Source organism: Brassica napus, chromosome C1 (assembly GCF_020379485.1).
Source record: "Brassica napus cultivar Da-Ae chromosome C1, Da-Ae, whole genome shotgun sequence".
In the NCBI taxonomy this organism is placed as follows: Eukaryota; Viridiplantae; Streptophyta; class Magnoliopsida; order Brassicales; family Brassicaceae; genus Brassica; species Brassica napus.
The window spans coordinates 39574110-39645872 of NC_063444.1; the positions used below are offsets into that span (position 1 = coordinate 39574110).

The window sequence follows — 71763 nt, forward strand, 5'->3', positions numbered from 1 at the left end:
AGCATTGGAAGCCGTGTATTGAACAAATACATAAGCTGCCTTCTCCCTTCGAATGTCAGAGCACTGATTTGCGCAAGAAATTGGCTAAGAGGATTTGAGTCTTTAGACTGTAAGTTCTTGATCATTAGTCTCTGGTTATATCCTTAGATTTGTCTCTGGTCTTATACTTGAAACTGATAATTGAATTTTCTTAGGTGATGAAGTGGATTTTGAACCCTTGGAGTTGGAGGAAGTTGGAGAAGAAGTTAATGAAACATGTCAAGTCTGAGTTCATGGGTAAGACTTGAGTCTGCTTGCTACTTATGCTTTCACATTGCTATCTTGTGTTGTGTATGTTTGAGTCTGCTTATACGTTTGAGACTTGAATCTGCTTATACGTTTGAGACTTTGAGTGATATGGGTGATGGGTTTACTTATACGTTTGTGACTTGAGTCTGCTTATACGTTTGAGACTTTGAGTGATATGGGTAATGGGTTTGCTTGAGTATTTTTGAGTCTGCTTGCTATCTTGTGTATGTTTGAGACTTTGAGTGATGTGTATGTGTGAGAACGTATTAGTCGACTCTCGCATGGCTAATTAATAACATTATTTCTTGATTTGGTGCAGGCAAGTGACATGTATGAAGTTGAGCACTTATGGAGTTTGAACTTTGAAGTTATATCTTTAAGTATTTATGATGCTATTTATGAAAATATTTAAGTGTTTATAAACTAATGCTATGTACTTATGCTATTTGTGTGATCTTTGAACTTATGTATTGTTGCACTTATGAATTTATGGATGAATTTTAATCTTATGAATTTATATTTGAATTTTTAGGCTTATAGATTGAAATTCAAAATATTCTTATATGGTTCTTAATGGACCCCATGGCAACCCATATAAATATGGGTGTTAGTGGATCTGGACCTTAATGAACATGGTCCTTAATGGTAATGGTCACTCTTTGTCCACAAATAATAAATTGACAAACGGATATGGGCTAATGGACATGGACTCGCCCAGTTTACAGCTCTATTGAAATGTGTGTACGTTGTGTAGTCGAGTTTTCATCACTTTTTTGGCTCTCTCTCCATCCACTTCTCTCTAAGTGGGTGAGGGTATTTCTAAGGGATAAAAAAAATACGTAACTTAGATTGTGGGAACTGTTTTTTAGTATTTAGGCTGAGTTCGTATAGCCTTAGTAAATTGCAACGTGCGTTTTGACACAACTATTTAGCCATGACGCGTCATATATGTCGAGGGAGGATAAATTATGTGGCAGAAACGAAGGTATTTATACATATAAGTGCATTGAATCCATGGTCGACTGTGTATGAAAACTGTATTGACTACTATGACTGAACTGAAAGTTCGAGAGCTTGAATTCCCGAGACCAAAGCGTTACCCACCCGTCAGGGCTGTAAATTGTGGTTGTTATTAGAGTCCGATGCTCTAGAGTCTAGACAAAGCTTTGTTGGAAAAATCGTTTGGAAAATTGGAATGCCGAATACCATTTGTTTATGTTTTGACGTAATTATCAGGACTTTATAACCAAAGAATACTTACAGCTCCTCGAAATTGTTTACAATCAAACCCTTAATTAGTTTCTATCATTGTTATATGTCAGATGTCTGTAGCTCGTTATTCTTATGTATTTTTGCATATTGATGTAGTTCGGTTTTACTGTTTTTCTAAAGAAAAACTTTTGTTCACCAACAAATTAAAGATGGCTTATATTTAATTCAAAACATAAGAAAAATTTACAAAGGGAAAGTGGCTGAAGTTTTTCTTTACTTTTTTTCCAGAAAGAGTATAGGAAGTTAGGAACTATCCTTATAAATAAAGAAAATCAGAGTTGATACAATCCCAAACTTGAGCACTGGAGGCATCATAAGAGATGATCACTCGGGGCGGGGAAGGGCTAGCCTGATCAATCTATGACTGGTGCATGCAATGGAGATCTGTTCAATGCTCCAGCTTTCCAAAGAGGTAAGGAGGCTTGTGATGTTTGCAATTAGTAAGTGCTGAAATATAGAGTAGGTGTGGATGAAGACTTGCTTCTCATCAAAGATCATTAGCTCAAATAGAAAGGATTTTGGTCATTGTGTCAGAGGTCCCCAGAGTGACCGTTGTGACAAACTAATATTAATGTTGTGGTTTCGGTTCTGGGGGATCACGGAACTCGGCCCCGAACCTCCTCATATCAAAAAAAAAGACTTACCCCCTCTAACTTGATCGACAAGTTACAAAAGCCTGGCAATACAATGAAAGCAAGAAGTCTAGACAAGTTAGAGCAGTGGAACCTACCCAATTTCTCATGTATTTTGTCTTAACGAATGAAAGTATTTTGTCTTATAAATGTTTTTTTTGTAACTTACCTTATAAATGTTTGTGTAAGGATATTTACTTATCTTGCAAACGTTCAAATTAAGTTTGGAATATTTATCCACGATTTTCAAAAAAAAAATTAAAATATATTGGCTTGTTGAGATCACTGTTATAAAAGATATACAGTTACTATCCTAACCACTTTATTTCAAACTACAGTTTGTCAACTCAAGATATATCTCTTTTGATCCAGCACATACTTAGTTCCCTTCTCTGTCCCAATCGTCAATATATATTGTTATGAGATTCAAGGCCATCATAAGCTCAGGGCGCGCAATATAATGACAGCCTGTAAATGAAAATATGAAAAAAGTAGTGGAAGTTCTGTTATTACATCAGAAAAAGGAAAGAAAAATTTACATCAAGAAATACTTTTTGTCTTTTTCTTTCTCCTTTTACATTTACACATACTTTGAACTGTTCAAGTACTTTCTTCTTCCAAAATACCTAAAAAACCTTTAATCTAAACATAACCAAACAATGCATCTTCTCTCTGCAATCACTCCCTCCATCTCTTTCCCCTCCCTTCTTTCCTTCACTCTCTCCAACTTATCTGCTGTTAACAATGTCTTTTCTTCTTCTTTTTTTCTCTCCCCTCTTTACTCATTATATATCTCTTTGTTCAGAGACTCGTGAAACTTAAACATTGATTCTATTTCCATGGTTAAGAAGAAGCAAAGGTGTCTCATGTTTCTATAAACGTGGCGGCGAAAATTGGATGATATGGATAAAATTGAAATCAAAAACATAGGTGACCAAGAAAAAAATAGCGAAAATTAACATACAGTCATTTGCTTCACCTCACAAACATCACTTTCAGGGAAGGAGTAGTCTTGCACCTATGACCATATGAACACTGACCCTAACCACATCTCACCAACAACCATTTATCATCAAGCCAAGTTTCACCGACCGACGTGTCACCCAACCACTTTTCACTCAACCATACTTCTCCCGACCACGAAACGCAAGAACCACCACTACGAATATGGCGGAGATGGTGTCCAAGCCGGCGTAATTGGTCACCGATAATTGCTCTAATCCGCCGTAGTTGCTCACCAGCAGTTGCAGCCACGACTCCACCGAACACAATTCCCGCAGCCACAACGACTCTGACCATATTTTCCATGACCAAAACAAATCTACCCACACAATTCTCTTTAAAGATGTTGTATATGGGTCCTATGACGATGGATCAAGATCAGTGACAACATAGATTTTTGTTAAGTCAGATGAAGTAAATATAGAAAAATCTAAAAAGAGAAGGCAAACTTAGAAGATTTGGGAGGAAATCGAGGGTGAAGGGAACGAGAATTTAAGTCTGGATTTTGAAGTAAATATAAATCTCCATGAAATGGTTCTGAATTTTAAGAAGAAGAAAAAGACAGGAAGGAAAATTAAAGACGGAGGAAGAAACCATGAAACCACCAGATTTAATATTCTCTCTCTCTTCTGTATCTCCTTTTTATTTTTATTCTTAACAGGGGCATTTTTGGATCAGAAAATTCAAAAGGCAGACTTAAATACTCTTCCAACAGAAAGTACATAAAGATGTTATAGACCCAACACAAAGTAACATTTAGTGTAATGCTCTCAAAAGGAAAAGACCCTGCCGACTAATAACACTTCTTGAGTTTTCATTAAAATTTTAGGGTTAAAGATCGTCTTTCCAACGACATAATCCCACTATTAAAATTTTAGACTTATACGACGACTTAACATTCTTGTAATTACCGAACTTAGTTCTTTTAATACTCCTTTTAAACCCACTATTTAAATTCTGAATGTTGTTGTTAGAGTTCAACAAATCTTGTATTTCTTACATTTATTTATACGTATTCTCCTCTTTCCTTATTTCTTCAACCCACTTCCCTGTAAAAATATATATGGTGTACATTTTCTCTAATTTATAAATACGAACAGCCTTTGTGCTTCTATTGTAAGATAGGTTTGAATGTGTATATTATTGATAACGTGATAGCTTATTTATACATGATATACAAGATCTTTGATAAGATCAAATCTATAGATAAGTACTAGCGTATTATCTACGATCATTATCTTCAGTATGGATATACACTAATACGCCCCCTCAAGATGGACGAGTCGTAGACAGTCCAATCTTGACAAATATATCATGAAACCGTGCCCGCGGAAGAGGTTTGGTGAGTGCATCAGCGAGTTGGTCTGTGGTGCTGATGTGTGACACACGAAGAAACTTGCGTTGTACCAGCTCCCGAACAAAGTGATAGTCCAGTGCTAGATGTTTCATTCGTGAGTGGAAGACCAGGTTTGCTGCCAAGTAGGTTGCTCCTATGTTGTCACAAAACAGAGTTGGTGTGGTCTTCAAGGGCACTCGGAGTTCTTGGAGGAGGTGAGTGATCCATAGGACTTCTGCTGCTGCTCCAGTAAGGCTTCTGTACTTGGCTTCTGTGCTGGAGCGAGCAACTCCTTTCATTTTGCGTGAGCTCCAAGAGATAGGTTGCTTGCCAATATAGACGATGTATGCTCCTGTGGACGTGTAGTCATCGTGATCTCCTGCCCAGTCTGCGTCTGAGTAGGCATGGAGTGTGAGTGGCGTGTTGCGAGAGAAGAATAGTCCTTTTGTTGCAGTGCCCGCAAGGTATCGAAGTACGCGCTTTGCTGCTTCGAGGTGGAGTGTTGTAGGGTGGTGCATGAACTGAGACAATCTGTTGACTGCAAAGGCTATGTCAGGCCTTGTAAGACAGAGATACTGCAGGCTACCAACAATTGCACGGAACGATAGTGGATCACTGAGAGAGACACCGCCTTTCTGGGTCAGTACTTGCGTAGAGCACATAGGAGTGGTGACAGCTTTAGCTTCAGTCATCTTTGTTTTAGCGAGAAGATCAGTGATGTATTTGGTTTGTGTGAGGTGGAGTCCTGAAGTAGTTCGATGAGCCTCCATGCCGAGGAAGTAGGAGAGATCACCGAGATCCTTAAGGGAGAAGCGTGATGACAAGTATTTGATGAACTTGGTGACTTCCAGTAGACTGTACCGGTCACAATGATGTCATCTACATATATTAGGATGTACATGAGCAGACTGCCGGAGCTGAACACAAACAGTGATGCATCAGCCATGGAGTTGACAAATCCAACACTGGTGAGTGCGTCTCGGAGAGCATTATACCATGCTCTAGGAGCTTGTTTTAGGCCGTAGATAGCCTTGCGTAGTCGACAGACATGGTCGGGTTTGTCCTTATCAATGAATCCGGGCGGCTGAGTCATATAGACTTCTTCATCGAGATCCCCTTGGAGGAATGCGTTGTTGACATCTAGCTGCTTGAGAGCCCAGTTCTGTGCTACTGCTAGTCCAATGACCAGACGTATAGAGGCATGTTTAATGACAAGACTGAATGTCTCATGAAAGTCGATTCCCGGTCGTTGGTGAAAGCCCTTTGCGACGAGACGCGACTTGTTGCCTTTGACTGTACCATCCGGGTTGTATTTGATGCGATGAAGCCATCTGCAGCCAACAATGTTCGTGGCCATTGATCGTGGAACAAGGTCAAATGTTCTGTTCCTGACTATTGCATTGTACTCGTCGCTCATGGACATTCTCCATCGTTTGTCTTTCAGGGCTTGAGCAAGATTGGCTGGTTCTAGTTCAGCAAGTGTGGCCGCCAGACCATACTTTTGGTTTGGTTTGGTGATGTTGTTCTTAGACCGTGTTGTCATGGAGTGAGTGTTGGTTGTCTCAGTCGTAGTTGCTGAAGGTTGAGGTAATGAGGTCGAGGTAGTGACCGTTGCTGTTGTTGACGTTGTCTCAGGAGGTGATGATGATGTCGGTGTCGTTGTTGGTGAAGTTCCTGAGACCGGAGTTGACACTGTCGCCGTAGGCGCCAAAGGCACTACAGATGACTGACTGAATATAGGAACAAAAGAAGCTGAATTTGAAGAGTTAGAAATATTAAGAGTCTCAGATGCAGTGGAGGCTTTTAAAAGAGATGCAAATGGAAAGATGGACTCATGAAAGATGACGTGACGTGAAACAAAAACGCGAGAGTTAGAGACATCAAGACATAGGAAAGCACTTTGAGTAAGAGAGTAACCCATGAAGACGCAGGGGTCGAGCGAGGTGTGAATTTGTTGGTGCCATAGGGTCGTATCCAGGGGTAGCAGAGACATCCAAAGGTTCGGAGTTTGCTGTAGTTTGGTGGTGTCTGGAACAAGGCTTGAAATGGAGATGAGTTCGCCAGTACTGGAGTTGTCATGCGATTTATGAGATATACGGCTGCTGCAAATGAGTAGCTCCAGTATGTGTTTGGAATGCCTGCGTGTTGGAGAAGAGTGAGGCCTGTCTCCACAATGTGCCTGTGCTTTCGTTCAGACACTCCGTTGTGCTCTGGCGTATGCGGTGGACTCGTGTGATGAGCTATGCCGTGTTGAGCAAGATACGACCTTAGGCCAACGTACTCGCCCCCATTGTCTGAGTATAGGGTTGTAATTTTCGATTTAAAACGATTCTCCACTAGCATCTTGAACGCTGGAAAGATTTGAGAGACTTGTGACTTGGTTTTCATTGGATACATCCAAGTGTACCTTGTGAAATGATCAACAAATAGCACAAAGTATTTATAGCCATCAATAGAGTGAATAGGTGAAGTCCAAACATCAGAAAAGATAATATCAAGAGGGCGAGAAGAAGAGAGTGTGGTGTTTGAAAATGGGAGTTTATGTGTTTTATTGCTATGACAAGAATTGCAGGGTAAAGACGATAAAGAAGAGACTGGTAAATGAAAACTAGAAATCATGTGACCAAGAGTTTGAGAATTCGGGTGGCCTAAACGAGAGTGCCAGCCCGATCTCGAGGTTTTAAAACTAGAAAACACCAAAACATTGTTAAGAACAGAGGAAGATTCAGTCGGCCACTCGTAGACACCTTTACTGGCCTTGCCGTTGACCAGTGTTTCCCCCGTTCTGAGGTCCTTCACCTGAAATTCATAAGGACACATTTGAACCATGACATTGTTAGTCTTGCAGAGTTTATTGACTGAGATAAGGTTTCTCTTCATTGATGGAACACAAAGAATATTATTGAGTGTTAAAGGGCGAGAAGAGAGAGGGAGTTTAGTTGAACCAGTATGAGTGATAGGCAGTCCGGTTCCATTGCCAATCATGACATCATCACCTCCTTGATAGGGTGCGTGGAGAGACAGGTTGTGAAGGTCTGAAGCAATGTGATGTGAGGCTCCACTGTCTAGTAACCATGGAGACACAGACATATCAGACGTGCTTGCAGTTGTGTAATGAGCCTGAGGGTTCCATTGCGGATGAGTCATCTGTGGAGAAGCATGCCATTGCGGTGTCTGCAGTAGTGGTGCTCCTGGGCGATATTGAATTTGATGTTGAGGAGAAGCAGAGGAGTAGTGTGGACATCTGCGTGCGCTATGTCCTTGTGTCCCACATATCTGACACTTACCAAGGTGGCCACGACCTCTACCTTGATAGCCTCCACGAGTTGATGATTGTCCTCTGTATTGTGGTCGTTGAGTTTGTTGAGGTTGCTGGAATTGACGAGTTTGAGCTGTGTTTGCAGTTACTGGAACTGAGGAGCCATTGATCTCTTCTGTTGTTGTGAGAGAGTTTTCTCGAATCAGAAGCTTTTCATGAAGTTCCTCAAGAGTAATTGGAACATCACGACCATTTACCATCTCAACTATGGCTTTGTAGTCTTCACTAAGTCCCTCTATGATGTAGTCGAGTAGATCTTCATGGTCAAGAGCCGCTCCAAGTAGTGCTAGTTGGTCGGCTTTGGCCATGATGCCGCGCATATACTCTGTTATGGATTGTGTTCCTTTACTGCTCTTTTTCAGACTTTGTTTGATTTGTTTGACATGTGCCCTTGATGGTTTCCCGTAGGTGTTGTGTAGTAGTGTCCAGATCTCTCGAGTTGTGGTTGCTCTAGCAACAACTGGTTGAACGTTGAGTGAGAGAGTTCCAAGGATAGAGCTGTACAGAAGACGATCTTGTCGCTTCCATACTGCTGCATTTGGATTGGGTGTGACTGCTCCATCTGCATCGGTGACTGTCGCCTCTGGTGTCTGATCTGTGTCTGATATGAAGACATGAAGTTCATGCGCTTCAAGTAGAGCTTGAACTTGAAGTCTCCACGTGATGAAGTTGGCGGAGGTTAGTTTTGTGATCCCGTTCATGTTGAGCGAGATGATGGACGATTTCATGTCCGAGGGGTTGAAGACAAGAGCCATCTCGGCTGAGGCATTGCCTGAGTTTGACATTTAGATTGCGGTAGGAAGAAGGAAAAAAAAAAAAAAAAATTAGGTCAGAGGTTAATCGTTTGCTCTGATACCATGTAAGATAGGTTTGAATGTGTATATTATTGATAACGTGATAGCTTATTTATACATGATATACAAGATCTTTGATAAGATCAAATCTATAGATAAGTACTAGCGTATTATCTACGATCATTATCTTCAGTATGGATATACACTAATATCTAACACAGTGTATACTAAGTTTAAAAGCCAAAAAACTTTATTATATTAGAAACTGAAAATGCTGTGACGCTATATAGTCGTAACATAACTAATGTTAAATATTTGAAAGAGAAAAAACGCATGAAGCGAAAGACTTATCCTGTGGTGCTATATAGTCGTAACCTAATTAAAAACACATGCATAAAGCTGTGGAAGTGAAAACCCCTAAGTTTCAGTTTGAAATGACAATGATCACTGTTATTTTGAGGGATTTTGTAGAGGAGATACTCTCTAGGCTACCAAAAAGTCTCTAGGACTTAGGAGGGGTGAGATCCACTTGTAAATGATGGGAAGCTTTATCCCAAAGATTTTATGTAAAGCAAGATATCAGTTTCTCGGGTAGTGAAGAAGTATAGGCTTTGTTCAATGAGATTCGATCTCCATGGAGTCTTCAACGAAGAAGGTGAAGAAGAATTCATTGATCCATCTAAAAGAAGGTAGATGTTCCATTTGATCAAGTCGAGATAACTAAAGTCTTTCATTACGATGGTTTATTGTTATGTGTAATCAAAGAGGATACATAACGAGGCTCGTGGTTTGAAATCCATATTTGGGACAAACCAAATGCCATCTTAAGATTCCACATACTTGACATGTATGCTCTCAGTTACATCAACAGCAGCAAGAACTGTATCTCCACACAATGTTGAGGTTTTTGGAGGACTATATATTCACTCTCGGTTCACACAACTTTCACGAATATGAATTTAAGATTTTAGCATTAGTTCATGGAAGGTTCTTGATATCACTTCCTACTGGCATATAGGGTATATTACCAACGAGGCGTGTGTATTACTTACTTTTTTTGCCAAAAGAGTAGAGGTATAGATGACAGGAAACTCCCATTATTATTTAATGGAGTTTTATTGATAAAATCCTTAAACTACTTTTGAATCAAAAAAATCTTTACAAATAATATTTTAACGTTTTATCCCCCAACTTACAATACCGTCTATTTTAGATGGAAAATTTGAAAATATAGTTGAAGAGTTTTATTACTGAAAATAGATAAGATTTTATAAAATAATTTATAAGAACTTGTAAGATCATTTAAATTTTTATAAGCTTAAATGATTAAAAGGTTTTAAATATAATATTATAAACAATGTGAAACACTTATTGTTTATTTAAAAAACTCTTATAACTGATTATATTATGTTTTATAAGTGATTAGCAAGGCTTTAAAACGATTTTATATGTATTTATAATATCTTATATATTGCTTATGAAAATGTATAACCAAATTTACAAGATTTTATAAATATGTTTTTAATTTTCATTCATTTTAGTGATTTTATAAAAAAGATCCAGTATTTACGAACTTTTATAAATTATTTTACAAGCTTTTAGTGGTAAAATCCATTAACTACATATTTTAACTATTGCCCATCCAAAATAAACAGTATTGTAGATAGAAGAAGACTTGATGCAACCTTATTCAGCAGGCAAAAAGAAATAAAATGAAGGCTTGGCTTATGGGTATGTGTGTGGACAATTTGGGTTGAATATTATGGTTTTGATTTGTGTTTTGATCAGGAAAAAAGTCTTAGAGATTATACATCAAAGACAATCCAATTTTATGAAGTTAAAAGTCCTTGAAGAATCAAAATCAAGTGGTTTATTTGCTATCCAAGAAGTGTGGCGAAAATCAGTGAATTAAATATAAAGAAATCTTCTCTCTTTTGCATGCACATAATGACTGGAGTTTTGTATTTTCCTAGTTTGTCTTCTACATTTTCCTAGGTTGTCATGCTAGAGCTTGTAATGTTTTATTAAGTTCGTAATATGTTTCATTTCAAATCATTCAACTTTTTTATTACAATCATGCATATTTTATATTGTTGAATTCTTTGTTCATATTTTAACATCGTAATGTTAGGCGAGTGATCCCGAAGACAACACCCTCTGAACTACCTTGTGAGTTGATGCTCATGGTTCTAGAGGTTATCCTCACTTTGGACTTCCTGCATCCCTTCGTGAAAATCATCGTTTATCCTTTGATCGATCCTTTCAATACAAATTATATCTTTTTCACCAACCTTCGGATGCATTTCTTGGAGGTTTTCATCAGGATTGGTCTCACTTATTTGTAAGTTGAAGATCGAAAATGTTAAATATTTATTGAATTGTTTGCTTTCAATTAAAAATAATTGAAAGGTTTTGTCACTAAAAATTTCTTTTCAATATGTTTTGATTTTACAAGAGAGAGATTTTGACAGTTTTTTTCTTTGCCATTTAAGCACTACTCCCTCCGTTTCGATTTAATTGTCGTTGTAGGAAAACAATTTCGTTTCAAAATAAGTATCGTTCAGAGTTTCAATGCAAAATTTATTAATAAGATTTTCCACTTTATTTTTCTATTGGTTGAAATATGGTTAGGTGTATAGGTAATTTTGTTTTATTTTGAAAATATACAAAATCATATGTTTTCTTAATCTATGTACATAAACCTAGAACGACAATTAAAATGAAACGGAGAGAGTATAATTTAATATATAGGGACTTTGTTTTTCCTTAGAGACGAAAAAGAATACATCTGAGATAACCACACATGGATAGTCTACCAATAGGCAAATTTCGGTATGCTAGGCGATCTAGATTCAAATTAATTCCACGATGTTGAACATGTGTGGTCAAACAACATGGGTCCCTAATTTCTATTGCGAGAAACTGGGTCTGTTTACGGGTCAATCTGACGCAGGTAAAACATACCCAAAAAAATTAGTCAATTATATCTCATTCCACCGGATACCCTGTGTTATATATAAAAAGTTACATCTAAGATAAAGATTTAATTTGGATCAGAACTAAGATTGAACCTAATCTACTAATAATAGTAATCCCAATTAATTCCAAAGGTCGTGAATATCACTTATGCTGAAAGGTTGTGTCTTTTCAACAATTAAAAGTTGTGTCTTTTTATTTAAAAATAATTATTTATACTGAAAGAATGTGACCATTTATATTGAAAAATTGTGACTTTTCAGATAAATATTATTACAAAAGACACAACCTTTTAATTCAAAAAATGTGACTCTTCAAACAAAATTTTGAAAATCTATAAATAATCCAATGCCCATGCCTTCTCAAAGAATAATTTTCACTAATCAAATAAAATGGTGAAGAAAAAAAAACAATTAATAATAGCAAACCCAAACAATGTTGAAAAGTTGTGTGTTTTATAGGAATTTTATTTCTTGTTAAAAGTTGTGTCTTTTCATTATATATAAAGATATGTCGTTTCATTATTTGTTTCAATAATTGTGTATTAGTTAGTATTTAAATTAAAAAGATGTAATTATTTAAATGAAAAATTTTGACTATTCATACATGTATCATTTCAAAATAACTACCTTTAAATTGAAAAGATATGACTATTTAAATTGAAAATTTGTGAATATTCATATAAGTATCATTTCAAAATAACCACCTTTAAACTGGAAAAATGTGACTATTCATCTATATGAAAGTTGCAACTCTTAATTTTTTATATGAAAAGTTGTATTTATTAGTATTGAGATCAAAAATTATGTCCTTTTGTTTTTATTTTGCTCATATCTATTTATTAATATTTCATAAATATTTGCAATTGTTTTATTTCTAAAAATCAGTGTATTGATTAGTATGAAAATTTGAATCTCTTAAGTTTTATACATAAAAGTTGCATCTCTTAAATGTTTTACATGAAAAACTCAAACAATGTTCAAAAGTTGTGTATTTTTATAGGAATTTTATTTCTTATTAAAGTTGTGTCTTTTCGTTATTTGTTTCAAGAGTTATGCATTGGTTAGAATTTAATTTTAAAATATGTAATTATTTAAATGAAAAATTGTGACTATTCATATTTCTATCATTTCAAAATAATTACATTTAAATTTGAAAAGATGTGACTATTTAAATTGAAAAGTTGTGACTATTCATATAAGTATCATTTCAAAATAACCACTTAAATTGAAAGATATGACTATTCATATATATGAATAAAGTAAAAACAAAAATACATATATTTTCATTTCAATACTAATAAAAATAACTTTTCATAATAAAAACTTAAGAGACACAATTTTCATATTAACAATGATTAAAAAATGATAAATATTTACGTGGTGTTATCAATGAAGAGGTACAAATATGTTGTGATTTAAGAGATATGAACGCATCATAATCTAAAAGGTATGAACGTGTGATCCAAGAGGTACAAACATATCATGATCTAAGGAGTATGAATGTTTTGTGACTGAAAGGATGTGAATGTATTTTGACTGAAAATATACAAAACGGCCGTGACCGAAAGGCTGCCAATGATCATAAACGAAAAAGTGCGAATGGATCTTGACCGAAAGGATGTGAAATTAATCTTGACTGAAAGGGTGGAAACGGATCTTGACCGTGACCAAAATGGTGCAAATGGGTTATGATCGAAAGGGTGCAAATGATCGTGACCGAAAGGTTGCGAATGGATCATGACCGAAAAATTGCAAACAGGTCATGACCAAAGGGTGCAAATGGTCGTGATTGAAAGGTTGTGAATAGGTTGTGACCGAAAAAGTGTAAACGGGTCAGACCAAAAAAGGGTGTGAACGGATCGTAACCGAAAGGGTGTGAACGATTTGTTACTGAAAGAGTGTGAATGGGTCTTGACTGAAAGGGTGCGAACGAGTCGTAACCAAAGGTGTGTCACTGTCAATGGATCATGACCAAAGAAGTAAGAATGGATCGTAACTGAAAATGTGCGAACGAAACATCACCGCAAAAATGCTAAAGGTCAACCATGATGTTGGTGATATAAGAGTATGATCTTTTCTGGCCAACATAAAAAGTCTATTTAAAACAACTACAAATATTTATGAAGTATCAATATATAGATATGAGTAAATTAAAAACAAAAAGACATAAATTTTCATCTCAATACTAATAAATACAAAAAAAAATTCATATAAGTTTACTTTTCATATTAACACTGATTAAAAATTATAAATATTTATATAGTGTCATCAACAGAGAGGTATAAATGTGTTGTAATTTAAGAAATATGAACGCGTCATAATCTAAGAGGTACAAACATGCTATGATCCAAGAGGTACAAACGTATCATGATCGAAGGGGTGCAAAAGTGTTGTGACTGAAAGGGTGTGAATGTATTATGACCGAAAATGTACAAAAAGATCGTGACCGAAAGGCTGTGAACTGTCATAACCGAAAGGGTGCGAACGGTTCTTGATCGAAAGGATGTGAAATTAATCCTGACCAAAAGGATGCTAATGGATCTTGACCATGACAAAAAGGGTACAAATGGGTTATGACCGAAAGCGTGCAAATGAGTTATGACCGAAAGCGTGCAAATGGGTTATGATCGAAAGGGTGCAAATGGTCGTGTTTGAAAGATTGAAAATGGTCGTGACTAAAAGGTTGCAAATGGATCGTGACCGAAAAATGGCAAACGGGTCGTGACCAAAGGGTGCAAATGGTCGTGACCGAAAGATTGCAAATGGGTTGTGACAAAAAAATGCAAACGTGTCGTGACCAAAAGGAGTAAACAGATCTTAACTGAAAGAACGTGAATGGATCGTGAATGAAAGGGTGCAAACGAGTCGTATCCAAAGGAGTGCCAATGAATCATGACCGAAGAGGTAAGAATGGATCGTGACTGAAAAAGTCTGAACGAGACATCACTGAGAGAATGTTAAAGTTCAACCATGGTGTTGGTGATATAAGAGTATGACTTTTTCTCGATAACATAAAAAGTCTATCTAAATTAGAATATATCATTTTCTTAATATATCTTAGATTTTGCATGTTTTTACCCATCTGGAAACTTTTTTTGTGTTATGGTCAACCATGGTGCTGGTGATATAAGAGTATGACATTTTCTCGACAACATAAAAAGTATATCCAAATTAGAATATATCATTTTCTTAATATTTCTTAAACTTTGCATGTTCTTACCCATCCGGAAACTTTTTTATCTTATGGATCCCAATTTCAATTTACACCATTTCGTTCACGCCATTTACACTTTTTCTGTCATGACACATTCATACCTTTGGTCAAGGCACATTCGTCCACCCCTTGGAACAAGTTCATACCTCTTGAATCACATCATGTTTGTATCCCTTAGTTTACGACGTGTTCGTACCTCTTAGGTTATGAGTCGTTCGTGCGTTTTCGTTGACGACACAACCGTCTAACGTAAACTATATATTTTTTATTTAAAAATATTTTTATGTTTAATAAGAGATTTTATTTATTTATTATAAATAGATATAATTTAAGATTTTAGAGTAACTTACCGAAAATAATAAAAAATGTATAATTTTATTAGTATTGATGTATTTGTATTTTAGTTGTAATTTAAAATTATAGAATATACATTTTTAATATCTATATATATAAAAATATGTTTGCTTCACTCATGGGGTATCCACGTCACCGTCATAAAGTCATGCTCTCTGGTGTCGACACATGTCCATAAACTAAAACACAACTTCTCATTAATGTTCTTTTTCTAAATAAAATATTTCATTAATATTTTCCCTTTGAAAACGAAACATCAGAACAAAGACGTTTCCTGTAAATCGGAGAAACTTTAGATCCTAGGTTACAAAGAGAAGCTTAACAAAATCTAACAACAATGAACGACTCAGAACAAAGAGAGAACAAATTGGGGGAGGAAAAGAAGACAAAAGGGCACTACTACCCGCTCCGATTGAACACTAGTAGAATCCAAATCCGCAACCGCCGTAGCCGGGTGTCCAAAACCAGCAGAACGGTTCGTTGACGGTGTATCTTCAGTGTATAACCACTGTCGGAGCTGTCCCGCGGCCACCAACGCTGGTTCCCAAGGGGGAGATCTGAATCCCAAGAACCCTAGCCGCCGTAGTTGAAGCTTGCCTTACCACGGGCCCGAGGATCTACGCGTCTTCAATCAAGCTCGCCTTCAATCAAGCCGGTAAAAAGCGTCTTTCGCGCCGGAGGTTACATATCCCAGCGAACCGCGACTGCTAGGAAAGGTCCGCCGTCAACAAAAATCAAACTCACAACAATCGGGATGAACCCCAAGACCCCGATGACCAACTAGCAGGGTCCGACAGGGTCACCAAAGTCCCAGAGCTCTCTTAGGGAACCGCCGCACCAATGGTTCCACCGACACACAGAGAGAGAAGCCAAACGCCTCCGATAGACTGAGCCACATCTGTTCTATCATGTAGAGCGAAGTCCGAAGGAAAAGGGATGGTTGGAGACCTCCATACGAACCTGCACCGGAACCCTGTCGCAAAGATAAAACCAGATTTGGGTGAGAAAGGTTGAGCACGTGGATCTCACTGCCTCTCAAAGGCAAAATTCCGTTTCATTAATGTTATATAAGTGTTGGCTTGAGGTTTTGAAAACACCCGTGATAGTCTCTTTAGAATTGGGCCAGTGGCAACAATAACAGGCTATTTAGAATTGGGTCATAGAATAGATCAAACGAAAATCCAAATTAGTTTAATGAATAAACCAATTCACATTAGTAGACTTCATGTGTTAAACCAAAATTTAAATTTGTATTTTGCTGAGTTTGGCAGATTTGATTTTGAATTCTCCTTTTTTATGCCTAAATCTCCGTAGACTCAGGATATACACAATTAATGCTTACACACAATTGAATTTCCAGAAATTTGTTTCCTACAGAATTGTGTTTGTAATTTTACTACTTATTAAGATTACATTTGAATTTGATTAAATAAAAAATATATAGAATTGATTTTAAAATTAAATTAAATCACAAAGATGTGTCATACGCTACTATTACAAAAAAATGAAAAATTTAAAGCATATTATATCAAACCGAATAGTCCACCAAGTTTTCTATCTGATGGATAAAGACAAATAATTTGAATTTAATTAAAATTTTAATCATCAGATAAATTTAATGTAAATACAAAAAATAATTCAAAATACATAAAATGTAGAAATAAATAGACCATAATAATAATATAAAAGAGAAATCAAATTATGTTATTGTTAACGTTTTATCAATTCTAGGCCAATAAAAATAAAAAGGTATTAACTCATTGAATTTTTTTTCATCTGACCAAAACTAAATTTAGAGAAGTAAAATAATAATAACGAAAAAATTTAACGAAAAATTAAGAAATAGTTAAAAAAAAATAAACAAAAATCGGTTCGAAAAATAAAAAAAAAATAGTCAAAAAAATAATAATATAATGAAAATATATAAGTTTAAAAATAAAAAAATAAAATAAAATATTCACTTTGATCAAAATAACTTACAATATTCACATTTTATTAAATCTTATGCCAAGAAAGAGTGAATCAACTGATTCTTTTTGGAAATTTTCAAAAATTAATCTGGAAAAAAATAAGATATAACATTGCTTCGCTCAAATAATGTAACAACTACCGTATACTTTAACACTTAATATCCAAATATATAGATTTTTAAAGAATCACCTAATATCCTATATAAACAAAGATTTACATTACTTTTTTCAAACAACTGTAACTTTTTCTATATAAAGTTAGTTCACAATTAATTTGACGCTTAATCTTCAAATAACAAAAGAAACAAACAAAGGCAAAAAACAACAACAATTGTTAATAATATCAATTACTAACTTTCTACAAAACAATAATAATAACTTTGACAAAGAATTCCTCTAAATAAAAACTTCATTCTCCACTATTTTATAAACCCTCACAAAAAGGATACAATGGTATTAGAAGACTCGAACTCATTCTCTTTTGATTGAATTCGATTGGTTTATTTATTTATTTTATAGTATTATAAAACTTAAAACACTATAAAAGCTTATAATTCAGGATCAAAAAAGCAAAAATACTAAGAATTCAATCATATTAGTTATATAATTTAAATTTGGTGTAGACAACATAATCATACTCACATCTAACTTAACATAAAAGAAAATTACGCAAAATTATATCTTTTATAAAAATCGGTCCATCAAATTCCGCGCGTACTCCCCTAGTTATCTATAAATAAATAAATATAAACACATATGTTCTATGTTTTGACATTATATTTGTTTTTGAAAATAAAATTATTTTTTTATATAATATATAAATTATAATATGATATATTTATTTATAAAAATAAGTTTCCACGCCGTGGATTTCTTACCTAGTGTTGTATAGTGGGGAAACTACTTAAAACTTGATATCTAACCACTCACTGGTCTAGATTTTCAGTTTTACACTGGAGCTAACAATTTCTTAGAGCATCATCCATTAGTCATTAAAAATTTTTGAACAGTATTAAATTATTATTGTAAGTATTTTAGTTATGTGTAAGCATTAGAAAATATATATATATCATTTTAAAGTAAACACATGACAATAGTCTCTCAAAATTTTTTAATCTTTCATTAGTATTCATTTTAATATTTCATTTAAAAACTCATTCCAACGTTGTGTTTTTGGGAAGCAGCTTGTAATAAAAAAAAATACCTTGTTAGAAAGATTTGTAAAATAGTTTTCAAAGGAATAAAATGTTATCAAGATTACCAATTACAAGATTAACATGTATTTACAGTCAATATTCCGTATTCAGCTAATTTAATCAAAACTTGTAGGGAGTGGATTGGTCAATTCCTGTTGTCTTAATTACAAATCATATATCATTCCAACTTAAAGATATTCTATCATAATCTAAATATGTTGTTAATACTTAAATATCCTATAGGGCAAATCTCTAAAATAGCATTTTTCTAAGTTTATATCACTAAAATAGCACTCAAAAACTAAAATGACCAAAATAGCACCTTTCTAAGTTTATCTTTTGAAAATTTTAATTTTTTTATTTTTCAAAATTTGAAATCTTATCCCCAAAACCTCATTTCTAAACCCTAAACTCTAAACCCTAAACCCTAAACTCTAAACCCTAAACCCTAAATCCTAAACCCTAAACCCTAAAATTTAAACTCTAAACCCTAAACTCTAAACCCTAAACCCTAAACCCTAAATCATAAACCCCACCCTTTAACTCTAAACCCTAAGTTTGTGACTTTTGATAAAACATTAAGTGCTATTTTTGTGACTTTTGACCTTGAGTGCTAGTTTGGGAACAAAAATTTGATTTAGTGCTATTTTTGTCTTTTTTTCTATCCTATATTCTTGTCAATTTTTAGTGCTAATTGAGATATTTTTCTCTAAATAATATATTAATTCCGATTTCTTACCAAACTTTGCTATCTTTTTGCTTCTCTAAATAATATATTAACTAGGATAAGACCCGCGCCTTGCGCGGAATTAAGTTATTATTTTTATTATATTTTGGAGAATGAAACAATAGTTTGGCTTCATTTGGATTAGGGGTGTTCAATCCAGATATCGAGTTGGTTTCGATTCGGTTCGGTTTTTTTCGGTATTTTGGTTAGTAAAATATAACTACTATTCTAAATCCATATTTACTTTGACTTTAGTCTTTCACATACTTTTGAAAGATTTCAACTCGACAACTAAATTGATCAGCCAATCTTGTTGCTTTAAATCATTAGTATATATATATATATTATTTAGTTTGAATATTTATTAAATAAAAATTCATATGCGTTATATTTTATGATCATTTGTAACTTATTTATAAAAAAAAATAATCTATTGATCACAAAATTTTCAGAGTGAGAATCTTCAAATTTCTAATAATATATAGACGTTTTGAAAAATTCAAAATATAACATATAAGAAAAAATATAAATTTTTTTTATTATATATTTAATGTGATTTTTTAATATCTTTTAATAATATAAAATTAAAAAAAGAACTAAGATACCAAAATTGTTATCAAATATTTATTATTCATAATAATTAATTTTCATATATACGTTAATCATATTAGGTAATTTCGTAGCTTCTAATTAAGGAAAGTGCAAAAACAATATTTGGTAGATTATTTATCAATTCGAATATTCGATAGTTAGTTTAATAAAAAATATAATGTAAGTTAAGATGGACCAACCTATTTTTTTAAGAATAGTATATTTTATATAGTCATTTATTAAATGAGAATTTATAATCATACACTTCTATGATCATTCATATCGTTTTATAACTGAATATTTAAATCATCGATAACAAAATTTTCAATGTGAAATCTTTAATAAGTTTATAATTTATAAATGTTTTTGAAAATTCATTGAAAGTTTTAATATTAAAATATTTATGTAATCTTATGGTATATAGTTTAATCTATATATATATATATATATATATGTTTTATTATTAAATGATATTTTTTACTCATATGGTTTTAAAATCATGTGTATCTTCTTATAATATTAAATAAAAGTTCATATTAATACAATTTTATAATCATTTGTAACTTATTATGACAAAAAAAAAATCTATTGATCACAAAATTTTAAGAGTGGTGATCTTCAAATTTCTAATAATTTATAGACGTTTTGAAAAATTCAAAATATAACATATAAAAAAATATAAATGTTTTTTTATTATATATTTAATGTGATTTTTAATATCTTTTAATAATATAAATTTTTTAAAAAGAACTAAGATACAAAAATTGTTATCAAATATTTATTATTCATAATAATTAATTTTCACATATATGTTAATCATATTAGGTAATTTCGTAGCTTTTATTTAAGGAAAGTGCAAAACATTTTTTGGTACGTTATTTATCAATTCGATAGTTAGTTTAATAAAAAGTGTAATATAAGTTAAGATGGACCAACCTATTTTTTTAAGAATAGTATATTTTATATAGTTATTTATTAAATAAGAATTTATAATCATACGGTTCTATGATCATTCATATCATTTTATAACAAAATATTTAAATCATCGATAACAAAATTTTCAATCTGAAATCTTTAATAAGTTTATAATTTATAAATGTTCTTGAAAATTCATTGAAACTTTTAATATTAAAATATTTATGTAATCCTATGGTATATAGTGTTTAATCTATATATATATATATTTATTTTATTATTAAATGATATTTTTACTCATATGGTTTTAAAATCATGTGTATCTTCTTGTAATAAAAATGTTAAACCATTGATCATTAATTTTTAACATAATAATTTTAATATTTTTAGTCATTTATTGTCGTTTTTAAAAATTCAAAATATAACATATACGAAAAAAATCTAAATTTTACTTTTATAGCTAATTTGATTGTTTAATTTATTTTAATAATATAAAATTAAACAAAAAATGATGGAGGAGATATAAATTGTTATCAAATCTTTATTATTAAAATCATTAATTGTCATATATATATTAGTCATTTATGGTAATTCCGTAGGTTTGATTTAAGGAAAGAAAATAACATATCATATCATTATATCATATAGTTTGACCAACTTATGTATCTAACAACATATAAAAATCGAATGTGGACCTACTTATTTTTCAATTGAATGTAATTGACTACCTAATTGAGTGCCACCTATGCATTGAGGCCTATTTTAATTAATACAAAATTGAGGTTACATCTTTTCAAATGTTTCTCAATTAATATATAGGGGATTCCGATTTCTTACCAAACTTTGCTATCTTTTTGCTTGTCTGGTCAAGAATAAATTTTGGTCGTAAGGTCAAATCCAAATTAACAGTAACTTCGGAAACCCATAATTATCGAAACTTACAAAGACTTGTTATTGCATGAGAGACTTGTGAGCTTATTAGACAAGAGAAACGGAACAGTGTGCAAGAGACAGAGAGAGAGAGAGATTCAAAAATGTCGAAGATAGCTTTAGGGAACGAATCACTTGTTGGGTCTTTGACTCCATCGAACAAGAAGTCGTACAAAGTGACCAATAGGATTCAAGAAGGGAAGAAGCCTCTGTATGCTGTTGTTTTCAACTTCCTTGATTCTCGTTTCTTCAATGTCTTCGTCACCGCTGGTGGAAATAAGGTAAAGTCTTCTCCTTTTATTGTTCTGGGTCTGTTTAGGTTTTGGTGGAGATTCGATTTGCCCTATAGAAAATCTTCCTTTTTTGTCTGATTTTTGGGTTTGTGATTGCTGTTTAGGGATGTTGTCGCTTCACTTGTCTGAAAAATTGAAACTTTGCTTGATGGGTTCCTTCTATACACATAACTGATTGTGATAAGCTTTTTTAGTGTGAAAGTTAATGGCTTTATCTGTTTTTAAGACTAGCTGGAGTTTATGGCTTCATTACCTAAAGAAACTTGATTGCTCTATCTTGGTTGAGTCATGGATCTCATTACTGCCGTTGGTGTGTGTCTCTCATTATGTAGATTACGCTGTACAATTGTCTTGAAGATGGTGCCATATCTGCACTGCAATCCTATTCTGATGAAGATGTAAGGAAGTATACACATTATTATATATATTTTCTAGCTTTTCCATGTAACAAAAAGTTTCATTGAGGTTATTTGGGTATGTGCTCTGGAGATCAGAAGGAGGTGTCGTTTTACACTGTAAGCTGGGCGTGCGGCGTTAAGGGGAACCCATTTGTTGCGGCTGGAGGAGTGAAAGGCATAATCCGAGTCATTGACGTCAACAATGAAACGATTCATAAGGTATATCATTCATTACCTATTTATTAGCTTTTAGAATGATACGAAAGGGTTTATGGATGTTCTATGTTGTATAATATGTGCTCTCTCACATGTGCAGAGCCTTGTGGGCCACGGGGATTCAGTGAACGAAATCAGGACACAACCTCTGAAACCTCAACTTGTGATTACTGCAAGCAAGGTGTCCTCCCTCTTGTCCTTTTTTTGTTTCTCTTTATCATGTCTTGACATTCATTATATGTGTTTGATTGGATCAGGATGAATCTGTTAGGTTGTGGAACGTTGAAACTGGGATATGTATTCTGATATTTGCTGGAGCCGGAGGTCATCGTTACGAAGTTCTAAGTGTGGTAAGCCCCTTTACCAATATGGTGGTAGTTTATATTCCCTTAAAACACACACTGGATGTGAAAGAAAACAATTATCTGATTCTTAAAGTATAACCAACCATCTCTTGACTTTGTAGGATTTTCACCCCACTGAGATTTACCGTTTTGCTAGTTGTGGCATGGACACCACCATTAAAATATGGTCCATGAAAGGTACGAGTAAAACCATTTGTGGAAACCTCAGAAAAATGGCTTGTATGATCTTATTCTTTGGCTGCTTTCAGAGTTTTGGACTTATGTTGAGAAGTCATACACATGGAAGGATGACCCATCAAAGTTCCCTACAAAGTTTGTACAATTCCCTGTAAGTATTTTCTGTTTCATTCTCTTGTTAACAACTCTTATTATTGGAGTTTGTTGATAATATTACTTGTGTGTGTATGTAGGTATTTACTGCTTCAGTTCATACAAACTATGTAGATTGTAACCGTTGGTTTGGTGATTTTATCCTTTCAAAGGTTAGTTACTCAATGAATGATATTAGATAAAGATGATTTGTTTTAGTGAGTGGAATAAGCTATAGTTACACTCTTATATATCTGTTTCAGAGTGTGGACAATGAGATCTTGTTGTGGGAACCACAACTGAAAGAGAACTCTCCTGGAGAGGTTAGTAACTCATTTCATTCATTTAATCACATATGCTACAAGACTGAAGTTGTGTTGTTGTTGTTTGCAGGGTACTTCAGATGTTCTACAAAGATACCCGGTTCCAATGTCTGACATCTGGTTTATCAAGTTTTCATGCGACTTCCAATTAAGCTCTCTTGCAATAGGTGATCAGAAAGCTCTCTCGCTCTATACTATTCTGCATTAAACTATAAATTTTAAATATCTTCTTGCTAAATTTGTGGAACATTTATCACTTAACAGGGAATCAAGAAGGAAAGATTTATGTCTGGGATCTAAAAAGTTGCCCTCCTGTTTTGATTACAAAGTAAGTCTCAGTTCCAGCTTCAGACACAAATCTTTGATCTGTAAATCAAATAGTTAAGCTTCACTTTGGTGTCTTTGTTGTATTCTTGACATGATTCTCTGTTGTTAAATAGGTTATCACACAATCAATCCAAATGTGTGATCAGGCAAACCGCTATGTCCGTTGATGGAAGGTATATTATATTCATCTTCATACAGAACATTTTGATTCCTGACACAATCCGTTTCTTTCCATGACAATTGTAGCACAATTCTTGCTGCCTGCGAGGACGGGACCATATGGCGTTGGGACGTGATTACCAAGTAGCAAACTGAGTCTTCTCAGAACTGATGGATTAGGAATCTGAAGGAAGAAGATATAATATTGTTTTGTTGTAACTCATATATATATATATTTATCAGATTACAATTTGGGAAAGTTTATTGCTATTCCCTGAAACTCTTAAGATGCTATTTATAGCGTCAATAACTTCTTTAAAACCTTTATTGAGATCTCTGTTTTATAGTCTTTCTGTTCAATACACAATGCTGTATCCAGGAGCTTTATTGCAAGAACCACTGTCTTTCATAAGCTTTCTAGTCTTCAAAGCATTGTCCCAATCTCCAGTATCTGCATACACACTTGCCAAATTAATATAATTAACTGGTTTCTTCGGTTCCATACTCAGAAGCTGCGCGGCTGCAACTTCACTGAGATGTATGTCCCCATGACGCCTGCATGCATCAAGAAAAGCTCCCCATGCTGATGAGCCAAGTCTTGTAACGCCGTTTTCACTTCTTATCAGTTCATAAGCCTCTTCTAAGTTGCCACCGCGTGCAAGCATATCTACGATGCAAGATAAGTGCTCTTCTCGAACTTTGATACCATACTTGTTGTTGATCATTGTGTTGAAAACCTTCCAGCCAAGTTCGGTTTCTCCTGTATGGCTACAAGCAGAGAGGAGAGCAAGAAATGTGATGTCATTCGGTATGATGCCTTCATGCTCCATTCTGTTGAAAAGATCAATTGCTTTCTTTACATTCCCATGTCTTCCATATCCTGAAATCAAAGAGGTCCATGATGTCACATCTTTCTCTTCCATCTCTTCAAAAGCAAGGACTGCATCCTCAATCTCCCCGGACTTTGCATACATATCTATCAGAGAGTTACACAACGCAACATCGAATCTGATTTGGGAGGATTTTAAGGCGAAACAGTGGATCTGTCTTCCAATGGATGATGAAGCGATGGTGGTGCATATTTTAAGCATTGAAGATACTACAACCTCGTCCATCTGAGTTCTCATCAGTATCATCTCTTTGAAGATATCAAAAGCATCACTTGTGAAGCTGTTTCGCTGTGCAAAACCTGTTATTAGAGAAGTGCAAGAGATCAAGTCTCTTCTCATTGGTCCCTCTACCAGTTTCCTAGCATTGCCAAGGCTACCACACTTCCCATATGCATCAATCAGAGACCTAATCAGTTCATGTGATCTCTCCAAACCCAGCTTGATCGCAAATCCGTGTAGTTCACTAACCGTTTCAAGACACTTGACTTGAATAGTAGCTCTGAAGAGGCTCTCAAAGGTAAAGCAGTCTGGCGTCTTCCCTGACATATAACACAGCACAAGAAGCTGTCAAAGGTTTGGATATATGTAGAAAGAAAAGACAAGTATAGATTACCTTCCGCAAGCATCGACTGAAACAGACTAAAGGAAGTATCTGCACAGGCAGAGACAGCATACCCATTGATCATAATATTCCAAGAAAACAAATCCCTTTGTTTCATTGATTCAAACAGAAGATGAACATCCTTCATCTTCCCACACTTAGCATAAAGACAAAGCAATGCACTCCTCACAACTAAGTTCCCTGCAAATTTACCCTTCTCCACACAACCATGTATCTGCATACCTTCTGTCAGGCATCCCAAATCTTTGCACGACTTCAAAACACTCCCGTAAGTGAAATCATTAGCCCTAAGAGGTTCTCGGCGCATCTGTTTGAACAACAGCATCGCGTGCCGGTGGTATCCACGTTGAGAATATCCCGAGATCATAGCCGTCCAAGAACCAACATCTCTTTTAGGCATTCTATCGAACAGTTTACGTGCGTGTTTCACATCTCCTTGTCTTGCGTACAAGTTCATCAAACTGTTGTTCAAGTGGAGATTGGAGACGAACCCATTTGTCACAGAGTTCCCATGGATCAACACAAACTGTTTCTCGAAGTTTTGGCAGCTGCATAGTTTGAGAGCCTTGATGTACAAGGAAGGGTCAAATAAGTATGGTTTTGAAACAATCAGATTCTCCCCATAAGCAGCCATCGTTAGAGAGACGTAAAGCTATCCTTTTTATTAACTGTCACTCGGTGTTACTGGGATCAACATCAATCATAAGAACGTACACAAACAAAACAGAGTTTTTTTGGGTAAATCTCAAAACTTTATCATAAAGAGTTTCTTTTGGGCAACTGCAAAAACAGAGCATTGCTCATATGCATACACAAATATAGTCTCTGGACGTAATTAAAACGTAATTAAAGTACAAAACTTTCCCGCTTCAAGTAGTGATTCTCACATCTCTGTATATGCTATATACATAAAAAGAATTAGCTTCTCTGCTTCACTTTTAGATTTGGGTTCGTAGTTTAGCCATCAAGCTCTGCAAGCTCTCGAGTTTCTGCTTCAGGTCTTTGATGTGTTTCGCCGAAGTTTTAGACTCTGAATCGCTGAGATCAGAAACTAGAGCTGAACACTTGGCCTCTAGCTCCACTGATGCTTCTTCAATGGAGGAAATGGTAGATTCCAGGTCTGCACGTGAAGAAATTTCCCTCATTGAATCTGATGCTGCACCAAAAGGTGAGCTTTTGGGAGTGCCTGCTCTACTTGCTTTTGGGGAGAACATCTTGTCAAAGCCTTCACTTCCTGCAACATGGGGTTTGATTGCTTCAAGACCTGGAGAAAGTTAAAGCTATTCTTCTTGATATAGAAGCAGAGTTTGAGATAAGTGTACCAAGGTTGCTTAGTTGATTTAGAGTACCATGCCCAACAGATTCTTCAAGCTTCAGCACGCGTAGAACACCTGCGACTATCCTACCCATCGAGTCAACTTCAGATTTGCACAAGAATGTCAGATGTTGCAGCTCGTCCTTCGTAACAACTGCTTCAACCTGCAGGAGGAACAACAAGTCGGAAAAACCCTCTCTATTACAAAATCTGCTTTTATATAAAGAAGAAAGCAATGAGCTCAGCTTCACTTACAGGTTGCTTAACAGAGAATTTCAGACTTTCTGCCACCCAGCTCAACGTGTCATCATGACCAGATTTGTCTTCAGATGCCACAATGTTAGCTTCAATGTTTACCCCTCCAGGCAGGTGACCATTTTCGTGATGTCCATTTGGAATGGTCTCTTTCTGCATCTGAGGCTTCAGTGTCTGTAGACCTTCCACATTGACCTAATAATGCATTTTACAAATAAAATATATAAGGCTCAGTAACCTCAATGTTGACAGTCATTACTGCACAAAAGAATGTAATTTTGTCAGACACCAGGAAGATAAAGGCAGCTCTGAAAGTTATCATTAACCTCAGAAAGTTCAGGAAAGGAAATAAGCTGTGGAGAAAATAAGGTGTACAGATACTTACAATAATTGAGTCTACGGGAAATTTGCGAGCACCATTCTTGGTCTCTGTCTCATTTGGATCCACAAGCTTTGGTGTACTCTTGGCTACTACTCTGAAAGAACGGAAATTCGTGTGCCAACACCTTTCTTCCCTTCCAATATCTTCATCCTCGATAGACTCCCACCTTTCTGCCACACCTTCTCTGCCCTCCAAAGCAAACAACCAGTCTCTTAACTCAATGGAGACATCAATATCATCTGGCGTTCCCAAATGTGCGAAAGCATCTCCGCTCCCACTTCCTAGAGCTCCATCTAGATGCATATGTTAGCAATAAGGTTAGTGGAGTTGAAGCTGTAACAAGAACAATCTGCATATATATGATACTTTCACATGAACGATGCTAAAGAGTGTTAGTGATAAAGAGGTTTATTCCAATACCTTGTTTCCTGTCCTCAACAATAGATGCTTTGAAAAGTTTTGACAACGGTCCAGAAGATAAATGCTCTAACCCTCTAGACAGTCCCTCTCCTGGACCACCATCAAGGCTCAGAATTCCAAATCTATGTAAAAGAGCTTCAGTGTAGTTCATTCCTCCTCCTAGACGCACGCCTGAAATACAAGCCATGATACTTAAACTATGGCACTCCATATCCTTTTCACTGAGGGGAATCACATTGGTTATGCTTATGTCAAGAAAAGGCGTCACAATAGTGCTGCCACTATGCCCATCATGTCTTCCGTTGACAATCCAAAAGACACGCCTTAATGGAGTTGACCCATTACAGCCAACTAAGTGACCATTACAGCTATTCTCATGTTCTTGTTGTACCTCGGTATCTACACAATCTACCTCAATATTTTCCCAGTATACGTTGGAAGATACTGCAATAGCGCCTCCAAGGGTTCTATGAGTTACCTTCACAACAAGATCTTTGCCAAGAAACTGAACGAGTGGAATGTCCTGAGTACTAGTAAAGGAAGACTCGAGAAACTTCAGCTGCAGATCCTTCAAAGCTAATTTTACAGCAGTATCGCTAGGAACCTTCTCCAACAACCCTCCAGTCAAAGAAACAGTACTCTGTCGTTTGCTTTCTTTAACAATTGAGATCTTTTCACTGACCTTACCAAAGTAAGAATAGAGGTCCAGCACAAAAAATAACTGCTCCACTGAAGCATTCGACATATACTGCTCACAAGCGACTCCTACGCGAACAATACCACCAGGAGGAGGAATAGTTATCAGTGGCTTCCCATCCGCAGATACCATAGCAACTTCTATAGACACGTCTTTTCCTTCAACACAATTCCATAAACCCATTTCCGGACCACGACAGCTCTGATGTTCAGTAGAGTTGGGAGATGTTTCTAAAGCCAAACTAAAATGTGAGACTCCAGCTGTCCATTTCTTTTGGCTGGCGTCAATAGGCTGTCCCGGCCATAGAGAGAAGCAAGCAGGATCCTTCTCCAGGTTTAGTAACCGAACTTTTAGGGTAGGAGATTCCGCAAAAGATAAGTTTTCAATATGCAGCCTTGCTCCAGAGAAGATCTTTTTTGTTGAAAGATCTTCTTTGATTGCTGAGTCTTCCAAGTTACTCATGTCTAATGGAACAGAGACATCTAACTCTTTGAGGGTGAAAAGAAGAGAGTTAACGGAATTATCTGGCAAAACATCACCGGGGTTCACAACTATGCCATCAGCCAAAAAAGAAGAGATCCTTAAACAAGCTTCTTCCTGAAGATGAACCTGGAAAGATCACAAGAAAAATAGTGAAACCTTTTGTTGAGGAGAGAAGATTTTCATTTCTTTTGATATACACAAACATACCATGAGTGGTTGGCACTGGATAACCGTCTTCGAGAATAGGTGTGGGGGTTTTGGGGATGGCTTGACCTGAAGAGAGTGTAAGGAGATCAAGGGTACATCCTGGATTAATTGCCACGGCCCGTTGTCCAATGGATATATGACAGGGCAAAAGTTCTTGGCTGCCCCAAATGTATGAAGGAAAATAAATCAGCATGAAGATGTTTCAACAAATCACAAAAGAATAATTTATTGTAAAATACAGTTCAGAATTATATATACCGAAGTCAGGAACTGCAAGGTCTTCGGCAGCAGCTTTCATAGATGGTTGGATAAGAGCACAAGGAGAGCGGGAAAAAGCATCCCTGAATTTCAACCATGAGCAATTATGCAGGAACTTTAAATTCGAAGTTGTGAAACAACAAATGCACATGAAACTATATCAAATATTATAAACATAAAGCAATAGTTCACCTAACTAGCAAATGTATGTGAAACGAATAAATGAAAAAGGGAAAAGAGCACTCCATAATAACTGAAACTGTTTCGAGTCTCAGAATATACTATCCAGCAATTTTTTGGGTATGTAGGTAACAAAAGGTAATAGGATAAAGTCTCGAAACAGTCATCAGAAACTAAGATTTTTGAGTATGTAAAAGGGTAAGTCACAACTAAGAAAAAGCATAATTCTCTGAAGATCAACAGTAATTACAAAGTGCTCATCATGTCAGGAAGCAGTTTGAACTTTAAATAAGGCTTTACACAGTTCACTCTGAACAGAGATTTTGGTCCGGGCAATTTACCTTAAAAATAGTCCACCAATCAAAATCTTAGTCAAATAGTTGGCTGATTCTCCGTCCGAAACACAGGCCTGCAAACATATATGGCTACACATGTCAGATTTCAGAGCCATATAACAAGATTCTCAGAGAAATGAAGTGCACCTATTCTCACGAGGAGATTTAACTTTCTAGTGAACATAAACCATCAATGGAAGAGAAATATAGTTTATAGACAAACCCATCAAATGTAGTTATATTTAAGAAATTTTAATGAGAGAGCAAGTCTAGTCTGGATCTTTTACTTATGGAACTCCTTCGTTCAGAATCCAATAGATAATGTGTGTTTCATGTTCCAACTCATCTAAACTTATACATGCATACAGTAAAACCATACAACCTAAAGTTCCTGAAATTTGGTTTACGATTTTCAGAACTGTTTCAATGTATATACTGGCAGGAAACGATATCATGAAAGTTACTAGCTAAAAATCCAAAAATCAGTGAGAACATACCCGAGAAAAGAGGAGTGATTGCATCAGTAGTTCCAGTTGGAATTCTGAAACGCCATGAAGAGTGGTAAAAAGTTAAACCAAAACAAAACAAAAAAAGAGAGTAATGGTTCCATGCAAAACTGCACTCTTAACTAACAAGTGAATCAGACTCTGAACCCAGCCAAATAAATGATATTTTCAGTTTAAGCATATACAGAAACTCACCGGCATCTTTAATGCAAAGAAACACATGGTCCACAAGAACAGAGACCAAAGACCGTCCTGCTGCTTCAGCAGACTGCTTGAGGCATACCATTAAAGAGTGAAAAAAAGATTTCATATCGAACTTTTCCTTATAAAGATCCACAGGGAATATGAAATTTTAAGACCTGCTGAGATTTTGGATCCACATCTCCTCGGTTTAGGCATAAATACATTCCAGTTAGAAAGCGGAGAAGAGCGCGTAACCCTATTCCCAAAAATAATAGGTAGGATTAGTTATCCATATCCACCAACCAGCATTCTGAAACTAAGAGAGAGAGTGTGTGTTCAAACCTGGTTCACTTAACGCTGGACAAACAGCTTCTGGAATGTGCAACTGAACTTCAAGCCCAAGAGGACTGTTTAGTGCTGTTCTCTGAACTGTGATCTAAACAAGAGGGCACCATCAGGGCTAACGATTTACGCACCAACACATTAAATGCCTTCAAGCATCCTATTGCAACATGCAAGTAAAATACAATTCAGAAACAAATTATTACATGTGCTTGGCCAGAAATTCCATCTAGAAAGCGTTCTCCGCCAAAGAAAACTCGTTTTGCACCATCATCATCTCTCAGATTTGATTCTTCAGAACGGGCTAAATTAGCGTCAGTGAACATATCAGGATGTGGCAGAAGATCAATTGATAAAGCTTCCCATTCAAGTTTCTGACAAGGAAAGTGTATGCATCACAGGTAGAAAAACAAAACATATTAATAGTTTGCTAACATGGAGTAATCAATCTTGCGCCATCAAAGAATATGGTAGTATCGGGAACAACTAGCTAAAAAGAGTGACATCTATACCTTAAACAAATAAATATATCCTGTGTTAGTAGAGAAGTCCCTTGCTTCTTTCAGATTTACAACCTGTAACCAACGGTTCATTCAGATTAAGATATACTAATTCTTCCAGAAGAGGATTTTATTACACCATGCTCGCAGAGCTCACCTTCCAATTCTCATTAGTGGTGTACAAAACAAGGTTGCGTATAGTAATAGATGCCAGTGGAGCAGCCCTAGATACAAAGTATAAGAGCTTAGACATACAACAGCAACAATCCAATGCATTTACAAGGCAGGTTGAATGTGAAACTCATAAACTAACTGCAGTTTTTAAAAGTAAACCTAGTTTATGCATCAAAGAACACAAAGTAACGAGATTCCAACACTGATAGACGTGAGCTAAGTTTCTAACTGCTAGACAATGGGTACAGTAAAAACAACTTACCAGGCTGCCCCTCCTTCACGGTGAGCACCACCACCAGTTTCAAGAAGAAGATTGACCACCTTAACTTGTAAAGTCATTCCATCTGCAATCTGATCAACACAAAAAAAAATATAACTGCACTGAGGACCTCTCTGCGTCGAAAATGAATAGAACAATAAACTGGAAGGAAGACATTCTGGCAAATTGACATGATTGGTCCAAGAAAACAAAAGCATTGTATGCTTAACTAAACTTCAACAATAACAAATCTCAAAACCAACTATCAAAGTACAAAAGTGATAAAAACCATTTAATTTTCAATTTTACTAAGACTCACAAGCAGAAATTGCCCAAAACATTATCAGCAATATGCCAAATATTATGACACATGGTAGTTATCGGTTTGATTGCATTAATCTCAAAATAACAGCTACAAGAGGCTAGACCATTTGAATGGTCGTGTAGGAAACTACTATTGCCTCCGTGCTTTTTCTGGGATAAGTTTTTTGGAAAATGAAAGGCACCGAGTAGAGACACCTCACCTTGTCAGCGAATCCATAACCGTTACTTTTTCCAGAGGCCGTAGGAGACTGAGCACTGAACGAAAAAAAAAAAGAAAATGAAAGGCTCAATAAAATTCTGACAAATATAGCAAGCCTCTATCAAGACTAAGTAGAAGTAAAATAGATGCAGCACCCTACCTGCTTGGACCCTTTGTCACATCAGCATCAGGATTCTCTTCAAGAACAAGATCGAGTTTATCGATCTGCACAACTATAGGCTCCGTTTGCACATTACTGACATACGGAAGCTATTTGAGCACAAGAGTGAAAAAGAAAAGAAATTAATGCTTGTGGAGAACGAGAGAGATGACAGACATTAATAGAAACAAAACAAATTTTCAGTTTAATAGCATTCTCTATCAAACTTCGAAAGAAGCATGATTACTTGTATCCATTTAAACTGTCACAATTACATCTGTCCTTGACAAACCGTCACAAAAACCAAGACATGTTACTACTTATTCAGAATCTTGAATCTATACTCTATATCAGGTACAATTGGAAAATGGATCAAAATCAACAGATCTATTACAATCCCACCGAGAGTCCCTGCCCAAATAGTCAAAATTGTACAATCCTAAACCCAAAGCCATGTTCTTTACCAATCCTAAACCTATATCTAGTAAAAGGTATAGAGATATACACAATGATTAGAGTTTAGAGAGTTCTAATTCCAACAAAAACAACTCAAGAATAAATCCTAAAGCTACAGATTCCTTAACTAGCTCCAATGAGATGTTCCTTCAGTAGCTAAATAAATGAGATAACAAAAGAGTCAGAAGAACAGAACAAACCATGATCTCCAATTTTCCAACTTTGGCAGTGGTGACACTAAGGGCAGGAGGCAAACCCATACTGGCGTGTATAGCTTCCCCATTAATATCTGCAATCACACACACAAAATCAGATTCATAAAGACACAATCTTTCCCTCAACCCCCATTACTAGAGAAGAAGTCGAGAAGGAGGAGGGACCTAAATTAGAAAGCTGAGCGGTGCGGCCTTGAAGCTTGAATTGATCTCTGGTGAATGATTTGAGCCAATACTTGAGAGTATACTCCAAGGCCCGTGCCAGTATCGACTCCATTTTCACCCCGATGATCTTCTCTGATACCGTTCCCCACCAGATCCGAGAAACTGGAGCCAAAGCACGGACCAAAGACGTGGGATCGACAAAGGTTGCGTCTTTCTTTCTTGATTAATCAATTCTATGGGATCTTGAGGATGTTGTTACTGTAATGCCGGCACGCGCGTGGATACGCGGTTCGTTCGCACGTGTGAATTATCTGACTCGACCTGAGTTGTATTATTTGCCTCTATTATTTGGACATGGATTTGCTTTATCACATGCCTTAGGCTCGAAAGGTGTTTGTTTCATGTCAAAATTACAAATCTACGATTTGAGCTCTAGTTTGTGGACGGTTCATGATGCCACTCTTCATAGGAATACATTTGTTTTGTGTAAATCGACCTGACTTGTCTGTGAAGAGAAATATATACTTATTCGTATGGTTACTTAAGGAATCAATCATGAAATGATTTTTTTTTACTTTGTTGATCATACGTACAAGAGAGAAGTTTGGACCGTGTATGCCTCTTCCTCCACCCTTTCACTTTTTTGGTGCAGCTAATATATATGAATCTATCTTCGGTTAAACAAGAACAACTTTATTTTTATTAGAACCATTGAGTATATTTTAGATTTGCATTAGGAATAAGATTGAGTTTGGTGTGTATTAGGGACAATACGTCCGACACCGGAGTTGTTTTTAGATTGATGTTCATTTCACTGACAATGCGCGCGGTGTTATGGAGAAAATGACCAATTTGACTAAACACATTGAAGTTAATCACCAATCATCAACTAAGTTGCATGAAATCTCAATGGCTAATACTCAAACAACTGAACCAAACACACTATAACAAGCAAACAAAAAAAAAGATCGTAAAACCAAAAGCCATACCCACGTTCAGTTCAGGATTCTCATCATTGATCACATCACATGCTATATGTTATCAATAATAAAACTTCAAAATCTGTGTCTTATCATTAATACATCTAGTGGGCCTAAGAACATCTCCAAAATAAACTCTATAACTTTAAATATAGAGTTTTCTCCTCTCCAAAAGATAACTTCAAATTTAGAGTTTTGAAAAATGAAACTTCAAATTTTCTTCAAAACTTCAAATTTGAAGCTTCACAACTCAAAACTTCAAATTTGAAGTTTCATCTTTTTATTTGCATTTTGAAATTTATAATTAATTACACATCACATTTATGATTCTTAAGTATTTTATCATTTATCGTTTTAATCCTTAATTTTTTATAAATCATAAATATTTCAAATTTGTTTTTATGAATTAACATTTTACACATAAAATTAGATAAAAAATTAAAATAATATTTATAATATTTCAAGACTATAATTAGAAAACAAGAATATTATAAAATAAACTTAATAAAAACTCTTAAATAAGATACATGAAGACGTAATTATTAGAAAAAATTAAATATTACAACAACACTAATAGTCTGGTAAATTTGCTCTGGAACCTTCAAAATTTCCAAATATTGTCCAAAATATTTTGTGTATCCAAAGATACTACAAGAAAACGTTTCCATAACAACGAAGATTTACGACGAAAATATTTCCTCGTAAATTTACATGGTGTTTACAACGCAGTTACGAGGAGACCAAATTTCGTCGTAAACTCCATGTAAATTTACGAGGAAATATTTTCGTCGTAAAGTCCATGTAAGTTTACGACGAAAGTACGTGGAATGAGAAATACGTCGTAATCGTTACATCGACATTACAACGAAACATGTTACCGTTATATTTAGGTGAAAACGTGTATTCAATGTGCTTTAACTTACCTAATTTCGTCGTAAAGTCGTTGTAAATATTATGTTAAAACCATATAAAATCCATGTAAAACATTCCTTGTAAAATCGTTATTATATTTCAACTACCCAACTCGAAAATTTCTCTATATATATGTCATTTCCCATAACTCTCTTCCTCACAACACACAAACGGAAAAAAAATCAGAAAAAAAAAATTCAAAAAAAAATCTAAGAAAAAAATGGCCGGTGGCGGTAGTATTTACGAGTTACGGAATTGGATGTATTTACACAAAGATTCCGACAGGAGGGTGACGAACACATTTCTGAGCGTGCTAGAGACATTCATGCACCAGGCGGGATGTACACCGATCACGCAAGAAAACGGTAAGATGTTCTGCCCCTGTCGGAAATGCAAGAATTCAAAATTTGCACGTAGTGAAACTGTATGGAAGCATTTAGTAAACAGAGGATTTACACCACAGTACTACATTTGGTATCAACATGGAGAGGGTTATGGGGGAAATGAAGCTAGTAGTAGTAATAATAATTTTGAGGATGCTCATCATAGTGAAGAACCGAATCATTTGCATAATGAATATAATTATCATCAAGAGGAGCATATGGTAGATCATGATAGGGTTCAAGATATGATTAGTGATGTATTTTTAGAAACAACTACAACAATAGCTGATGGAACTGGAAATGTAGAAGAACCTAATTTGGATGCAAAAAGGTTTTATGAAATTCTAGATGCTGCAAATCAACCAATCTACACTGGTTGTAGAGAAGATCTCTCTAAATTGTCTCTAGCAGCTAGGATGATGAATATTAAAACGGATCATAATTTACCTGAGAATTGCATGGATGCATGAGCGGAGTGGTTTAAAGAGTATATGCCAGAAGACAATGTGTCTGCTGAATCTTATTATGAGATTCAGAAATTGGTTTATAGTCTTTGGTTGCCTTCGGAGATGATTGATGTTTGCATCGACAAATGCATGATCTACTGGAAAGAAGATGACAAGTTAGAAGAGTGTCGATTCTACAAAAAACCACGATTCAAACCGCAAGACCGTGGGACGAATAGGGTACCGTACCAAAGGATGTGGTACCTACCAATTACAGACAGATTGAAAAGATTATATCAATCTGAGAGGACTGCTGCGTCGATAAGGTGGCATGCGGAACATGTCCAGAGAGATGGTGAGGTTGCACATCCATCAGACGCAAGAGCGTGGAAACATTTCAACAAGGTACACGCAGATTTTGCTACAAATATTCGGAATGTCTATCTTGGGTTATGCACCGATGGATTTAGTCCATTTGGAATGTCTGGTAGACAATATTCTTTGTGGCCAGTCATTCTTACGCCGTACAATTTACCGCCGGATATGTGCATGGAACAAGAATTTCTATTTTTGACCATATTAATCCCTGGGCCGAAGCATCCAAAACGGTCTCTTGATGTTTTTCTTCAACCGTTGATAGAAGAGTTAAAGCAATTGTGGTCAGAAGGGGTGAGGACGTACGATTGTTCCTTGAAAAACAATTTTACGATGCGATCAGCTCTACTGTGGACGATAAGTGATTTCTCTACTTATGGGATGTTGTCTGGCTGGACAACACATGGAAGATTATCTTGTCCATATTGTCTTGGATCGACGGATGCTTTTCAACTGAAGAATGGTAGGAAGAGTTGTTGGTTTGATTGTCATCGTCGCTTTCTTCCACTTGCCCATCCGTACAGAAGAAATAAGACATTGTTTCGGCACAAAAAAAATTGTCAGAGACAGTCCTCCTCCATATCTCACAATTGGCATAAGAAGAGTATATTTTGGGAGCTACCCTATTGGAAGGATCTTCTCTTACGCCACAATCTGGATGTCATGCATATTGAGAAGAACTTTTTTGAGAACATCATGAATACATTACTTAACGTCTCTGGGAAGACAAAAGATAACAAAAAAGTCAAGGATGAACTTACCTGATATTTGCTCAAGAAGTGAGTTACATATCAAGAGCAATGGAAACGTTCATGTTCCCATCTTCCAGTTGTCATCAGAAGCCAAAACAACCTTGTTTGACTGGGTTGCATCAGAAGTTAAGTTTCCTGATGGTTATGTTTCAAATCTGTCAAGATGTGTTGAACGAGGTCAAAAGTTCTCCGGAATGAAGAGTCATGATTGTCATGTGTTTATGCAACGACTACTTCCATTTTCTTTTGCCGAGCTCCTTCCAGCAAATGTCCATGAAGCACTTGCAGGTAATTATAATTTTATAATATATATACATATGCTATGAAATGTTATTAATTTGATTATTTTTGCAATATACAGTCATCGGAGTATTTTTCAGAGATCTTAGCACACGTACGTTCAAGGAAAAAGTCATCGAACAACTTCATCAGAACATTCGATCATATTGTGCAACCCGGAGAAGATATTTCCTCCTTCATTTTTTGACGTCATGAAGCATCTAGTTGTCCACCTACTGTATGAAGCATTGCTTCGTGGACCTGTTCACAACGAATGGATGTATCCGTATGAGCGACAGATGAAACATTTGAAGGGGAAAGCAATAAATCTTGCAAAGGTGGAAGGTTCAATAGTTGCGGGGAGTTTGACAGCTGAAACATCTAACTTCACATCATACTACTTTGCTCCAACTGTTCGTACGAGAAAAAGAGTTCCTAGAAGATATGATGATGGTGGAGTACCGACATCATATCCAATTGATGGTGTTCCTGACATTTTCTGCGAAATTAGACGGTTTGGTGGTAAAACGAAAGAAGTATGGTGGTCATGTGAAGAGGATAAACATAGTGCCCACACTTATATTCTGCTCAACTGCGAGGATGCAGTGACCCGTTACTTTGGAAGGTAAATATTTTTGTGAATGTTAATTATATGAATTGAAGTTAATTATGTATGACTTGATTATTTGTTTCATTTGCAGCATGTTTGTATCTCAAGTTGAAGAAGCAATACCATGAATATCTGTAACTGATGTGGACACACGTAAAGATAAGCACTTTGTCAAGTGGTTAAAATCACAGGTACGTAATATATCTCATACATTGATTAATTAAGTAAGTGTTTTGATACTTCAATATTAATTAAGAATATCTGCTTTTTGCAGGTTGATTATGACGATCCTTATTATCCCGTATGGTTTCACGAATTGGTTCAAGGTCCAGTTGCAAAGGTCACCACATCACCTATGTATTTCACACGAGGATTTACCTTTCACACATACGAGTATGGGAGACATCGGGCAACGAGTAACTATGGAATATGTGTGAAAAGGTGAAACAGACTTTTACGGGATCTTGCAGGAGATTATTGAAGTGGAATTTCCGGGGTTATTGAAGCTAAAATGCGTCCTCTTCAAATGTGAATGGTTTGATCATGTTGTGAACCGAGGGATTCGGTATAACAAATTTGGTGTTGTGGATGTCAATTTTGGGAGAAGATACAACAAATTTGAGCCTTTCATTTTAGCTTCACAAGCCGAGCAAGTTAGCTTCCTTCCTTATCCTCGGCTTCGAACTTCCGGGATAAACTGGTTAGCTGCTATCAAAATTACACCTCGTGGACGCATTGTCGCTGGAGAAGAACCGCCCTTGCAAGAAGAAGACGCTATCAATGAAGTTGAGGTACCAGAACAACCAACTGATGAAATCCTTTTGATCGACCCGCAAAACTTTCAATATGAAGATATTCCCGAAGATGCGACAGATGAAGCACGTGAAGACGAGTTCGAGAGAAGCGACGATGATGATTGTAATGATAGTGATGAGAACGAAAACGATTTAGAGTGATGTAATATTGATGAGAACGAAAACGATTTAGAGTGATGTAATATATGTAACAAATGTTGTATTTCTCTATTGTAACGTATGTTTGAAAAAATATTGTTTTTTTACTATCTTAATGTATGTGTAACAAATGTTGTTTTATATAATATGTATTTCTTTAGTTTTTAAAAATTTATTTGGAGTTTTAGGGTTTTAAAGTTTAAGTTGGAGAAAGAGCAAGAAGTAGTAGAGAAGAAGATATGATGTTAGATGATATGTGACTTTGGGGTTTAGGGATTTCATTCTCAGTGTTTAGGGTTACGCGTTGTAAAATCGTTGTAAAAATAACACGGGCATGGTAACTTCGTCGTAAATGGTTAAATCGATTCCACGTAATTTCGTCGTAAATAAAAAAAAGACGGGTCTGGTAACTTCGTTGTAAACGGAAAAGCCTAGTAAATCGATTCGACGTAATTTCATCGTAAATGAAAAAAGACGGGCCTGGTAACTTCGTCGTAAACGGAAAAGCCTGGTAAATCGATTCGACGTAATTTCGTCGTAAATAGAAAAACGCGGGCCTGGTAACTTCGTCGTAAATGGAAAAACGCGGGCCTGGTAACTTCATCGTAATATTACGTCGCGTTTACGACGAAACGTTTTCTATATATTGAGACGCCGAGAGCGAGGCTGCCTCGTTCATTCCTCCCAAACTCCTTTGCTCTCCCTCTAAGGTACACTCCCTTTCCTCTTCTAGTTCTGTTAAAGTTAGTTTAGGTGATTAATTAGTTAGGTAATTAGTTTAGGTGATTAGTTAGATAATTAGTTTAGGTGATTAGTTAGGTGACGGAATACTATATTTTAGGTGATTAGTTAGGACTTTAGGTAACGAAATAATTTTTTAATTATGTCGTAATTGATTAAATTTATTTTAATTTTTTTTAGATGGCTCCTAGGAGGAAACCAGCAGCACCTACTTATGCCCAGTTGTTTGGCGATGGTTTCGGTACATCTTCTTCCGGTCCATCGTCTTCCGATGCAGTTCCAGACTCTCAGACTTCTCAGAGAGTTTCTTCGAGTCCTCCTCTTCCACCGCAGATGCCTCCACCTCCTCCTCCAGCGGCTGCACCTCAGCCTGTCCCAGAATGTGCAGTTAATCCGGATTTGCGTGTGCCTTCATATGCTCTATTCGCGAGATATACGGTAGAGGATTTGCTTGCCCAGCCTGGACGGGAGGGTTTGGATGTTCTAGACCCCGATAGACCCCGAGGAACTTATTGGTAAGTTATTAATTTTTATTATATTAAAATTTAAATTATTTTTATTTTCTAACGGTTAAATTGTTTTTTTCAGGTTTGGGGCTAACAACCGTGTTAGCCGGAGCGTTTCGGCGACGATTAAGGGTTACTACGACGGGGTATATCCGAACTGGAGCACGACACCAAATCACGTTAAGATCACTTGGTTTAAATGTTTTGCGGTAAGATTTTTAAATTTAATTAAATTTTCACTTTTAAATATATATATATTAATATTTATTATTAATTGTAATTTTTTCATAATTTTGTGTTCCAGCAAAAGTGGCATTGGTCTTTGGGAATCACCGAGAGGGTGAAGGCGGAATTCGTTGCAAAGGAAAAGATCTGCCTCTGCAACACAGTCTCTGATTACAAGGACAAGTGGGAGATCTACGGGTATGAGGGAAAGCCCACTGAGCTCACGAATGATGTGTAGGATGGCCCCATCGCCTATTGGGAGCACCCCTCTTCGATCAAAAAGGCCAATTCGTGCTCGGCTTCTCGAAGGACGAAGGATAAAGATGGTCATTTGCCCATGCTTCACAGAACCGGACAAAAACCTCATGCAAGAATCCGTCTAGAAGCTGTAAGCTTTGTTTTAAATATATATTTTAAAATATTTAATTAATATAATTTTTAATATTTAATTTAATTTTTTTTTGTAGTTCGAGAAGACGGGAGTCTTACCATCTCTGTCTGAGCTATTCAAGATGACTCACGCCACATCCGACGGAGTTTTTGTAGATCATGCATCTGAGAAACTCTTCCAAGAAGTGGCTGGTCGGATTGAAGAACGGGAGACGCAACTAACCCAGAAGTCTCCCGATGGATTACTCGTCACATTGTCCACCGAAGACGCCGACAGAATCTTCGAAGAGGTACAACTTAAAATTTTTGTTTACATTATTTTTAATATTTTAATATAATTAACTATATTAATATATGTTTTAATTTTATAGGTGGCTCCTAAAAAGAAGGGACGGATAGTCGGTATAGGTTATGTTAACGAAGTTGCAAGGGCAACTTCGTCATACACTTCGAGACGGGATGAAGAGACTTCTCAGATGAAAGCTCGAATGGATAGTCAGCAGGTTCGTTTAGACTCTCTTGAGGATTTGCTAGACGTGATGGCTGTGAGAAACCCGGTTATGCAGAGAATGTTGAGTGAGAGACGAGCCGCTCTTGGGTTGCCAGTACGAGATCCCCAAGAGTCCGATCCAACCCGTCGACAGCCGAGCAACCCCACCGACTACTTCGAGGATATGTAGTTTTTTTTATATTTCTGTTTGTATTATGAATTTAAATATTATTGTATGACTTTTAAATGCTTTTTTAAAAATATGTTTTTCATTTTCATATTTCGTTTTAAAGTTTAAATTATTTTAAATTCCGAATATTAAATAAATTCAAATTTATTATATATATATTAATAATAAAAATCGATGTAAACTTCACATAAATGTTTACGAGTGATTAACGTCGATTTACGAGGGTTTTACATCGAAATGTTTACGTGTTCTTTACAACGAAAGTATTTACGTCTGCTTTACATCAAAACAGTTACGTGGAGTTTACCAAGAAAACTTACGTCTCGTTTACGACGAAACATTGCCCTGCGCTTTACGAGGAATTTACTTCGTCGTAAACGTAACAAGTCGTTTACGACGAAATCTCCGTTACGACGGACGTTTTACAATGAAACGTATTTCGAGGTTAATTCGTCATAAAACCCCGTTTACGACGAATTTACAACGAATATTGCCCTCGTAAAAAATATGTTTTCTTGTAGTGGTACAGAAATAATTTTATGGAATAATGTGGTTATTGTAGTTTAATATTTAATTATGTATTTCTATTTATAATTTTATATATTTAATGTAAGATTTTATTAATTAATATTACTGTAATATTTTTATGTATGTGCTAGTTATTTATAATTTTTTTGGATTTATATTAATTATAACAAATATAATGACCATAATGTAAAATACATATAATTTTGAAGTTAGGTTTGAAGTTTTGCTTTTGGAGAAGAATACTTTGAAACTTTAAATTTAGAAGAATACCTTCAAACTTCAAATTTAGAGTTTTACAAACTCAGCTTTGTTTTTTTTTGAGATACTCTAATTAAGAATAACCATACCAGTAAATTAGAAAAAAACGTGACAATTACTACACTTTTTGACTTGATATCCGTAAGCTTGGATCTTGCTGTAAATATATAAGAATTTTACGGGCTCTAACTAGTCTACGCGACTTGGGAATTACAAAGGTGCTTCTTGCATTAGACTACCATGAGGTTGATGAAGCTCTTAAGGCTCCTCAACAATGGCCTCGATACAGAAATTTGTTGGAACAAGTGAAGAAGCTCAAAGAGGATTTTACAAGTCTGGTCTTTGAAGGAGAAAAGATTTCGACTAATGGAATCGTGCGAGACATAGCGAAGAGCGTGTTGAGGGATGGAAGATTCCAATCATACTTGGCTTTGGATGGCCCATCCTGCCTACATGATCGGATTGCGAGAGAAACGTGTGGAAGTGATATCTGATTCTTATTTAGAATGTTGTCGCTTTTCATGAGATGTTTTTGCCTTGGGTTACAAGGTATTGTTTAGTGTTTGGGGTTTTACCTCTTTTGATTAATAATCCAGGACTGCAATGAAATTACCATCAGTACACTTAACAAACAAAGTGTCCATGATTTCAGACGTTGAAAAAAGACCCCTAAAACTAATATCGATTTAGAGTTCTTAATAAATACTTTTAAAATAAATATTGTATGTATCTTTTAATAAATTTTGAGATGAAAACAAGTATATATTTATATAAAATATTTTTAGGCCCTTGGAGGACGACAAGATGGATCAAACACCCACCAAACCCTAGTAGCCATGACAGGGTTTGCTTTCGGTTACAACAAAATGTTGAGATTTTGCAATAGCAACTTCGACATCTACGATTTTAGCTCTAACTCATGCACTCCCTATGGCACTCTTGAGAAGAATATAAAAGTGCTTCGCTGACCTAACTTGAATCTGAAGAGAAATACTTACTGGCTTGCTACAGATATAAAAACACATTATGATTTCTACTCTCTTAGAGCGTGTTTATTGTAGGTCTCTTAGGTTGGATCTTTTAGTGAAATATAAGATACGGTCTCTTAGCTTTTAACTACGAAAACTAAGTGACGTATATTAAATAAGAGATATAAGAGACGTCTCTTAAATAAGAGATATAAGAGACGTCTCTTAAATAAGAGATATTTAAGAGACGTCTCTTAGTTTTTTTAGTTAAAAACTAAGAGACTGTATCTTATATTACGCTAAGAGACCCAACTTAAAAGACCTACAATAAATATGCTTTTATGATTTTACAAGAGATAAGTTTGGACCGCGTTTGCCTCTTCCTGTGCCTCTTCCTCTTGACTCTTATATTTCAGGTAATATGATTCTGTCTACGGTTAAAGAAGAGAAGCTTGCAGCGTTGTTAGGCCGGTGGCTTATATTTGAGATTGAAATTTGGATTACTAATAAGATTGAGCCTGATGCGGTGTCCTGGAGCAACTTTTTTAGAGTTGGAGTGATGAGACACAATGTTAGTGTTCAGTTTTGAACTTTCTTGATTGATGAGGAGAAGAAGGTCGCTGTGGCTTTTAGTGAATAAGACGGGACTGAGAAAGAATACAAAACAGCTTCCATCATTGATGGAGAGAGTGGTCATGTCAGAGAAGTGGATCTCAGACAATCTCCATAGTCAACCTTGCAAACTTTTGGGCTGTTATGTTCCAATCTCTGTGCAAAGCTAAGTAAATTAGTGACTGGTTTATTTACATGTTCTTTCAAACTAGACTAGCCGATAGATCAGTTTGAAGTTGTATCTCATCTTTTCTATGCGATATATATGATCAAGAATTAATTTATTTAAATTTTACAAAATGGAGAGAGCTCAAAAATAAGTTTTATCCTAATCTTCAATGATATACCCATCTCAATGATTTGGATACAACTTTTAACATCAATTGGTTTATGTTTTGAAACAGAGAATCTTACCATATTGAAGCTAATCTTCATCTAGTTGCATTGAAACTTCATGACTATGCATCGAACACATTCTTTATGGAAGCCAATCGCATCTAGTTTTTCAAAATATCTCGTCGTTTAATGTATTCGATGAGTAGGAGAGAATGATGAGAATTAATTAGGGAAAAAAAGAAGAAGTACTGATTGTTCGGAAGAAGCTGAGATAACTAAGATGATATTTTGCCACAATATTTTAAAAGTAGGGCTAAGAGCTTGGGTCTCTAAGCACACGTACGAAGTCTACTGATTTGTAGTGCCAAAAAAAAAAAACTAACAATGAAGAATTGACCTAATTGTTAAAACTCTTGAATCATTCTTAAGAGTGTAAGGGTGCATGCATGAGCAGAGCTGGTCCTAGGCAAAGCCTAACGAAACATTAGCCTTAAGCCCCCAATTTTTTTTGGAAAAAAATTACATATGAAAAGCTCCAAATGATTTTTTTAGGCCTCCAAATTTACCAAAAATTTTTTTAGCTAAAATCTTTGATAAGTCGCCTACAGCTCCATAAATCTTAGGGCCGGTCATGTGCATGAGTTCGGTTTTCACTAGGAGAATTTTACTCTTTTAAAAAGAATTTATCATAGTTTAGACCCATAACCGATCCTGAAAATTTTAGAAGTCCTATTCAATATAAAATATATTTCATTTGATCCAAAAAGTTAAAAAAAATATTAATTTTTCTTTTAACAAAGTTAGTTTAAATTATTTATTTTTCAAAAAATAAACTTTTAAGTTTCATTTTCTTAATTTAATAAGATCAGATTTTTTCTATGATGCATGTTTTAGAAATATAAAATCTAATAACATCGAATTTTAAAACATAATCTAAAATCATTAATGGAATAATAAAATATTTGGTAGGATTAGACTCTTTTAAAATCCAAACACATTCCAACACACTCAATACTTTGCTAAGTTTAGGGTTTCTGTGCTATTTAATTACAATCTAATCGACAGCCACGGGAGAACAAAAAAAAAAGCACCCACAAAGATAAAAAAGAAGGTTGATGGAACTTATTTACATTCACCGGTCTTTCTTTGAAAGTTGAAACAACATGACGATGACAATGACCAAACTTCCACGAGATTTGGTGGAGGAGATTCTCTCTAGGGTTCCGGTGAAATCTATAAGAGCAGTGCGATCTACTTGCAAAAACTGGAATCTTATAACTAAATACGAGAGATTTGCCAATAAGCACATCGACAAAGCAACAGCATCAGAAAGAGACAAGGAGTTTCTTGTGATCGCAGGGGATTACTTGTTTAGCTTAAATCTGAATGAAACTCACAACCGCAAGTTTGATTTATCCATAAACCATAGAGGTATAAGTATTGCACAAGAACATTCAGACCGAACAGTCTTTATAGCTCAAGCCTTTCTCTCCCAAGGTTTATTGCTATGTGTATGGAGAAACGTCATAGACAACAGAAGTAGGCTTTTGGTTTGGAACCCGTATTGGGGGAAAAATAGATGGATCGAATGCCCAATGACATATTGTTTGTATGAATGGTTTGCTTTCGGCTATGATAAATCTTCTGGTAGACACAAAATCTTGAGGTTCAGCAGTAATAATGGGGACAGGTACATGGAAATCTACGATTTGAGCTCTGATTCATGGAGGACTCTTGATGCCGCTTCTGACATAAATACAATAAAGTATATGGAAAGTGGCTTATCTTTGAAGGGAAACACTTATTGGTATGCTATAGATTATGAAACAGAAGATTGTTTCTTACACTATTTTGATTTTACAAGAGAGAGGTTTGAAAATCGTCTGCCTTTGCCTCAGCCTCCATCGTCCTACTCTTATGCCCAAGTTAACATATCTCTATCTTCGGTTAAAGAAGAGAAGCTTGCAGTGTTATTTTCCCCGCGGGGTAGATTTGTGATTGATATTTGGGTTACGAATAAGACTGAGCCTGACGCTGTCTCATGGAGCTATTTCTTCAAAGTTGAAACGACGCAACACTTGAGTGGTTTTCTGTTTGAGAATTTCTTGATTGACGAGGAGAAGAAGGTCATTGTGATTTTTGATATATATGGCGGAGCGAACAATGCATACACCATAAGTGGGGAGACTGGTCATTTCAGAAAAGTGGATCTCAGACAATCTCCATACAAACGACCTTACAGACTTGTGGGCTGTTATATTCCAAGCTCTGTCCAAATCTAAAAAACAGGGATCAGTCCATTTACATATTCTTTCAACAAGAATAAATTCGAAGTTGTATCTCATCTCTTCTATATAAGCAATAGACACACAAAAAAGCGGAGCACTTATGTTTATGTTTTTTTTTTCATTTATATGTTTTTCTTGTTCTTGGTAAAATTTCATTTATATGTTTTTAATACGTGATTACATTCGGGAACAGAGAAATCTAGCACGTTGAAGCTAAGCATCCATTATCAACTAGTTGCATCAAATCTCCATGCCTAATCATCAAATAACTGAACCAAACAAACTATATATCAAACAGAACAAAAGAGTAAAACCAAAGATATAACCCACCTCCAGTTTTGCATTGTCCATCATATGTCGTAATAATTACATCACATGCTATATGTTATCAATAATTAAAAGCCTTCAAAACATAGGGTACTTTGGGGTTTATATTTGGGTTACAAATAAGATTGAAGATCCCTAAGCGGTTTGCTGAGCCAATTCTTCAAAGTTGAAACGATGCAGCACATTGATTATGGTTTTAAGTCTGGCTAATTTTTTATTGATGAGGAGAAGATGGTCATTGTGGTTTTTGATAGGTATGGCGAAATTAACAAATCATACATCTTTAGTGTGGAGAGTGGTCATTTCAAAAAAGTGGATCTCAGACAATACTCAGGAGGTTTCGAACTTGTGGACTGTTATGTTCCAAGCTCTGTGCAAATCTAAGTAACAGGTTCGTGATTAGTCAATTAACACGTTCATGTTTAGGCATGGGCGTTCAAGTTTTCATTTTCAAGTTCGCCTCCTAAACCCATTCGAAATTTATATATGTATGGGTGTTCATGTATATTTTATAACACTTATCTAAAATCTATTTTGGATCAGAACTCATTGTGGCTTTAACAGATTCGGTTAATAATAATTACGGTTCACATACTTTTCGATATAGTATAAAAATAAATACTTAATTGAGTATTTGACCTATTTATATAGTTATTCTTATTCTTAGAGATATATCAAAACAAACATGGAATTTAGTATTTGAGTCACTTATTTAGGTTTTGAATACTACTTTTAGATATTAATTCGAATCAAGGTTTTTCAGGCTTTTTTCGAGCTTCTTTTGGTTTTTGGATTTTCCATAAAACCCATTAAATTTTGGTTTATTATTTTCATTTCGAATACATTTTATATTACATTCGGATATTTTACAGCTCGGATTCCATACGAATTTGGATTTGGTTCAGGTCATGATTTCGGATTTTTTAGGCATAGTTTAGTTGAATTTGGATTTGGTTCAGGTCAATGAGTCGTCTATGTATCTTGATTAAAAATCAAAAATAGTATAGATTTAAAAAATTTACCAAAAAAGGAGATAAGCTAAGATGATGCTATTACAACAAATATTTCAAAAGCTATGTTGCATCTAATACGTCTAATGGGGCCTAAATAAGACTAGCCCAACATCTCAATACTTTACTAAGTTTTAGGGTTTCTGTTCCTTTTATAACAAACGATCGACAGCAACTCGAGAAAACACACACACAACCACGAAGGAAAAAAGAACAGAGTCTTTTAAGGTGGATTGGACTTATTTGTTTTCATCGATCTTGGTTTGAAAAAAAACATGACGATGACAATGTCTTCCACGAGATTTGGTGGAGGAGATACTCTCTAGGGTTCCGGTGAAATTTATCGGAGTAGTGCGGTCCACTTGCAAAAACTGGAACGTTAAGATGAGAGATTTGCCAATACGCACACATTGACAAAGCAGCAGCTGCAGCAAGAGAAAAGGAGTTTCTTATGATCACTGCGGGGGGTTCCATGGATTATTTGATTAGCGTCAATCTCTATGAAACTTGCAACAAAAACTTTGGTTTATCCATAAACCGTAAAGGAATAAGCATTGCACGAGAACAATCAGAACAAACAGTCTTTATATCTCAAGCCTTTTTCTCCAAAGGTTTATTGCTCTGTGTATGGAGAAACAACAAAAGTAGGCTTTTGGTTTGGAACCTGTATTGGGGGAAAAGAAGATGGATCGAATGCCCAGCACACTGTTTGAATGAAAAGTTTGCTTTCGGCTATGATAGATCACAAAATCTTGAGGCTCAGCAATGATAACCCCAACATGGAAATCTACTATTTGAGCTCTGATTCATGGAGGACTTATGATGCCTCTTTTAACAGAAATACAATAAAGTATACTGAACCTGGCTTGTCTCTGAAGGGAAACCCTTATTGGTATGCTAGAGATTATGAATCAGGAGATGCTTTCTTACACTGTTTTGATTTTACGAGAGAGAGATTTGGACCGCGTCTGCCTCTACCTCAATGCTCTTACTCTTTTTATACTGTTTCTCTGTCTTCGGTTAAAGAGGAGAAGCTTGCAGTGTTATTTGCCACATGGGATACTGCTTCTGGGCTTGATATTTGGGTTACAAATAAGATTGAACCCTGCAAGGTGTCCTGGAGCAAATTCTTTAACGTTGAAACGATGCAACACATTGATCATTGTTTTAACTCTGGCCATTTTTTTATTGACGAGGAGAAGAAGGTAATTGTGCTTTTTGATACATATGACAATACATACTACATTCGTGGGGAGAGTGGTCCTTTCAGAAAAGTGTATCCCAGAGAATATTCATACACACGGTCTTTCAAACATGTGGGCTGTTATGTACCTAGCTCTGTGCAAATCTAAGTAACAGATTAGTTATTAGTCCATCTACATGTTGTTCCAAACAAGAATAAGGATGATGAAGAATTAATTTATTAAAATTTCTCAAAAGAGGGAGCACTTCCTCTCTTTTCTTTACTTGTGTTCATCTTAGCAACAGCAGTCCATGGCTTCCTCTACTTAATTTGTTATACAACATCCTAATTTTAAGATTTTCATTATATGTTTTTCTGTGAACATGTCTCAGATTGTTTTTTTTTTCCTGTGAATATATACACAATAAATCAATAATGTTAAAATTAAAATATTTATCAGTTTATGCAATTATTAATTCAGAGAGTTTATGTAGATTCTTGTCAACCAAGAAAAAAAAAATTGATTTATCCTCTATATACTAAAGCGCAATTTGACTGGCAAATTAAATACTGGCCACTTGGAAAAAAAATCAAAACAATTAAAAATAAAAATAATTAAAATTTTATTTGCATCTCTTATTTTTCTGCAGACTAAATATTAACTGTCCACTTCTATTTTTTTCAGAAATTTGAAGCAACGTTAATTTCAACAAAAAAAAATAAATCAATTGCGAGAGAAATGATTTTTACAAAAAATAAATAAACAGACTTTTTAGTTTTCAGATCCTAAATTTTCTCAAATCCCCACGATAACTTTAACGTCATATGTAACTCCCAATCAAACAGTTTCAACTTATATATATTTGCTTTTTTTTCCTGAGAAAGTAATTTATTTCATTCAAAAGAAACATACAAGAGCCCACATGAAGATGGCTACAAGAACCCACGCGGGGTGACTCAAGACATAAACTCGGAGATGAATGAACAATCTCCCTCCACACAAGCCCACATAAAGGCGGCTACTTAAACCCACACCGAGGTAGCTTACGGTACCAAAAGATCAAAACCGACACTAATACTAGATAAGGCTAAGCAACCCAAGAGCGAATGAGAAGATAATTAGCAGATTTTAAACTTTTGTAGAGGCCAAAGATCGGAAATTGCTGCTGCTGCTGTCCATAGCCCGCCACGCAGTAAACTCCACCTCCTACACCACGACTTATCGTTGCTGCTACACGCACCCCAAACTATACCGCCCAAGAACTGAAACCCTGTGACTTCATGACACGACAGATGTACCGCTACACGGTCCACATTGCCTTCAGATAATGGTGCAACGTTCATCGCGCCCACTTGCTCATCGGAAGAAGTCCAGACACAAAACTCAACAAAGACGAGGTCTTACCATACGGACCCTCCAGAAACACTGCCTGAGAACCGATAAGCGGTCACTGCACCCACCACTCAATGAATAACCTCTGCTAACCCAACTCACACCACTCTTTAACACTACCAGCACTGACGGATTCAAGAAACCCACCAAAACACTAAGGAATATTTATAAGGACCAAACTCTAAATTTACTGGATATTAGAACCTGAGAAAGAACCACAAACATGAGAACAACAAGGACCAAAACGGAAAACGTCCTCGAGAAACCCTAAAAATCCGACCCCACCATGAAACACTACTCCACACCACCGCGTCTAGCCTCCAGAGTTAGCTGATTCACCACAGGCCGTCGATCTACCTCACGAACAGAGATCTAAAGAAGGAAGAAACGCTTCACCAGAGCCGTAGACAAAGCAGAGGGGGAGAGAGACCACAAAGGAGAAAAGAGGAAGACGAGAAGAGGGGAAGAAGAAACCTCCGGCGCCGGTACGCGCGCTCACGCGCCGGCCGGACGCCGGAGCAGACATCTGAAGCTCTGATTAATTAAGAGAGAGGCTGGAGCTTTGGGGAAGAGAGAGGATCCGCAGTATATATATATTTGTTTTTCTCTTCCTTCTTCTCCATGTTTCATATTCTTCATCAGTTTTTTTCTTCCAATTTTCAATGTATCAGCAAAAATTAATAGAGGTTTGTGACTACTATATTTCTGTTCATTTTTTATATTTTGCTCAAATTTATATCATTTGATTTTTTAAGCGTTGTTCAAATAGAAGATGTCACTTGGATATTATACAATCGTTTCAAAGCTAATTTCTTCAAAAGAAAAGGACAGGGAAATCAAAGCGTTGTTTGCAAATGAGGTAAACATAAGTTCATTCAACTCTACTATATAAAAAACCTGGCTATTTACAAATCAATTTTTGTTACTCTTTTTAGAAAGGTAAACATGTCAATCAAAGAAAAAAAAATTTGGTAAAAAAAAAATTATTGGAAGTTACTAGACTTGCTTGCATGTTTTGGTGATGATTCTAAAGAAAAAGAGTAAACATTCGGTTAGTAGAGCATTAATATTAATACAAGTCTCAAGCAAATGTGGAAAGCTGATTAAAAACAAAAATAGATAAAACTAAAATCTAGGGGTTGACAATATGCAAAATTAGAAGATATTAGAGTTTAAATCATGTTTCCAACATTTTCGAAGCATTACGTAGAAAAAAAAAATGTCGCCCAATAGAAAAGTTAATTGATTATGCAAACTTTACTGTTTCATTCATATTCGTATTACAAACTAGCTAGCCTTTAAGTTGCATTCCCCCACAAGAATTGATCTTCATTATATCGTATGTTTTCTTTTTATATTACCGTTTTTTTCAATGTCATTGTCAGGCGTACGTATTCGTTCTCCCAAGTTTTCTCAATTATTATTGCACGATGTCACTACGGATGCAATATTGTGTAAGATATTCAGGCACAATAATAAATGTTGTAACACGTGTGGTAAAAAAAAAATTTATTGGAAGTTACTAGACTTGCTTGCATGTTTTGGTGATGATTCTAAAGAAAAAGAGTAAACATTCGGTTAGTGGAGCATTAATATTAATACAAGTCTCAAGCAAATGTGGAAAGCTGATTAAAAACAAAAATAGATAAAACTAAAATCTAGGGGTTGACAATATGCAAAACTAGAAGATATTAGAGTTTAAATTATGTTCCCAACATTTTCGAAGCATTACGTACTAAAAAGTTTTAGTGTTGGGCCTAATTATTAGCCTAATGGCTCAAATAATATATGGAAAAATGTGAAAACGAAATGGGTCTATGGGTTCTTATAAAAAGCCTTGTTGGCTTTAATGAAATGAAGTTAACAACATCCCACATTGGTTGGGAGAGTTGATTTTGAGGAGTATATATATGTCTTCATGACATGAGAGGTTAAACAGCTCAGAGGAAGAGAGAGCTCCCCACGCGCGCGCCGCCGCCGCCGTCCGGTCGGCTCGGCGTGGGCTTGGGCTTGGGCTTGGGCTTGGGCTTGGGCTTGGTCCTGGTCCTCCGGCCCGATAAGAATATTCTTTTTGGACCAAGTCAAGCTCAACGTTTTGCCATTTAATTCCCGAAAAACGACATGCATTTTATTTTAAACAACACGTAGTTCGTTTAAAAACAACACGCTGTCTCTCTTCTTGACGATAAGTTTAAACGAGAAAAGATCTTGCTGAGGAAGTTTCGTAACGCCTCGCCTCCGAGATCCTCGCGAGATTTCCGCCAACGTGCGCACGTGCGGCATTAGTTACGGAAAATGGCTCGTCTTCTCTTCTTTAAAAACTCGTCTCCTCCCTCATTTTTCTAAAAGTTTTTACGCAACAAAAAATCACCAGATCCCTCAACGTAAGTCTAGAGAGTGTTTCGTAGAGTTTATAGTTCGATAGGGCGATCACGAGTGAGGCGTGATTCGTCTGCCATGGTTGTATCCTGGGACTCTATATTCGTACAGTCCCGTCTCACTAACGGAGCGAATATTTTGAGTTAAGGAAAGAGATCATATCTCGACTCCATGTCTCTTTGCGAATACGATTTCTTATCGTTCTTGTATTCGTCTTTTACATTCGTTTATTTCCTTAACATCGCTTTTATTCTATCGTTTATGTCAGTCCGGTTTTCCGGCTTCTACAATCTTAACTCAAAATCGCTTCATGTTTAAAGCTTTAATCGGGTTGATAAACGATTAATAGAAACGGGTTTTGGAACCGTGTTTGCGATTTGCTTTCTTGCATTTCCACGAAACGTTTTGTTCTTATCTCACAACGATGTTTGCGATTAGCTATACGCTTATCCGCGAAACGTTTCCCGCCTAAATGTGTTTGTGATTTGCCTTAGAGCACTTCCGCGAAACGTTTCTGGTTATTTCATTACGCTTTGCGGATTGCTTTCTAGCATTTTCGCAAAACGTTGATACATTCTTCAAATGTTATATACATGAATCGTTTCAGTAACCGTTTTCTTAAGCGAGTTTGTGAAACATTCTAAGTCTATAAAAATGGTTTCTGCGAACGCTTTTAAGCGAGTTTGCAAAACGTTTTTTCCAGACTTATATCGATATGATTTGGTTCAAATACCAAAAATGAACATCAATTTTAGACTATTATTTTCTTTAAAATAATATGTTATTTGTTGAATGGAGTACTAATCCGTTTTTCATGTTTTCTCTACAGAAAAATGACAAACGATAACAACACCCCCATTGACACTACGGATGTCATTCAGACTCCACTCAACGCTGCAGCAACTGATGCAACTGGCGTGACAACCGCTGCAGCAACAACGAGCACTAGCCTCCCTGCGGGAAATGCTGCTGATGAAACCACTCGCCGTAGCCTATTCAGTGCTGGTCTTTATCAGACGGGTTCAGATCAGCAACTGCAAGTGGTCCGGTGGCAGTTCAAACTCCTCCGGCTGTACCTAGCTTGTTCACTCAAGGGCTGATGCCAGACAAGTTTGATGGCAAAGGCTTCAAAATGTGGCAGAAGAAGATGATGTTCTTCCTGACAACGATGAAACTGGACAAGTTCATCCAGGAGGACAAGCCCCTGATTCCGTACGGGATTGATGATGTCCACAGTCTTGCAACTGTTGACATATGGGTGCATTCCGACTTCATCTGTAAAGGTTACATTTTGGGTCGTCTCATTGACCCATTGTACCGTGTCTACTGTGAGATCCCCACGGCGAAAGAGCTATGGAGATCACTGGACAAGAAGTACAGAGGTGAGGACGCTGGCTGCCAGAAGTATGTGGTCTCAAAGTTCCACGACTTCAAAATGGTGGATTCAAAACCCATCATGGATCAGGTGGAAGCGCTTCAGCTCATTTGCCATGAAATCGCTGCTGAAGGAATGTCCATCTGCGAGACATTCACAACTCTCAGCTTCATTGAAAAGCTTCCTCCAAGCTATGCGGATTTCAAGAACTACTTGAAGCACAAGAAGAAGAAGATGGGGCTCGAGGAGCTCATCATGAGGCTTCAGATGGAATCCAGAAACCGAATTGCTGACAAGGTCACTGCTAAGGAGCACAGTGTCAACATGGCTGAGCACAAAGGCAAAGGAAAGGCACACGCCCATTCTCCTGCCAAGCCTTCCAAAACTGCTGCAGCCCTGAAGGCTTCTGGAAAAAACTTCAAGAACAAAGGCATTGAAATCAATGCGAATGCGAATGTGGAGAAGTTCAGGGGGAAATGTCACTACTGCCACAAAGTGGGGCACAAGACTGTTGAGTGTCGCAAAAAGATCAAGGATGAGAAGGCTCAGGCAAATCTCACAGAGGAGGATCTCGTTGCTGTGGTGACTGAAGCCAACATGGTTGAAAGCAACAACCCCAAGGAATGGTGGTATGACACTGGTGCAACCACCCACATTTGCACCGATAGGGCGATGTTCAGCACCTATCAGAAAAGCATGACTGAGGAGAAGCTCAAGATGGGAAACACTGCAGTCTCCAAGATTGAAGGACGCGGCAATGTGATTTTGAAGATGACATCTGGACATGAGGTCACTCTGACGAATGTGAAGCATGTGCCTGACATGAGGAAGAACCTGGTCTCGGGAACCTTGCTCAGCAAGAATGGATTCGCCACAAATTTTGAGGCGGACAAGCTCGTGATTAGGAAAAATGGGATGTATTTGGGAAGAGGGTATGTTAAGGGTGGACTTGTCAAGTTGAATGTAATGACAGTCCCTCCGAAAGTTGTAGCTTCAAAAGTTTCAATGAATAAGAAAGAGCCAGTTGCTTATTTGGTTGAGTCTTTTAATATATGGCATGAAAGATTAGGCCATGTAAACTACAAATCTATACAAAGATTAATGAATTTAAATCTAATTCCTAAATGCAAAACAAGTAAACAAAAATGTGAAGTATGCGTACAGGCTAAGCTCACGAAAACGCCATCACCTCGTGTTGAAAGAACTAATAAACCTCTAGATTTAATTCACACAGATTTATGTGATTTAAAATACTTACAAACTAGAGGTGGTAAAAAGTACTTTGTGACCTTCATAGATGACTGCACAAAATATTGTTATGTATATTTATTACATAGCAAAGACGAAACCTTAGAAAAATTTAAAGAATTTAAACTCGAGGTCGAAAATCAGCTTAAAACAACTATTAAAGTAGTTAGAAGCGACAGAGGAGGCGAGTATGATGGTCCATTCAATGCATTCTGTAAAGAACATGGAATAATCCATCAAACTACAGCTCCTTACTCACCAGAATCTAATGGAGTTGCTGAACGCAAAAATCGAACTCTAAAAGAGATGATGAATGCAATGTTGCAGGAATCTGGGTTACCCCAGAACATGTGGGGGGAAGCATTGCTTACCACTAATTATATCCTCAACAAAATTCCACACAAAGTAACTGGCAAAACTCCATATGAATTATGGAAAGGTAATTTACCTTCGTATAAATACCTCAAAGTGTGGGGGTGCCTAGCAAAAGTTGCAGTACCGCCACCAAAGAAGGTCACTATTGGACCTAAAACAGTGGATTGCATCTTCATCGGATATGCACATAACAGTAATGCTTATCGATTTCTGGTACATAAATCTGAAATATCAGACATTCATGAAAATACAGTCATGGAATCAAGAAATGCATCTTTCTTCGAAAATATTTTTCCATATAAGGAAAAACAAGGTTCAAAACGAACTCGAGAAGAAAGAGACAATGACAAAAACTCAGAAACTGAGACAAACGTCGAGATTTCTATAAATGATATTTCAGAAAATGAAGAAAAAGATGAACCTCGAAGGAGCAAAAGAGCTCGAAAAGAAAAATCTTTTGGAGAAGATTTCCTAATGGCATTTTTAGTAGAAAATGTTCCAAAAACTTTGGCAGAAGCCATGGCTTCACCAGAAGCTCCATTCTGGAACGAAGCGGTCAGGAGTGAATTTGATTCGATCATGCAAAATTATACTTATTACATAACGGATTTACCACCTGGCTGCAAAGCATTAGGGAATAAATGGATAATGACACGAAAACCTGGTGGAAAATACAAGTCTAGGCTTGTAGTTCAAGGATTCCGACAAAAGGAAGGCCTTGACTATTTTGATACATATTCTCCAGTGACGAGAATAACATCAATAAGACTGATGATAGCAATCGCAGCCTTAAGAGACCTAGAAATCCATCAAATGGATGTAAAAACTGCTTTTCTAAATGGTGATTTAGAAGAGGAAATTTACATGAAACAACCTGAAGGTTTTGTCATTCCCGGACAGGAAGACAAAGTATGTCGACTTGTAAAGTCACTTTATGGGCTTAAACAAGCTCCTAAACAATGGCACGAAAAATTTGACAATACAATGATGTCAAATGGTTTCAAAATAAATGAATGTGACAAATGCATATACTACAAAACTACCAAAAATGCGTATGTTTTGCTATGTCTATATGTAGATGATATGCTCATTATTGGAAGCAATAAAGACATTATCAATCAAACAAAGAACATGCTCAAAGGGACATTTGAGATGAAAGACTTGGGATTAGTAGATGTAATTCTCGGGGTTAAAGTCACAAGAAATTCAAACGGAGTTATCTTAACCCAATCTCATTATGCTGAAACAATATTAGAGAGATTTGAAAAGTACTCTAAGAGTACGGCAAAAACTCCGTTAGATCCCCAAATGCACTTGACAAAGAATTCAGGTGAAGCGGTTTCACAAAACGAGTATGCACGTGTGATTGGAAGTCTCATGTACTTGACCAATTGTACTAGACCAGATCTAGCGCATGCAGTAAACGTACTTAGTCGATATACAAGTAATCCAGGTCATACACACTGGAAAGCTATAACGAGGGTACTCAATTACTTGCGCTACACCAAAGATTTTGGGCTTCACTATGGTAAAGAACCAGCAGTTTTAGAAGGATACAGTGATGCTAACTGGATATCAGATTCCAAAAACTCAAAATCCACGAGCGGATATGTCTTTACACTAGGAGGAGCAGCAATATCATGGAAATCTACCAAACAAACAGTGTTAGCCAGATCTACCATGGAATCTGAGTTCATAGCCTTAGACAAAGCAGCAGAAGAAGCTGAATGGCTTAGAAATTTTTTGGAAGATATTCCTATGTGGGAGAAACCTGTGCCAGCCATACGCATACATTGTGATAGTCAATCAGCAATAGCTCGGGCTCAGAATAATCTCTACAATGGTAAATCTCGTCACATCAGAAGACGACATAAAACCATTAGACAACTTATCTCAACTGGTGTAATCACAGTAGACTACATCAAATCGGCTGACAACCTAGCGGATCCATTTACTAAAGGTTTGCCACGAGATGTTGTTGCTAAATCATCAAAAGGAATGGGTTTAAAGCCTATAACGAATGAGGATGCGTGATTGCAACCCTACCTATCATGACTGGAGATCCCAAGACGTAGGTTCAAAGGGAAAACAAAATCAAGCAGAATCTAACCAAAGCACTTGAGACAAAGTAGTCTCTTCCCAGCTCCTAAGATGAGAAAAGTGCTAACAAATGTGTAAAGGATAAGCATAAGCTTTTAATGATTCCATAGCTTCTAAGCAGAGTATTACTCAATACTTTTCATGGTCAATCACCTAATGAGTGTGAAATGGGGCCGTTTCTAGGAGAATGAATGCAAGGCTATATTCTCTAAGTTCACTCATGAAAACCAGGAAAGTTCAGGGCCACAATGAACACAATAGAGAACTAAGTTCTACGAGAAAATGAAGCTGCATTATGCATGTTGTCTCGGTCTACATAAAACACCGGTTGGTTCAAGACATCATGTTCACCTTCTGGTAAAGTAAACCCGACAGATATTAACTATGAGTGGTTCAAGGCTTAAAAATGTCACCAACTCAAACACAGTGAATTTTTCGCAAACACTCTCGATAAGTTTGTCTAGTCTAGTAAAGATTAGAGTAAGTATAGTTTTTAGAGTCTATCGAGTCTGCATTTAGTCTGCATATGTTTTAGAAGAGTCATTTCTATTCATGTGGGGGATTGTTGGGCCTAATTATTAGCCTAATGGCTCAAATAATATATGGAAAAATGTGAAAACGAAATGGGCCTATGGGTTCTTATAAAAAGTCTTGTTGGCTTTAATGAAATGAAGTTAACAACATCCCACATTTGTTGGGAGAGTTGATTTTGAGGAGTATATATATGTCTTCATGACATGAGAGGTTAAACAGCTCAGAGGAAGAGAGAGCTCCCCACGCGCGCGCCGCCGCCGCCGTCCGGCCGGCTCGGCTCGGCGTGGGCGTGGGCGTGGGCTTGGGCTTGGGGTTGGGCTTGGGCTTGGTCTTGGTCTTGGTCTTGGTCTTGGTCTTGGTCTTGGGTCTTGGTGGAGGGCCTCCGGCCCGATAAAAATATTCTTTTTGGACCAAGTCAAACTCAACGTTTTGCCATTTAATTCCCGAAAAACGACATGCGGAGGAAGTTTTGTAACGCCTCGCCTCCGAGATCCTCGCGAGATTTCCGCCAACGTGCGCACGTGCGGCATTAGTTACGGAAAATGGCTCGTCTTCTCTTCTTTAAAAACTCGTCTCCTCCTTCATTTTTCTAAAAGTTTTTATGCAACAAAAAATCACCAGATCCCTCAACGTAAGTCTAGAGTGTTTCGTAGAGTTTATAGTTCGATAGGGCGATCACGAGTGAGGCGTGATTCGTCTGCCATGGTTGTATCCTGGGACTCTATATTCGTACAGTGTCGTCTCACTAACGGAGCGAATATTTTGAGTTAAGGAAAGAGATCATATCTCGACTTCATGTCTCTCTGCGAATACGATTTCTTATCGTTCTTGTATTCGTCTTTTACATTCGTTTATTTCCTTAACATCGCTTTTATTCTATCGTTTATGTCAGTCCGGTTTTCCGGCTTCTACAAAAAGAAATGTCGCCCAATAGAAAAGTTAATTGATTATGCAAACTTTACCGTTTCTATTCATATTCGTATTACAAACTAGCTAACCTTTAAGAATTTTTTTACCCGTACGTGATATTTTTACTTATGCAAGTTTGTATAACCATACCTATATACCCATTACCTACGCAAATTGTTATATGAAATCATACATAGTTTACAAGTACGTGGCAGTTTAAACGCGTTTATATATATATATATTAATATGTTAAATACTGTTAGTTAATTATTAAAAAATGGATTGTAAATAATTGGACCAAACATTTATCAATTGGACATGGTTGTGTTTTAATAGAATATATATAGATACATTTACTTCCAGAATCTTATATATATTTTAAATTTAAAATTAATTTATTTTAATGTATTTTTATACCTTACAATGTAAATGTTTTAGATATAATTTTAAAAAATATTAATTTATGATATTATTTGAAACCATATATTTACATAAATTATTTAAAGTTGATTATTTATTTAATTATGTATATTATATACTGACCTGATTTAGAATCATAATTATTAGTATATCTTTTTATTATAGTTTTTATCAATTAATATCAACATTAATTTACTGAATATGTTTTTTTTTAAATCCACACGTGTGGGATAACTTCGTACATGCGAAATTCTTATTTGAATGACCTTATCCTCTTCCTTCTTGTTCGTCCTCTCTCGTCAGCCATGGCTTCTTCCACCCCCTTCAAGTTCCATTCACAGACCTTCAAAACTCCAAACCCATCACCTCCCAGAATCTCACATCTTCATTTCCCTAATTCAGTCTCGCACCACTCACGACGGCTCAACAAAGAATCCACCACTAGAACTCGTTTCTTGGCTCCTCTCTGCTCCTCTCTCCCTTCTCCTTCTTCTCCTCCCGCCTCCAAAGAAGAGGCCATCCTCCAAGCCAAGACTTGCCTCTCGTCTTGTCTCCTCAAACCCCTCAACAACCCGAAGCTCGCTTCCCCAAAGCTCAAGAAACTCAAACAGCCACGGTTCCGTCTCGAGATCCCGATCCTCGACGACGACTCGCCTTCCTCTCTCTCCCAGCTCGCGTTTTCCATCTTCAGCGACATGCCCATCTCGAGAAGAGGCTCCAACGCCGTCGTCAGGCTCCTCTTCCTCTGGCCAGACCCTTCTTTCGTCGAACCAGCAGTCAAAGCTTTCCGCTCCGACAACACCAACCACATCGCCATGTCTCCCGTTTCAGAACCACTCAACAAAGCTTTAAAAACTGCTGACGTGGCGGTTTTCATGGCGCCCGAGAGATCGCAGCTGGAAGACGTGAGGGTATCCACGGAAGGTTTCGCCACGAAGCCTGTGGTGATGATCAATCCGAGGTGGTTGTTCGAGGAGGAGAAGAGCTTTGGAGACGACTTCGTCGGTTCGTTTGATGTGGTTTACGCGTTTACGGGTTTGGAAGTGAGGGGGATACTGAGCAAGAGGAAAGGAGTGATCTTTAAGTGTGTGAGAGACGGTGTTGTGAGTGGAGAGAGATGGAACGTTCTCGTTGAAGAGGAAGAAGGGGATGGGGCTTTGAAAGTGGTCTCTCAGTTCAAAGCGAGGCCGTCGATGGAGGAAGTTGAGCTTGTTTTGTATAACTTGATGGCTATGAACTCACCTATCACCAAATCAGCTAAGTTCTTTAAGGATTTGGTTTCTAATATCACTGGGAAGAAATAGTTGATTAGTGAGAATTGTGTAATGTGTTCTTGTTCACTTTCCCTTGAACTAAGAGAGATCCCAATACAGAGTATGTGTTTTTGATAAAGAAAATGCAACTCATTGAACCTTATTAACCATTCAAGAACAGGCCTTGAGAGAGTGTATATTAAATGCTATCTGATGTTGCTCAATCATATATTTTCCACATAGGGCTTGTTTCTTCTCAACTTAGATAAATGAACAATCTAAGATGTCACTGTATAGTTGTTATTTAGCCTATCATGCCTTGGTTCTCAACGATCTTGAGCCAGAGCAGGACTCAGATTTGGGCTTACACATTACCAGATTATATCCCTTTTATGGTGCATTCAAAGAAACTTGTTACAAGTTAACGATCAATCAATCAATCTTTAAGACCAGTCAGAGAGAGAGTTTATGTTGATTACCTAGGAAGGTCAGGCAATCATTGTTTTGAACAGATCATATCAGCATAGAAGAAAAGAAGTTGTTGAAAACTGAATATAAATAAAAAAAGCAATACAGTTGAGACTTGATAAAAGTAAACAAACTACAACCGTTGTGGGAAACCAAGATTAAGTTGTGGTCACTTAATCTGAATTTCACAAAGTTAGAATCTTTGATCAAGTAAACAAGAGTCCAGATTCCAGAATCAGAACGCTCTCAAATCTGGGTTAATTGGTTTGAGAATCAAAATTCGCATGTGGGTTCGTTTAAATCTCGAGTCAAAACATAACACCTCATGTACTAAGATCACATGATTTCATTCAAAACGAAAAGGACTCTACACAACAGAAGAGATAAATCTAAACGCTACACATTGAACCATGCATCCTCACAGAGCTTGATCTACTCATCGTCGTCACCGGAAGGTTTGGAAGCACCACCAGCCTTCTTGGGAAGAAGAAGATTGTGAATGTTGGGCATCACACCTCCGTTAGCAATCGTCACATCCCCAAGCAACTTGCTCAGCTCCTCATCATTCCTCACCGCCAATTGAATGTGACGCGGCACGATTCTTGTCTTCTTGTTGTCCCTCGCTGCGTTTCCAGCCAGTTCAAGAACCTACACAGACCCCCCAAAATTCAACAAAACCCAAACCGGTTTAAACCACGGTTTCCCTACACAGATCTAATTAATTACCTCTGCGGCGAGGTATTCGAGAACGGCGGCTAAGTAAACCGGAGCTCCGGCACCAACACGCTCGGCGTATTTGCCGTTCTTGAGAAATCTTGCGATACGACCAACGGGGAACTGGAGACCGGCTTTGCTGCTCCTCGACGTCGCCTTCTTGGCGACTCCAGATCCGATAGTTTTTCCACGGCCGGCCATTTCTAGAGAGACGAAGTAATGAAAATTTTAAATGCCAAAAGAGGGAAGCGTACGAAATTATACAGTGGACGCAAATACTCTCATGGATCTATTATTATATACTGTATATACTAGTGCGTAAAGAGTAAATATGGCTGAGTGATTGTCGTCCAATAGAAAACAATCACAGGGATCGACGTGGCTGCCGTTGGATCAAAATAAGGATCAACGGTTTATAGTAAAGACTCTGAGGATACGCATTATACGCTATATTTACAGGAATACCCTTCAGTTGGTTCGTGAGTAAATAACTAAATACTGAACGGGTGACGTTCATTAGTCAATCAAAGTAAGAAAGTTTAAACCTGAAAGGTTTTGTTTTTTTTAACTGATTTGAAACATATTACATAATAGAAAAATACGACAATGAGAAACTAATGATTCTTCTGCACCAGAAGCTCGTGAGGATAATCATCATTGATTACACATTAGTCATATCAAACTAGTCTTATTATAGAATAAGGTAGGTTAGGTGTTTCCGTTCCAGCAGTAGCAGACATACTTCTAATACCTTATCAAAAACATGACAATTTCATCGTCTAGATAGATCTTCATTTTCAATTGTCTTTATCAATTTTGTTTTGAATTCGCTTCAGATAAGCTACCATAACATTTTGAATGCAAATACAAATCAAATAAATGATGAGGATTGATGGTTCACACTAATATCACCAATAATAGCAGACTAAGCAAACTGAAAGGTTTTGCTGAGAAAAGTGAGTTTTCCTTTTGTCAATTATGTCGGGATATATCTGTATTTTAATCAAGGTTCTAAAAATCGGTCTAGGCGGCGCCTAGGCGACAACTCGGTACTATCCGAAACGATTTTCTTAAAATCTGATTTATACGATTCAAATTGGTTTAAATTATTCAAAATCGGGTTAAAACGGTTTAAATCGATCTGATTTTTTCTAAATATGTTAAATTAAGAAATAATAGTATTACAAATCTACAAATTTGTCTAATTTCTTATGTTTTTATATCTAATTTTGATAATGCATCACAAGAATTTTATAATTAAACTTAAAAACTAAAATAAGCCATATAAATGTATAAAATATATAAAGTAAATCAATAATTTGCTAACGCCAAGGGCTCGCCTAGGCCCCGTATAATCCACCTAGTCGCTAGTCCTCCATAAAGCGCCTAGTTACCGCCTAGCGATTTTTAGAACATTGATTTTAATAGTGTTGAAAATAATAATGCAAAACAGATGTGTATAAACAACCTTGGAATATGTTTCATAGAAGAAAGCATAACCGATATATGATTTTAGATTAAATTCTGATTTATTCAACTGTATCCTTATACATACATACATAATTTGATTTTCTTTGTATATAATAAAAACTTGATTCTATTTTGATATAGGATATTTTTTTGGATTTTATATCCACAATTTATTTTATTTTGTTTAATATAATTAAACAAACGTATTCTAACTTGTAACTAGTGATTCACTATGCACAAGTAAAATTAGTGGGTAAATTTTTTGTTTTCACAAGTAATTAGCATTTGATAGTTACATAATAAATTTTCTATATTAGAATATAATAAAAAATTAACTTAATAATATAAAAATAAAAGTTTAGTTTTGATGTGAAATTTGGTGTGGTGTTTGAGGACAATATTTTAATGCTGAAATAAGAAAATAATATGACTTTGCATTAAAATAACATATATATTTTTTGTAAACTATATTATTAAAATAATATTATGGGTTGGAAACACCCTTTGATGGAGAAGACATGGAAAAGAGGGGGCAGTTATGGGATAATAGGAAATATAAACATTTTGATAAAACTAGTTTATTTTATAAAAGCTAAAACAATTTTTATCATGAAAATGTTGGATGCCATATATTATTACTCACATAATTGCCAAATGATTTTACAGTATAAATGATAAAATTAACATGTGTTTAATATGTAGGAAAACATTATAAATCTATCAAAATAAAATGGATGGAGTATTACATAAAATGGAAAATTTATATCTTTATCTATTTCTTTTTTGGGTTAATTTGTGTAATAGCCAATTTTGGGAGAAAAATTAAGAATATAGCATTGATGTTGACATATCTAGATCTTCTAGCATTTTTCTCTTTTCCTTCCGTTTTTCTCCTTTTCCAAAGCCGGTTGACGGTAATACCATGTCACTTAAATGAAAAAGTGTTGTTAGAGTTGCGGTGGTTATAGCATCCACGATGATAGTGATGGTATTGTATAAATATAATAAAATATGATAAAGGGTATAGTTCATATTAATAAAATTATTAAATAGTTTGATGAACATCCGAATCTTCCATAAACTAAACTTAAAATACTAATCACTAAACCTTAAAAGAAATATAAACCATAACTCAAATATCAATATAAAACATTATTAAAATGTTTACAGAGTCAATTTGAGTCTGTTTAAGTTGATAACAAAAAACATTATTAAAATACAAATGAATTGTATAGTACATATGTTCAAATTTTGAAATGATTATAATTACAGAAAATGAGGTAATGCTTACCCCAGTGTCAACCCAAACACTAATCACTAAATCTTAAAAGGAAATATAAACCCTAACCCAAATATCAAAATATGCACATAGTACATAATACGAAGCATTATTAAAATAGAATTATAACAAACTAAATAACATAGTACATGTTGTTCAAATTTTAAAATGTATGATTGCATGTAAAGAGATAATGGTTACCCTAACATCAACCCAAACTTTGCATAGACTAATCACTAAACCTAAATAGATATATAAATTCTAACATAAATATCAAAATATACACATACTATATATTCAAATCATTATTAAACTAGAAAGGTAACAACGAAATAGCATAATACATTTTGTTCAAATACATAGTACAACTGAAAATTTACAGTATATACGAGTAGTGGTGGTTATGACAGAAGAGGTGGTGAGTGATATCAAAGAGATGGTGGTTGTGTTTGAAAGATGTGATGGAAAAAATATGAAACCGAAAATTATATATTTGGTTAATAAGTAAAAGAAATGATGACAATAATTACGGTGATAGATAGAGACCCAGATGATTGAAATTGTTTTTTAATCCATCCCAATTTCCCTTATTCTTTTTTGTTCAACTATAGACAGATCATCATTAATCTATTTCTCAAAAAAGAAAAAAAAAAAATCCTATACTCCTTTGTCAATCTCCGAACCAGAGGTTAAATATTATTCTAGATAGACATACATAACCAACAGGTTTCATGTCCCAACCCAACGGATAAGGCACTGGTCTACGAAGCCAGAGATTGGGAGTTAACAAGGCCGCATCAGCCGCAAGTAAACAGAAGGATTGAGAGTTAACAAGGCCGCAGCAGCCGCAAGTAAACAAAAGGATTGAGTTTTCTCTTATCAACCGACCTAATAACAAAGAGACTTATCCCTTATATATTAAACGATAAACATGTAATAAATGCATTCACACAGTAATAAACACGTGGCAACCTCACAATGATTTGATAATAAATATGCCAATGCGTTCACACTATATTCATAAATGTGTTCACACTATATATTTCGTATTCTTTTAATATAAAACTCACATGCATGGTTCCAATAAAACTTTAGATTTTTCGGTTCGAATCTAACAAATAACGAATCAAAAGCTAAAATATATATATATATATATATATATAATATATATATTATTTTTATTGTTTACGGATAAAGTTGAGCAAAATACTTATAAATTTTGATTTGATTCGTTATCCGTTTTATTTTGAACAAAAAAATATGGATATCCCTAACTCTACGAAGCAAATCAAATACTAAAATATAATTAAAAAAAATCAAATCACAAATACCTATATTTTTAGGAACGGATATCTAATTCGATCTGTTATATGCATATATACATATATGTACAGAATTATATATATATATATATATATATATATATATATATATATGTTATATATATTATAGTTTATATAAGTTTTACAATATTTTTATGAATTAAATTTATTATATTAGGTATTAAAATTTAAAAAGTTAATAATATTTTATTTTTGTAATAAAATGTTATTATTAAAAATTTTAATTATTTTTAAAATTTTATTTTATCTATACATCAAATCAGATATTCTTTAAAATTCTAAATCATTTCGGATATCAGAGTCACCGACTATCCAGGTGGCTAAAGATTGAATCGACGTAAATGCCTCCAAATACCCGGATATTGGATATGTGTCCACCTCTATTTACGGATACAATTTATTTTTCTTTATGTGAAAAAAATTCACTTATGTCAAGGTCTTTTTAATTTTTAATTTTTAATTAATTTTAGTTTTATCTTTTATGTATTATTTTGAACAAAAAATGTCATTTGATATTAATTAACAATATCTTTATATATTTGTCAATTATTTTTATATATTTTTACATACACATACATGTGCACCTTGATGTGAGCACCTTGTGACTAAGTATTTATCACAACTGAAGTATCTATTTTTTTGTAAGTTGAAATATTTTTTTCTTAATGTTTCTTTCACTACTGACCAAATTGCAGTGAAATGATTTGTCTTAATAATTTTTTTTTGAACTATTATCCGTTTACAAACTATGATATGAAACCATTGGTTCGACACGACGACTATCTAAAATTCATAACATGAAAATAAACAAATAATAGTAATTTTTTGGTTTTTACCGAAAAAGTAAAAAATCAAACATTCTAACCGAATAAACCAAAATAAATATTAATTTAAAATAATAGTTATATTTTAGGAGATTAAAAACTAAAAAATAACTTAAAACCGAACCGATATCCAGATTAAACAGATTTAATATATTTTTATTAAAATAATAAAATTAATAATTACATTCCGCGCAAGACGGAGGTTATTATCTAGTATTATGATATAAACCAATTTTGCTTTTCGTCAAAAAAAAAAAAACCAATTTTGCTTTGAATCGAAGGTTTGAAGATTCAATTAAAAAAATACAAACTCCAGCTCTCTCTCTCTCGGGTTTCTAATCATTGGAGAAGCATCAAACCAAACCAGCTGCTGCTAATTAGACATTGATATAGGAAGGAAGCAAAGGGGCTTTGCTTACTTTGAATTTGGTATGAAACGAGGATTCTCACAATCTCCTTCCAGCTCTACTCCTCCTCCTTCCTCCAGATTCAAACCCAACCCTCCAGGTTTTCCTCTGAATGTTGTTTCCTTTCTTTTGGGTGTGTCAAGCTTTTATTCTGACACTGTAAGAGATTACTTGTTTTAGGTTTTGAATCTTTTGCTTAATATAATTGTAAAGCTAGATTTTTTTTGTTTTGGTTTGGGGTTGAGGACATCAGGAGGTGATTCAGAGTATGATGAAGAGGAGAGCACAAAGAACTTTGCGAGGAAAGTAGCAGATCATTACAGTCGAAGAACAAACCAAACATTGGAAGAGAGAGAAGCTAGTCCCATCATTCATTTGAAGAAACTTAACAATTGGGTTTGCTTGACTCCCTCACTCACTCTCTCTTTATCATCCTTTCGCTCTTCGTTGTTTCAATGATATATTGATTTCCTTCTTCTTCTTTGCAAAAACAAAAAACAGATTAAAAGTGTGTTGATCCAGCTTTATGCTCGTCCTGACGATGCTGTTCTAGACCTTGCCTGTGGGAAGGTTATTGTACTCTTGTTGTGTTCATGTCAGTGGTTATGTTTCTTAAGACTGATTGCTATGTATTGCTTTAACATCTGCCAGGGTGGTGATTTGATCAAGTGGGACAAGGCAAGGATCGGGTACTATGTTGGAATCGATATAGCTGAAGGTTCGGTATGTGACCGCTGTATCCTATCTTTTTATTTCTTGCGTTTTCTGTATCTCTCTATATATATGTGTGTGTAATGCTTTTATGTGGGACAGATTGAAGACTGTCGAACGCGTTATAATGGGGACGCAGACCATCACCAACGCCGTAAGAAGTTCAGCTTTCCCTCCCGTTTATTATGTGGTGATTGTTTTGAGGTATAATTGAGAGAAAAGCTCCTAGATTAGTTTACGACACAAGTTCTTGTCATGATACTATCAAAAGCCTCAATTGTTCTGTCGATTTCAGGTAGAACTAGACAAGATTCTTGAAGAGGATGCCCCTTTTGATATCTGCAGTTGCCAGGTTCTTTATGTTTCATAAGTCACTTGTTTCCGCCAAAGATTCATTATCAGTTCCACATAACATGTTTGGTGGAATCTAGCTCGACTTTGTATCTAGGTTGTATACAAATAGTTATTCGATAGATTTGGTGGAATGATGTGTAGTTAAAGATACTAAATTATTGTTTAAATTTGTAGTTTGCAATGCATTACTCATGGACTACTGAGGCACGTGCACGACGAGCTTTGGCTAATGTCTCAGCTCTTCTTCGTCCTGGAGGCGTCTTTATCGGAACAATGCCTGATGCCAATGTTATCATTAAAAAACTCCGACAAGGTTTCCTTTTTTTTGCTTCGAAATTGATCTTTTGAACTTATAAACATCGAGGAGTTGTGCTTCACGGCTTCACACTGATCTTATACACATGGAGTTCTCTTCAGTTGATCTGGTTCTATGTCTATATTGAATACACAGCTGAAGGTTTGGAGATTGGTAATAGTGTGTACTGGATTCGTTTTGGTGAAGAATATTCTCAAAAGGTGATACTTCTTTTGTTACTTCAAGTACCAAGTCCTTATAGTTTTCTCTTTTTTTTTCCGATCCTAATGATGATTCTCCTTTATGCTTCAGAAGTTCAAATCTAGCAGCCCCTTTGGTATCGAATACATATTTCATCTCGAGGTACTTAAAATTTTCTTAACTCACTTAGTACTTTACCCCAGAAACTGAAGCATTGTAAAATTAAGCTTTAGAGATGTTTAATGATAGGATGCTGTTGATTGCCCTGAATGGATTGTGCCCTTTAACATCTTCAAGTCTTTAGCCGAAGAGGTAACTAATTTTACCCCTCTCCGTGTTCAAGGGTTTAGACATTATTTATCATTCAGGTTGACATTGTCCCATGAACAGTATGATCTAGAGTTGGTGTTTGTGAAGAACTCACACGAGTTTGTCCATGAGTATATGAAAAAACCAGAGTTTGTAGAACTCATGAGAAGGCTTGGTGCTCTAGGTGATGGTAATCAAGACCAGAGTAAGTCTTAGTGTTTTTGACTCTGAACCAAATTTGCGATAGAAACATAACTATATGTTTACGACCATTTTATATTCAGGCACGTTATCAGCTGATGAATGGGATGCTGCATATCTATACCTCTCTTTTGTCTTGAGGAAGGTTTGTCTTCACTCTTTCATCTTCTTTCGGCTCTAGTTCTTTCCCTCCCTGATTCAGGTATGTTTTAATAGGGAGGAGGACACTCTGTTGGAGCTCAAAGGAGAGGAGGGAGGAGGAAGAATGGGAAAATGAACTTATCCAAAGACGATGTTTTGTATATTGATAACTGAAGTGTAAAAGAGTGTAATTTTACACAATGGAGAGTCTCTCAAGACTGTTTTTCTGTGCTATGCTTTAGTAGAATATACCATCAGGACTCTGACCATCATCATCATCATCATGATAAAACTCATGATTTGTAGTATGTTTTTCGCAAATCACTTTGTATAACAGGTTCAAAGGCGTTTTGTTTGTATTGTTTAACCAAAACCAGAATGAACTCAACCAAGACCAATTTAAATTTCATCGATGTCCGAACTGTTCATATATTTTTATATCTAAAATACTGAAAACTGAAGGAAACTTGCCAAATTGAACACCCGAAGACCCATTGTCTATTATGTATTGAGAAAGTTGAGAAATATCTTAGTGTTGTTTCTTTTCGGGTCGATGAGCTATTTCCCCACGAGAAGTATTATATAGCACCAAATGTCTCCCGAACTATGATTACGTGCTATTTATCCCCGCGAAAAAAGTTTGAAACCTATTTCTCCATGAATCTTGGTTTTTTCACGGTTTTGTAAAACCAATATAAAATCTTCAATCTCAGATAATAAACCGGACTAAACTAAACCATAATCAAATAAAACCCGACAAAACTTAAATCTTGACCAGAACTAAAACCCAACCCAAATCTTCAATTTCAACGCATGAGTCTCTCAAAAAAAGTAATTTTGCTCAGTTTCGTAAGTTTTCCACGAAGAAGAAAGTTAGGCGTAAATGTTCATTTGTTGTTTCTTCTCAGAATAAGTTCACAGCTATGTTCACTGTCTTAAATTCAAACAAAAACAAAGCTTTAACCAAAGAAAGAAAGAACACACATCAGCAGAAAGAACAACTAAGCACAACAACAACAACAAAATAATTTTAGAAAATAAAGCCAAAATTTTCGAGTCACACATGAAGTAAGACATGGAGTTGCTGATTTCAATCTGGGCCAAAACAAAAACAGCCAAGGGCCATCGACATTTGTTATCTCTCTTGATTCCTCCTGATTTCAATATCTAGGTTTTCAGTTTGAATTTTTTTTCCGTTTCAGGATTTGTGAAATGAGAGAACTTTAATTTGGGGGAAATTTGCCTGGTCGAGTTATAAAATTAGGATTTTGGATTTTTAGTTAAGTTTTGAGTTGTAATTGGATCTTGATTCGGTTAGTCATTGGGTTAAAACGGTTTGTGGTTTGCTTAAAAACAGTAAACCAATTTCAATTGATTTCCATGGGATTTTCGATTGCAATCTTTAGATTCATGTGGAAATAAAGATGAAACTTAATTTTCATGGTGAAATAGATTTTGAATTTTTTTCCTCGGGGATAAATAGCATGAGGTCATAGTTTAGGAGACATTTAGTGCTATACGATATTTCTCGTGAGGAAATAGCTCGTCGATTTTTTTTTCAAACATCTTGAAGACCCTCCGTTTGAGATAGAGACTTCCAATTCGAGGTTTTGAACAAAGTTCTTACATTATGAATTTGTATTTTTTTTTTCAGTTTTCTAAAAAGCTGAAATTAAAGCAAATGGTTGTTTCTTAGATTCAAAAAAAGAGGTTTGTCGGTTTCAAGAAAATTACACAAGAACCTAAATAAGAATTATATTCATCTCTGCCTATCAGAACCTAATTAATACTGAAGATTTTTGTGTTGTAAAGTTGATTCATTTGAACAATTCATATACTTAAAGCTAAATGATTCATTTGAACAATTCGTATAATTAAACTAA

At 35.7% G+C, this 71763-nt stretch overlaps 7 protein-coding genes and 1 pseudogene across 11 annotated transcripts; 5 read left to right on the forward strand and 3 right to left on the reverse strand.

Annotated features, from left to right (window-relative positions):
* The first annotated feature begins 21516 nt into the window (after positions 1–21516).
* Positions 21517–24254, forward strand: LOC106383006 (polycomb group protein FERTILIZATION-INDEPENDENT ENDOSPERM). Its single transcript, XM_013823111.3, has 13 exons — positions 21517–21799; positions 22144–22209; positions 22306–22428; positions 22526–22606; positions 22683–22775; positions 22892–22967; positions 23039–23118; positions 23201–23272; positions 23363–23422; positions 23493–23589; positions 23687–23750; positions 23863–23922; positions 23996–24254. The coding sequence occupies exons 1-13, from the start codon at positions 21623–21625 to the stop codon at positions 24054–24056; spliced, it is 1110 nt and encodes a 369-aa protein (XP_013678565.2). The 5' UTR covers positions 21517–21622; the 3' UTR covers positions 24057–24254.
* Positions 24209–26062, reverse strand: LOC106383005 (pentatricopeptide repeat-containing protein At3g20730). Its single transcript, XM_013823110.3, has 2 exons — positions 25412–26062; positions 24209–25337 (listed from the first exon to the last, which is right to left on the reverse strand). Exons 1-2 carry the CDS (start codon positions 26052–26054, stop codon positions 24265–24267), a joined length of 1716 nt encoding a protein of 571 aa, XP_013678564.2. The 5' UTR covers positions 26055–26062; the 3' UTR covers positions 24209–24264.
* Positions 26063–26137: 75 nt separating this feature from the next.
* Positions 26138–33712, reverse strand: LOC106383004. Its single transcript, XM_013823109.3, has 20 exons — positions 33436–33712; positions 33256–33344; positions 32600–32709; positions 32441–32495; positions 31920–32008; positions 31641–31707; positions 31496–31558; positions 31190–31357; positions 30984–31077; positions 30818–30897; positions 30654–30726; positions 30450–30493; positions 29959–30026; positions 29438–29520; positions 29180–29337; positions 27793–29098; positions 27376–27665; positions 26991–27185; positions 26743–26899; positions 26138–26654 (listed from the first exon to the last, which is right to left on the reverse strand). The coding sequence occupies exons 1-20, from the start codon at positions 33545–33547 to the stop codon at positions 26359–26361; spliced, it is 3597 nt and encodes a 1198-aa protein (XP_013678563.1). The 5' UTR covers positions 33548–33712; the 3' UTR covers positions 26138–26358.
* Positions 33713–42416: 8704 nt separating this feature from the next.
* LOC106383172 (putative F-box protein At3g20705) lies at positions 42417–47102 on the forward strand. Its single transcript, XM_048744477.1, has one exon. It carries the CDS (start codon positions 45533–45535, stop codon positions 46649–46651), a length of 1119 nt encoding a protein of 372 aa, XP_048600434.1. The 5' UTR covers positions 42417–45532; the 3' UTR covers positions 46652–47102.
* A 1180-nt stretch (positions 47103–48282) lies between these two features.
* On the forward strand, positions 48283–53179 carry LOC111202731 (annotated as a pseudogene).
* A 6877-nt stretch (positions 53180–60056) lies between these two features.
* On the forward strand, positions 60057–61403 carry LOC106383002. The gene has a single exon (XM_013823108.3). The coding sequence runs from the start codon at positions 60153–60155 to the stop codon at positions 61212–61214; it is 1062 nt and encodes a 353-aa protein (XP_013678562.2). The 5' UTR covers positions 60057–60152; the 3' UTR covers positions 61215–61403.
* Positions 61404–61959: 556 nt separating this feature from the next.
* Positions 61960–62625, reverse strand: LOC106397605 (probable histone H2A.2). Its single transcript, XM_013838221.3, has 2 exons — positions 62358–62625; positions 61960–62279 (listed from the first exon to the last, which is right to left on the reverse strand). The coding sequence occupies exons 1-2, from the start codon at positions 62544–62546 to the stop codon at positions 62064–62066; spliced, it is 405 nt and encodes a 134-aa protein (XP_013693675.1). The 5' UTR covers positions 62547–62625; the 3' UTR covers positions 61960–62063.
* A 4881-nt stretch (positions 62626–67506) lies between these two features.
* Positions 67507–70239, forward strand: LOC106397365 (mRNA cap guanine-N7 methyltransferase 1-like). Of its 5 annotated transcripts, XM_013837953.3 has the most exons (13): positions 67507–67768; positions 67922–68064; positions 68170–68238; positions 68320–68391; positions 68482–68583; positions 68675–68731; positions 68908–69046; positions 69185–69249; positions 69341–69391; positions 69479–69541; positions 69620–69743; positions 69823–69884; positions 69956–70239. In XM_013837953.3, exons 1-13 carry the CDS (start codon positions 67693–67695, stop codon positions 70052–70054), a joined length of 1122 nt encoding a protein of 373 aa, XP_013693407.2. In that variant the 5' UTR covers positions 67507–67692; the 3' UTR covers positions 70055–70239. The 5 variants fall into 5 exon arrangements, with proteins under 5 accessions (XP_013693407.2, XP_048600438.1, XP_048600439.1 ...); XM_048744481.1 differs by having other exon boundaries at positions 68170–68391; XM_048744482.1 differs by having other exon boundaries at positions 69479–69743.
* Positions 70240–71763: the final 1524 nt, after the last annotated feature.

Coding starts and splice junctions, on each gene's coding strand:
- LOC106397605 (XM_013838221.3), bottom strand. CDS start 62,546: ATGGCCGGCCGTGGAAAAACTATCGGATCTGGAGTCGCCAAGAAGGCG. Junction 62,280..62,357: donor TCGAATACCTCGCCGCAGAG/GTAATTAATTAG, acceptor GGGTCTGTGTAG/GTTCTTGAACTGGCTGGAAA.
- LOC106383002 (XM_013823108.3), top strand. CDS start 60,153: ATGCGAAATTCTTATTTGAATGACCTTATCCTCTTCCTTCTTGTTCGT.
- LOC106383172 (XM_048744477.1), top strand. CDS start 45,533: ATGACGATGACAATGACCAAACTTCCACGAGATTTGGTGGAGGAGATT.
- LOC106397365 (XM_048744478.1), top strand. CDS start 67,693: ATGAAACGAGGATTCTCACAATCTCCTTCCAGCTCTACTCCTCCTCCT. Junction 68,584..68,674: donor TATGTGGTGATTGTTTTGAG/GTATAATTGAGA, acceptor TGTCGATTTCAG/GTAGAACTAGACAAGATTCT. Junction 69,885..69,955: donor TCTCTTTTGTCTTGAGGAAG/GTTTGTCTTCAC, acceptor ATGTTTTAATAG/GGAGGAGGACACTCTGTTGG.
- LOC106383005 (XM_013823110.3), bottom strand. CDS start 26,054: ATGGCTGCTTATGGGGAGAATCTGATTGTTTCAAAACCATACTTATTT. Junction 25,338..25,411: donor TCAGTCGATGCTTGCGGAAG/GTAATCTATACT, acceptor GTTATATGTCAG/GGAAGACGCCAGACTGCTTT.
- LOC106383004 (XM_013823109.3), bottom strand. CDS start 33,547: ATGGAGTCGATACTGGCACGGGCCTTGGAGTATACTCTCAAGTATTGG. Junction 31,559..31,640: donor CCACTAATGAGAATTGGAAG/GTGAGCTCTGCG, acceptor CGTTGGTTACAG/GTTGTAAATCTGAAAGAAGC. Junction 30,494..30,653: donor TCTTTGCATTAAAGATGCCG/GTGAGTTTCTGT, acceptor ATGGCGTTTCAG/AATTCCAACTGGAACTACTG.
- LOC106383006 (XM_013823111.3), top strand. CDS start 21,623: ATGTCGAAGATAGCTTTAGGGAACGAATCACTTGTTGGGTCTTTGACT. Junction 22,210..22,305: donor AATCCTATTCTGATGAAGAT/GTAAGGAAGTAT, acceptor TCTGGAGATCAG/AAGGAGGTGTCGTTTTACAC. Junction 23,423..23,492: donor AAGAGAACTCTCCTGGAGAG/GTTAGTAACTCA, acceptor TGTTGTTTGCAG/GGTACTTCAGATGTTCTACA.